The sequence below is a fragment of the Bos indicus genome, chromosome 19 (genome assembly GCF_029378745.1).
Source record: "Bos indicus isolate NIAB-ARS_2022 breed Sahiwal x Tharparkar chromosome 19, NIAB-ARS_B.indTharparkar_mat_pri_1.0, whole genome shotgun sequence".
Lineage (NCBI taxonomy): Eukaryota > Metazoa > Chordata > Mammalia > Artiodactyla > Bovidae > Bos > Bos indicus.
Window position 1 is genome coordinate 614751 of NC_091778.1, and position 72089 is coordinate 686839.

General features: G+C 36.7%; 1 non-coding gene and 6 pseudogenes across 1 annotated transcript; all 7 read right to left on the reverse strand.

Annotated features, from left to right (window-relative positions):
* Positions 1 to 2862: 2862 nt before the first annotated feature.
* On the reverse strand, positions 2863 to 14321 carry LOC139177686 (olfactory receptor 5W2-like; annotated as a pseudogene).
* A 1326-nt stretch (positions 14322 to 15647) lies between these two features.
* LOC139177900 (U2 spliceosomal RNA) lies at positions 15648 to 15764 on the reverse strand (annotated as a pseudogene).
* A 299-nt stretch (positions 15765 to 16063) lies between these two features.
* On the reverse strand, positions 16064 to 23209 carry LOC109569377 (olfactory receptor 5W2-like; annotated as a pseudogene).
* A 5907-nt stretch (positions 23210 to 29116) lies between these two features.
* Positions 29117 to 30100, reverse strand: LOC109578951 (olfactory receptor 5W2-like; annotated as a pseudogene).
* A 16923-nt stretch (positions 30101 to 47023) lies between these two features.
* LOC139177731 (olfactory receptor 5W2-like) lies at positions 47024 to 47926 on the reverse strand (annotated as a pseudogene).
* Positions 47927 to 67374: 19448 nt separating this feature from the next.
* LOC139177732 (olfactory receptor 5W2-like) lies at positions 67375 to 68716 on the reverse strand (annotated as a pseudogene).
* Positions 68717 to 69535: 819 nt separating this feature from the next.
* On the reverse strand, positions 69536 to 69642 carry LOC139177798 (U6 spliceosomal RNA). The gene has a single exon (XR_011562267.1). It is a non-coding gene; the product is annotated as a U6 spliceosomal RNA (small nuclear RNA).
* Positions 69643 to 72089: the final 2447 nt, after the last annotated feature.

The following is a 72089-nucleotide window of genomic DNA, read 5'->3' on the forward strand; positions in this document are numbered from 1 at the left end:
ATTTTACCGATTTTTTTTTACTTCATCACATTGTCTAAATAGTGCACTCTTTTCTGCATTATGTTTATTTATTTAATATTTTTTTTACTACATTAAAGACCACAGGTATAGAATCAATGGTTGCTCTGTATTTCCTAAACTTCATGGTAATAGGATTTGTAAAGGCAGTGATTTCTAAATATTTATTGTTATGCATTTTTCACTGTCAAATGAAGAACAGAGAACAATGAAAAGGATAAAAATATGTTGGGAGCTGCGTTAGGCATTACTGACAAAATGGAGGCACGGCCCCAACTCCCTCTCCTTGTCCTGCAGGCATGGACCCAGGATGAAGGAGTTAGGCCTTGTGATTCTGACTTGTTTTTTTCCTCTCCTCAGCTGAGTTGACTGAAAATAATATTAAGGCACTTATTGTTCTTGAGAGGAGCATGAGAAGGTACAAAGCCTTCTCAGCTGTGCTCAGAGAATAATTCATAAAGTTAATCATTGACATTCGTTCCAGGACCTTTACAAAAGAGTGTTCCAAGATGAGCACATAGGCCACAGCTTGAAGCCATGGGAGGGATTGCTATCTGAAACCTATTTGTGAGGGAAATGTTTATGACAAAGGAGCTTGCTGAATTTAGGGCTTAGGAATAATTAAAATAATTAGAAGCTAAAGATTTAAGGAATGTTGTAATGTTAGCATATTTTGCTATAGCTTATAGAGATTAGGAATTTTAGAGATATTAGTGGTTATAAGCCTTTTTAGAGAAAGTGAGCTCAGGATACTAGGGGCAAACAAGATTTAGAAAGATAAGAAGTAAAGTGAGGAATGTGGTATGCAGCCCAGACATTAGCATGAGTTACAGTGTATTCACAAGGACACATAAGAAGTAGATAAGAGTACTGCTGAGTCAGGAACTCCTTTTGAGGGGCAACAATGATTTATGGAGACAACAAATCTGAGTCAGAGGGAACTGAAAATGTCAAACCTCTGACCTAATGCTTTTTAAAAGTATAAAAGAGAATTTTATGCTTGAAATAAATATGCAGTCCAAGAAAACTGAGAGGCTGCATTGTTACTCGCCAACACCACCCATCCCTTCAGGTTGATTCCCTGGCTGCTGGAGCTGGACTCCGGCAAAAACATACTGGCTTTGGGAATTTTTCTATGTATAAAAATCATATGAGTGAAGATGTCTCATTTTAAAAATTATGCATGGTGAATATTTTTTCTAAGTCAACAGAGTTCTATTACTTTTCTTAAAATAACTTGTTTACTATTATTTATATAGTTATATACAAAATTGGAAAATATCTTGGAAGTTACACTTTTATGTCCTCCCAAACAAATATCAATGGAATTCTCCACACTCTTAAAACAGGGTTTACCATCTTGGTACCTGGTGTGATCGGGCTGCTTCCTAAGGTCACAGAAAGTAAAATAATGCCTTATGTAGATGGTTTTTTGTGGAACTCAAAGAGACAAAGAAAAATGTTTAACCAGGGCTGAACATGAGGAAATAAGAAAGGAAATTATCTTAGATGATATGACACAGTGTTGACAGCTAATAATGGCAGAACAATAATGTACTTTACCAAGGTTCTTCCCATTGCTCTTTGTAACCTACTTTTCAACTTTTCTTTTTTCTCTGATTTATTCAGATATAACTGTCAAATAGCATTCACATTCATTAGATATACAAAGGGATGGTTTGATATATATATATATATATATATATATATATATATATATATATATAGATTGTGAAATGATTACCACACTAAAATTGGTTAACACATTCATTACTTCACATAGCTACCATTGTAGTGTGTGTATAGTGAGAACATTTAAGATCTACTTTTGTAACCTATTCCAAGTTTATAATATGTTATGGTTAACTACAGTCACCATGTATATTAGATCCCCAGAACTTATTCATCAAATGTAATAACAGAAAGTTTGCACACTTTGAGCATCATCACCCATTTCTCCCACCTTCCAACTCCTAGCGACCAATAATCTTTCTGTTTCTATGTGTTCATTCTGCCTTTTTAGATTCCACATATACATGAGATCATACAGTACTAGTTTTTCTCTGACTGACATATTTAACTTAGATTAAATATGACTTCTTTACTGCTAAAGACGGGGGATTCTCTACTTCAAGACCTGTTCAATTGTCACATTCTCTGACTGCTATCTTTTCTTCACCCACAGAGCCCCAGGCTCCAGACCAGAGCAGCACTGGGAAGAGCCCGCATGTGTCCCAGGACCATCCATATGAGACTGAATATCTTTACCCAAAGATGCTTTTACTTTACACTAGTTTTAGATACTTTGCTTTTGGATTTAAAGCACTCAATTTTTTATTCCATGATGATTTTAAGTCTAATTATGATTTACTTGACTGTTTAGTTCATTATTGTCTAATACTAGCACCATCTTAAATTCATTAATATAGAATATAAAAAGAAATACTATAAAATATAAAGATCCTAAATGCTGGAAGATTGATCAATACATGCATAATGTCTTAATGAAATTGAAATATTGTTTGAATAGAAAATTACTCCAGAATTAGCACAATTAGAAATGTCAAAAGCTCTTTCAAAACTAGCAAGTACCATATAGAAACTCTGGCCACATAATAAGCATAATATGTGAGGGGAACTGAAATATCTCTTAAGAGCAGGGTTTAATTCAAATAATTGTTCATTTAGGAATATGAAAAAAAAAGTTATGTTTCTCATGTGTCATGACATATAATTTTAATTAAGCAATTACTATATGTGTGCAGTAATATGTACAATATATAATAAAAATATTAAACATAGTTTATTTTTCAATTTTTCTAGGGTCTCTTTTATATTTTTGTTTCACAAACTATAAATCAGAGGGTTTAACATGGGAATAACAAAGGTGTAAAGCAATGAGGTCATTTTGTCTTGATCTGGAGAGTAGGAAGAAGTTGGTTGGAAATTCATAAAGAGTAGAGTTCCCTGGAAAATGTCCACCACATTTAGGTAGAAAGTACAGGTGGAGAAAGCTTTGAACCTCCCCAAGGCAGAGTGGATTTTCAAGACTGAAAGGATGATATAACAGTAAGACTCCTGAAATTGTACTCAGTTCAATGAAACCGAAAACAATAAACAACAGCAACTCATTGACCTGGATATAAGAGCAGGAAAGGAGGAAAAGTGGAGGTAAATCACAGAAAAAAATGGTTAATCACATTTGACCCACAGGAATATAAGTGGAATACTAATGTTGTGTGAATCAAAGCATCTACCATTCCCACCAGGTAAACCCCGGCCATGAGCAGGGAGCACATCCCGCTGGACATGCTAACTGCATAGAGCAAGGGATTGCTGATGGCCTTGTATTGATCATAGGCCGTAACTGCCAGCAAGACACTCAGAATCTTCAAAGATACAGAAGACCAAGAATTGCAGAGTACAGCCACAGAAAGAGATAGATTTTTTCTTGGCAAATAGGTCCACCAGCATCTTGGGCCCAATGGCTGTGGAATAGCAGAGGTCACAGAAAGAGGTAGCTGTGGAAAAAGTACGTGGGTGTGTGCAGCTGGAGATCTATCTACCTCCAGAACATTTTCATCAGTTCAGTAAGAAGCCCACACCTATTAGCTCTCATTCCCTGTCCCTGCTGACCCCAGGAAGCAACCACTAATTTTTATTCTGACTCTGAGCAGTTTCTTATTCTTTGTCTTGCATTTAAAGAGAATCATGCAATATGTGCTGTATTTTTTTCTTTTCTCAGGTTTCTTTTCTTCAGTGAAGTATTATCAAGGCTCATCCATGTTGTGTATGTGTCAGAATCAGAATTCTGTCTCATTGAAGGGCACAATAATATTTCATTTTGTGGATACTACACACTTTATTGACTCATTTTTCTATTGGATAAATGTTGGGTTGTTTCTGCTCTTTATCTGTCATGAAAAATGATGCTATGTTATTCTTGCCAATGCAATCTTTCAAGGCAGCCATCATCACTAAACATTATCTTAGTCCTATATTCCAACCACATACGAAAGGATATTTCATTGATTTTATGTCTCACTCACATTCTCCAAACCAAGCACTTTTTAAATGATCTATGTTACTTTGCTCTTGTAAGAATCTCTGCTAAATTTAAAGCCTCATAAATTAGAGCAATAATTATTTTGTATTTTATAAACTTCATGGCACAAGTATTTGTAAAGGTAGTACTTTCTAAATGTTTTCCTTAAGCATTTATGACTACAGGGTAGAAAATAATGTGCTGTGCTCAGTTGCTCAATAATGTCCAACTCTTTGCAACCCCCTGGACTGTAATCATCCAGGCTCCTCTGTCCATGGAATTTTCCCAGTAAGAATACTGAAATTAGGTTGCCATTTCCTCCTCCAGTTGATCTTCCCAACTCAGGGATGGAACCTGTGTTGGGTTCCATCTCCTGCATTGGCTGGCAGATTTTTTTACCACTGAGCCACCTGAGAAAATTACATAAAAAAACAGCAATATATCAGCTTTGAATAATTGTCTACAGATATACCTCAATTGTACCAAAAACTCTTAATGACCTGGATAACCATGGTGGTGTGGTAAAAAATTTACAGCCAGATATCCTAGAGTGTGAAGTCAAGTGGGCCTTGACAGTACTACTATGAACAAAGCTAATGGGGTTGATGGAATTCCAGCTGAGTTATTTGAAATCTTAAAATGATGCTGTTAAAATGCTTCACTCAATATGCCAGGAAACTTGGAAAACTCGCAAGTGGTCACAAGACTGGAAAAGATCAGATTTCATTCCAACCTAAAAGAAGGGCAATGGCAAAGAATGCACAGACTACCATGCAATTGTGCTCATTACACATGCTTGAAAGGAAATGCTCAAAATCCAACAGACATGAATTGAGAAATCCCAGATATACAAGCTCCATTTAGAAAGGGCAGAACAATGAACAAAGCTAGTGGAGGTGATGGAATTCCAGTTGAGCTATTTCAAATCCTGAAAGATGATGCTGTGAAAGTGCTGCACTCAATATGCCAGCAAATTTGGAAAACTCAGCAGTGGCCACAGGACTGGAAAAGGGCAGTTTTCATTCCAATCCCAAAGAAAGGCAATGCCAAAGAATGCTCAAATTACAACACAATTGCACTCATCTCACACGCTAGTAAAGTAATGCTCAAAATTCTCCAAGCCAGGCTTCAGCAATATGTGAAGCATGAACTTCCTGATGTTCAAGCTGGTTTTAGAAAAGGCAGAGGAACCAGAGATCAAATTGCCAACATGCACTGGATCAAGGAAAAAGCAAGAGAGTTCCAGAAAAACATCTATTTCTGCTTTATTGACTATGCCAAAGTCTTGGACTGTGTGGATCACAATTAACCGTGGAAAATTCTTCAAGAGATGGGAATACCAGTGCTCTGGTATTCTGACCTGCCTCTTGAGAAAGCTGTATACAGGTCAGGAAGCAACAGTTAGAACTGGACATGGAATGACAGACTGGTTCCAAATAGGAAAAGGAGTATGTCAAGGCTGTATATTGCCACCCTGTTTATTTAACTTCTATGAAGAGTAGATCATGAGAAACGCTGGACTGGAAGAAACACAAGCTGGAATCAAGATTGCTGGGAGAAATATCAATAACCTCAGATATGCAGATGACACCACCCTTATGGCAGAAAGTGAAGAGGAACTCAAAAGCCTCTTGATGAAAGTGAAAGTGAAGAGTGAAAAAGTTGGCTTAAAGCTCAACATTCAGAAAACGAAGATCATGGCATCCGGTCGCATCACTTCATGGGAAATAGATGGGGAAACAGTGTCAGCCTTTATTTTTGGGGGCTCCAAAATCACTGCAGATGGTGACTGCAGCCATGAAATTAAAAGATGCTTACTCCTTGGAAGGAAAGTTATGAGCAAACTAGATAGCATATTCAAAATCGGAGACATTACTTTGCCAACAAAGGTCCGTCTAGTCAAGGCTATGTTTTTTCCAGTAGTCATGTATGGATGTGAGAGTTGGACTGTGAAGAAAGCTGAGCGCTGAAGAATTGATGCTTTTGAACTATGGTGTTGGAGAAGACTCTTGAGAGTCCCTTGAACTGCAAGGACATCCAACCAGTCTATTCTAAAGGAGGTCAGTCCTGTATGTTCTTTGGAAGGAATGATGCTAAAGCTGAAACTCCAGTACTTTGGCCGCCTCATGAGGTAAATTGACTCATTGGAAAAGACTCTGATGCTGGGAGGGATTGGGGGTAGGAGGAGAAGGGGATGACAGAGGATGAGATGGCTGGATGGCATCACTGATGCGATGGACATGATTTTGTGTGTACTCCGTAAGTTGATGATACAGGGATACCTGACATGTTGCAATTCACGGGGTAGCAAAGAGTCGGACATGACTGAACTCAACTGACTGAGGAACCAGAGATCAAATTGCTAATATTAGTTGGATCATAGAAAAATCAAGAAAATTCCGAAAAATATCTACTTCTGCTTCATTGACTATGAAAAAGCCTTTGACGGCATGGATCACAATGAGCTGTGGAAAATTCTTAAAGAGCTGCAAATACCAGACCACATTACCTGCCTCCTCATAAATCTGTAAGCAGTCAAGAAACATCAGTCAGAATCGTACTTACATAAAAGTTGTACATTGCCACCATGTTTACTTAATTTGTATATGCAGAGTACATCGTGGAAAATTCCAGATTGGATGAATCCCAAGCTGGAATCAAGATTTCCTTAAGAAATATCAACAACCTCAGATATGCAGATGATATCACCCTAATGGCAGAAATGGAGAGGAAGTAAAGAGTCTCTTTAGTGAAAGAGTGAAAGAGACTCTTTCAGTCTCTTTCACTGAAGGTGAAAGAATAGAGTGAAACTGCTGGCTTAAATGCAACATTCAAAACACAAAGATTACAACATCTAGTCCCATTACTTCATAGCAAATAGATGGGGAAAAAGTGGAAGTAGTGATAGATATTTTCTTGGTCTCCAACATCACTATGGACATTGAAATTAAAAGGCACTTGTCACTTTTCAGTTTCATGCATTGGAGAAGGAAATGGCAACCCACTCCAGTGTTCTTGCCTGGAGAATTCCAGGGACGGAGAGGCCTGGTAGGCTGCAGTCCATGGGGTCGCACAGAGTTGGACACGACTGAAGTGACTTAGCAGCAGCAGCTCATTGGATGGAAAGCTATGACAAACCTAGAGAGTGTATTAAAAAGCAGAGGTATCACTTTGCTGACAAAGATCCAAATGGCTAAATCTTTTCCCAGTAGTTATGTAAGGTTAGGACCATAAAGGGAGTAGGACCATAAAGAAGGCTGAGGGCTGAAAAATAGATGCTTTCAAATTGTGGTTCTGGAGAAGACTCTTGAGAGTCCCTTCGATAGCAAAAGGATCAAACCAGTCAATCCTGAAAAAAAAGCAACCCTGGATATTCTCTGGAAAGACTGATGTTGATGCTGAATCTCCAATTCTTTGGCCATCTGCTGTGAAGAGCCAACTCACTGGAAAAGACCTTGATGCTGGGAAAGATTGAGGGTAGGAGGAGAAGGGGGTGACAGTATATGAGACTGTTGGATGGCATCACTGACTCATTGGACATGAGTTTGAGCAAACTCAGGAAGATAATGGAGGATAGGAGAGCCTGGCGTGCTACAGCTCTTGGGGTCACAAAGAGTCCAATGAGACTTAACACCTGAACAACAATAACAATATCTATATCTATCCCAAAAGTGAGGAAAATGTTTGAAATCCATGCATCTATATATCTGACAAAGAACTTGTATCCAAACTTTATGAAAATCTATCATCAATAATAAAATTCAAATTAATAAAATCTGCACAAAGGATTGAATATATACTCTCACCAAGAAGATATATAAATAGAAAGGTCATGTATAGCTCTTTGCTCAGCATATTTACTTATTAGGGACATGACAATAAAGTAACAATGGGTTAAAATTAAAAATACGGATCATGCCTAATTTTCTTTTTTATCTGAATTTTCATTAGTATTTCACATGAACACAGATTATATTCTTATTTGTTTGGGTTACATTTCTATTTATTTTTTTGGTTGTTTGTTTCCTGCTTTTTCTTGTCTTTTTTTTTTTTTTTTCTATACACCTAAGAAATTCATCAAGCTAAATTTCATATCATTAGTATATTTTTAATTTGGGAAAAATGATTCATAGGAACAATTGTTGATACCCTTTTAATGTCATTGCAATTCTTGGTGATATCAACCCAATATTAAATATTAAATATATTAATGTGGAAATATTGTTGAGAAAACCTCAAGCCACATAACTAATTGCTAATAATTTTTGACTGGTTAAAAACAAACAAACAAAAAAAGTGGATGCTTTTTTTTTTTTCACAAAAGAATGTCAGCACCATTATTTACCTCTCTGGCACATATTTGTTATATGTAGAACTGCCCTTGATCATGCAATTCTAGTTCTTATTATTTTTTTCCTTTTTATTTTAATTGGAGGCTAATTACTTTACAATATTGTGGTGTTTTTTGCCATACATTGACATGAATCACCCATGGGTGTACATGTGTACCCCATCCTGACCCTCCCACCCACCTCCCTCCCCATCCCACTTCTCAGGGTCATCCCAGTGCACCAACCCTGAGCAACCTGCTTCATGCATCGAACATGCACTGGCAATCTATTTCACATATGTTAATATACATGTTTCAATGCTATTCTCTCAAATCACCCCATCCTCTGTTCTCCCAAAGAGTCCAACAGTCTGTTCTTTACATCTGTGTCTCTTTTGCTGTCTCACATATAGGGTCATCGTTACCATATTTCTAAATTATATATATATATATATATATATATATATATATATATATATACATATTTCTATATACATATGCATTAATATACTGTATTGGTGTTTTTCTTTTTGACTTATGTCGCTCTGTATAATAGGCTCCAGTTTCATCCACCTCATTAGAACCTCATTAGAATTCTTTTTAATAGCTGAGTAATATTCCACTGTGTATATGTACCACCACTTTCTTATCCATTCGTCTGCAGATGGACATCTAGGTTGCTTCCATGTCCTGGCTATTGTAAACAGTGCTGCAATGACTACTGGGGTCATCACTGAAAGAGAACACCTGTCTCTTTCAGTTCTCCTTTCCTCCGTGTGTATGCCCAGCAGTGGGATTGCTGGGTCGTGTGACAGTTCTATTTCCGGTTTTTTAAGGAATCTCCATACTGTTCTCCATAATGGCTGTACTAGTTTGCATTCCCACTAACAGTGTAAGAGGGCTCCTTTTTCTCTGCACCCTCTCCAGCATTGTTTTTAGACTTTTTGATAGCAGCCATTTTGACCTGGAATGAGATGGTTCCTCATTGTGCTTTTGATTTGCATTTCTCTGATAATGAGTGATGTTGAGCATCTTTTCATGTTTTGTTAGCCATTTGTACATCTTCTTTGGAGAAATGTCTGTTTAGTTCTTTGGCCCATTTTTTTGATTGGGTCGCTTATTTTTCTGGAATTGAGCTTCAGGAGCTGCTTGTATATTTTTGAGATTAATTCTTTGTCAGTTTTTTCGTTTGCTATTATTTTCTCCCATTCTGAAGGCTGTCTTTTCACCTTGCTTATAGTTTCCTTCGTTGTGCAAAAACTTTTAAGTTTAATTATTTCTATGCAAATTAATTTTCCCTTAGGTACTCCTTGATCTTCTGGGCTTCAAAAATCGCTTGAGGTGCATTTTATTCAACTAGAACCAATCAATCCTAAGGAAATCAACCCTGAATATTAATTGGAAGGACTGGTGCTGAAGCTGAGGCTCGAATAACAGGTTCACATAGAAGTCTTATTAGTGCAAATTTCTTATTTTGCAAAATCCCAAAATAAAAGTTATTATACATTCTTTCACTTTTTTTTAGTTTAGTTATTGATTCCTAAATAATAATAATAATAATAATAATAATTCCTATAATGTTATTCAACCTTGCAAATTCCGGAAGAGGCAAAATCAGTCAGTCAATTTCACTGTTGACTTTCCATTTAATGGGTTTAATGTTTTTCTTTTTTACATCACACAAGTAGATCTAATAAAAATGGCCCGATTTTAGATAAAATTTGTCCTTAGATACTATAATAAATTTATATCATATAGATGAAACTCAGTAATTCATCACAATCTATTGACACTCTATTTTGCTTAGAATTTCATATACTTAGGACAAAGTTTTTCTACTGTATTTCTACTCATGAGCAGCAATTCCAAAAGAGTTTGTGTAAATTGATAAAATATGTTAGAGATAGACTTGTCAAACTTTTGTCAAAGAAAATAATTTTCTGTAAGTTTTGATCCACCATGAGCTCTTTTCCTAAAATGCCATAATGTCTAACAAAGGCCTCCCTGAGTAACAGAGGCATTTCTTAGAGTTTACTTCTATCTAAAATATCTTCACATAAGGAAATTTCATAGGGCAGTTTGAAAACCTGAAGCTTCAGTGGCTTTTAGCTTTATAATTTTAATAGGAAATTAAGAATGTCTTTCAGTCTTGTAAGGTTTTTCAAATATATGACCATATCCACATTTTCTCAATAAATGGATTCACCTCTAGCCTTCAAGAAACAAAAACAAAATAGTCAAATATCAAGAACTTATAGCTCTTCTTACATATATATATATATATATACATACACACATACATATTCAGTCATGTCCTCCTCTTTACAACCCACGAACTGTAGTCTGCCAGAATCCTCTGTCCAGGGAATTTTCCAGGTAAGAATACTGGATTGGGTTGCCATTTCCTCCTCCAGGGGATCTTCCAACCCAGGGATTGAACTTGAATCTCTTGCGTTAGCAGGTAGACTCTTGGCCACTGTACTGCCAAGTATAATTAATATGCATGTCTTCATAGAGCCATTATTTTAGTATCTGCACCATGTGACGAACCTTCCCCTAAATCTGTTGTGTATAAAATGCATATACTGCAATATACATGTATATTTATACTATCCCTCTGCTAATTTTTTACTGAGATAAAAATAACACTCAAAAATGTTATTTAGTATTTTAATTTTTTATGTGTTTGTTTATTTTCCTTTTGTGACCCAGACAACATGGAGTGTTTTGGATAACAGTATGGAATGCTCAGTCCTTCAGAAAAGAATGCTCACAAATAGGATGAAAAGAAATAACACTTTAAGTAGATGACTGTTCATCACAAAAAGACAGACATCAAAACAGGGATTAAAAGAGGAAACAAGGAAAGGAAATTATCATGGAGGAAGTGATGAAATTCATAGTTCATAAATATTAAAAAATACTAAGGTGATGGCATCCAGCCCCGTTACTGCATGGCAAGTAGAATGGGAAAATGTGGAAGCAGTGACAGATTTCCTCTTTTGGGGCTCCAAAATCACTGTGGATTATAACTGCAGCCATGATATCAGAAGACAATTGCTTCTTAGCAGGAAAGCATTGACAAACATAGTGTGTTGAAAAGCAGAGACATTACTCTGCCAATAAAGGTCCATATAGTCAAGGATATGGTCTTCACAGTGGTCACATATGGTTGTGGGAGCTGGACTGTAAAGACAGCAGAGTGACAAAGAATTGAAGCCCTGGAACTGTGATGCTGGAGAAGACTCCCGAAAGTCCCTTGGACAGCAAGGAGACCAAACCTGTCAATCTTAAGTGAAATTAATCCTGAATATTCACTAGAAGGACTGAGGCTGAAGTTGAAACTCCAATATTTTGGTCACCTGATGCGAACAGATGACTCATTTGGAAAGTTCCTGATGCTGGTAAAGATTGAGAGCAGAAGGAAAAGAGAGTAACAGAGGTTGATGATGGCTGGATGGCATCAGAGATTGGTGATGGCTGGATGGCATCGCCAATGCAATGATGTTAACTTGTGAAAATTCTGGGAGATGGTGAGAGACAGGGAGGCCTGGTGTGCTACAGACCATGAGGTTGAAAAGAGACACAACTGAGTGACTGAACAACCACCACAATGACAGCATGATGATGTACAATACTAATGTCCTGTCCATTGGTCCTTATAACTGTCTTTCCTTCCTTTTCTTCAAGCTTTATTCAGTTAAAATCGACAATTAGCACATATAAGGTATTCAAAATGTAGATATGATATATGAATATATTGTGAAATGGTCACCACAGTATGCTTAGTAAAGGATTCATTAATTCATACAGTTAGTATTTAGAATGTGTGTGTCATGAGGACCATTAAGATCTAGTCTCCTGGCAAATTTCAAGTTTATAATGTAGAATTATTACCTAGAGTCATCATATACATTAGATCCCCAGAAGTTATTCACTGAATAATAGAAAGCTTGGCCATTATTACTCATTTTGCCCACTTTCGAGACTCTGGAAAAAACCACCAGTCTACTCTCTAATTCTATGAATTTGAAATATTAAGATTCAACATATATGTGAAGCTATACAGTACTTATCTTTATCTATTTTAGTCAGCATAATGAATTTATGGTTCTTCCATATGTTATAAACAAAACTTCTTGAATTCTAAAAGACAGTCTTGTCCCTCTCAAGACACATCTAATTGTCACATCTTCTGCCCAATATCATTTTATCTCCCAAGTAGAATAATTACTAGATCTAAGACTGAATATATCTATCTAAGGATACACTGGTTTCAGATTTTATTTTGGATTTAAAATCCTCATTTTTTATTTCATAATGATTTGAGATTTCTTATAAGCTATATAGCTGTTTAATCAATTAATGCTTCTTATTAGCATTAGCTTATATTCATTAGTATAGAAAGTACAGTGTATACCATAAAACATAAAGAAACTCAAAGATTTCTCTGGAACTACAATGATTCTTAATGTAGCTGAAATACTATTTATTTATTTATTTTTAAAGGAAACTAAACAATTTTAGGTAATCACATTGCCGTGATCCTATACAGTAAAATGGAAATTCAAAGGACATGATTTTTCTGAATGCAGGAGACTCTGGTTTCATTCCTGGGTCCAGAAGATTCCCTGGAGAAGGGACAGGCTACCCACTCCAGTACTCTGGCCCAGAGAATGCCATGGACTGTATAGTCCATGGGGTCACAAAGAGTCAGGCACCACTGAGCCACTTTCACTTTCACATGCAGATATTATTTAAAAAAAAAAATGTGGTAACAGATCTAGAACCTTTGGCAAGCTAACGAATGAGTAATATAAATATGAATAATCAACTTTGTCCTTCATGGTGATTACCATCTGGTATTTGCTTTGAGAGCAGTTGAACTCCTCATTGTTAAAGAGAAATAATCCTTTCCTCTCTGAAACATTTGTGAACCATTCAGTTGGGTGTGGTGAATAAAATTCTTAAGGATCTAATACATAAAAATGCAATAGGAAAAGCACATTATTTTTTTGCTCCCTTTCTCAAAGGATGGAATATTTTGTATTTGCCCTGATTTTGTGTCTTGACTTCATGTACCATTTTATAGTGACATTTTTAGCTGAAATACAATGGGACTAAAAATATTGATATAATACTAATAAATCATGTTGGTATGTGTGGTTGTCACATAGGATTCACAGGAGATTTAAATTCACAGTTGTCAACGTAAAGGATTCATGCTATTTAGCTTCTTCATGAATCTATACCACGAAGGAAGAGCATTTCGCAACATATTTCACTGAGGGAACTACAAGGATGATAGGCATAATACTATGTGTCAACTCATGGATTTCTAAGCATTGCTCACAATACAGATCTGATTTTCAACATCAGGGTTCTTTCAGTGTCCTTGAACAGCATTTGTTTTTCTGTTCAGTTCAGTTCAGTCGCTCGGTCGTGTCCAACTCTTTGCCCTCCCCATTGAACCGCAGCACGCCAGGCCTCCCTGTCCATCACCAACTCCCAGAGTTTACCCAAACTCGTGACCATTAGGTCACTGGTGCCATCTAACCATCTCATCTGCTGTCGTCCCCTTCTCCTCCTGTCTTCAATCTTTCCCAACATCAGGGCCTTTTCAAATGAGTCAACTCTCCAAAAACTGGAGTTTCAGCTTCAACATCAGTCCTTCTGATGAACACCCAGAACAGATTTCCTTTAGGATGGACTGGTTGGATTTCCTTGCAGTCCAATGGACTCTCAAGAGTCTTCTCCAACACCACAGTTCAAAAGCATCCATTCTTCTGCGCTCAGCTTTCTTTATTGTTCACCTATATATTCGTCTGCTTTAAGTCCATCAAGTTTGTCCAAATCAATGAACATCTCAGTAATATTCCAGGCGAAGTTCAAGGGAAGCTGTGATGCTCCACTGCCGGAAGCCGGCATATTGCATATTGAGTGCATATTGCATATTGCATATTGAGTGCAGCACTTTCCACAGCATCATCTTTCAGGATCTGGAATAGCTCAACTGGAATTCTATCACTGCTGGTAGCCAGCGTGAGGAACTCCGCCCATGACAAAGGTCATGAGGAAGGAGGCTCGGCATACGCAAAGGTGGGATCGAGCCTCAGGAGTCCCCCATCTACCCTCAAAACCAGAGTCTGCCTACTTTCTGCTTTCACCTACACCTCTGACTTTACGGGGGGCTGCCCCCCACTACCTCCCTCTGAAAAAAGAGTTAGTTTACAGCTCCAGTTAATAATTCCTGGGTGTGACAGTGTTTAACCTACAAACTCCTTTGGAAATCCTCTAGCCTGCCTGAATAGGTTTTTCTGGCCTCATGTGATTGTTCAGAGCCTCCCAACTGTGAGAGGCAGGAGATGTTCTAAACTGTCTAAACACAGATTCTTTTGAGTAGTTAAAAGATTGATTAGAAATTGTATCGGTAAAGGGATTTTCACTTGTTGGGCCAATGTTTGCTGCTAAGTTTCCATATCCCTTACCTGCTGTGTCCCTGGCAGTGTATTGGTTAATATAATTGGTGTAAGTAGTAGCTTTAATGTTTGTAACCTGGGACCCTTGAGTTAATTCTTTTTCTTGTTATAGCCCACCACACCTTTGCTCTGTAGGAATGCAACTTTATCTAATGCTTTTGGAGGGTGGCGCTTGACTTATCACCTTTAGAGAAAAATAAGTTTTCTGAAGAAAGGGTCTTAAAATGTTAACAGGCCTCCAGGCCAGAAGATGATGCAAATCACCTAAGCTTTTGCATATGATAAGTTTGCAGGAAGAAAGCCTGGCTTGCTGCCTGACTCTATCCCTTCCCCCATTATCCTCTATGCATAACTTAAGGTATAAAAACTACTTTGGAAAATAAAGTGTGGGCCTTGTTCACCGAAACTTGGTCTCCCCATGTCGTTCTTTCTCTTACCTTCTGGCTGAATTATTCAGCCTCTTTTCTACACTGAATTTCCTCACTGAGCTATCCTCATTCTATTACTCTTTATATCCTTAATTAACATTTAATTAAGCAGTTGTTTCCTGATCTTCGCCTACGCCATATCTCCTTCGAATACCCTGGATCAGCCGGGGCTGGTCCCCGGCACTCCACTGTCCTTGAAGGAGTCCACATGGAATGAAGAAGTACTGTGGGAAGTCTATTAGTAACCACCATGCCTTGGGTCTTCACCACGGGCTTCCACCCCCATGCCCGGTTCCAGGAGAGGCTCTGGGACCTCGCTACTGCCGCCAAGTGAAACACGAGGACAATAAAAATCTGAAACTTTTTTTTTTTTTTTTCGTGTCCTCGGATAGAAGACGTATCAGATATTAAACTGATAAGAACAGATACTACACTTGATCTTAGCCAAAAGGCCGAGAAGCGATGAAACATTATTTAAATGTAAGAATAAACCAGCAACATTTGACAAAATTAGAAAACAGGAAATTTTTCCAGAAAGAGAAAGTGCCATATGTAAATTCTTGATACATGAATATAAGTATATTGTATTTCAGAACTAAAATATTTCTAAAATTTAGACTTTATAACAAAAATTATCATTTGAACTATTTAAGACAGCTTTGTGTCTCTTATACCATGAAGTATACATTTATAAAAGCAAAAAACACAATATGTGTGTACTTGTGACTATGAGTGTGTGAAATATAAACCTTTAAAATCATATTTAAAGTTTCAGTTTTTGCAGGGCCTGTTTCACATCCTTGTTCCTTAGGCTCTAAATCAGAGGGTTTAACATGGGAATCACTAGGGTGTAAAACAACGAGGACATTTTGTCTTCATCTAGACAGTAGGATGAACTCAGCCTGAAATACAAGAAAAATACAGTTTCCTGGAAAATTGCCACAGCAGTTAGGTGGGAGGTGCATATGGAGAAAACTTTGAACCTTCCTTCAGCAGAGTGGATCTTCAAGACTGCTAGAATGATATAACAATAAGAGACAAGGACTCCTGAAATGGAGGTCAGTTAAACATAGACAAAAAAAAAAAAAAAAAAATAAGTGAATAATGCCAACTCACTGACCAATGTATCACAGCAGGAAAGGGAGAGAAGTGGAGGTAAATCACAGGAAAAAATGGTTAATCTCATTTGACCCACAGAAACATAAGCAGAATGCTAATGTCATGTGTATCAAAGCATCTGCCATTCCCACCAGGTAAACCCCAGCCATGTGCAGGGAGCACACCCTGCTAGACATGCTGACTGCATAGAGCAAGGAGCCACCGATGGCCTTGTACTGGTCATAGGCCATCACTGCCAGCAACAAAGACTCAGAATCTATAAAGTTAGAGAAGACCAAAAATTGCAGAGCACAGCTATAGAAGGAGATTGATCTCTTTTTGGCTAAAAGGTTCAACAACATCTTGGGGTCATTGCCTCTGGAATAGCAGAGGTCACAGAAGGAGAGGTGGCTGAGGAAAAAGTACACAGGTGTTTGCAGCTGGGGATCCATCCTGATTAAAATATTCATTCCAAGATTTGCCAGGTTAATGAGATAGACAATAACAAACATGACAAATAAGATCATCTTAACTTCAGATTTATCTGTGCTGCTGCTGCTGCTAAGTCACTTCAGTCGTGCCTGAGAAACCAGGCTGAAAGTATATGAATAACCATTTACTATGCTGAAAAAATTCCTTGAATACAAAAATATATTTTCATTATCATGTTGGACATAAAACATAATTTAAAATATTTATGTATTAGTTTTACAATCTATTAGTATACATACACTAATAACAATGAAAATAATTATGTTATCGATCCTGATCTTTAGTATTTAGTGAGACATGAAATAAGTAACTTTGAAATTTTTCTCTAAAAATATATCACTGCTTTGCCACATGACTAATTACCAATTTATAGAGTTTCTTCTGCCAAAAGAGGAGTTTCTTGAACAAAGAAAAATGCTAAAAGGAAGTGAAAACCACAGAATCTAACACCCACTGTAGCCTCTCTTTGGATTTTAATGGATTTTTTATATTATAAAAGTGGAAATAGGGGAAATATTTGCCTATTGTCCCTATTTAGGGACAATAAATGCCTCTGAGATATATAGGTTTCTGTCTAGTATGTCTACATTACGTGTCTGTTATGTGTTTGCATGCAGATCACATGTCTCTGATGTATATGAGACTAGCGCGTTGGTAAGGAATTTATTTTTCTTTTGAACTTAGTAGCTATGGGGCTTCACATGAAGATGAATATGCACATTTTAATTTTTAAGTTTGCTCCTAGATTATATTTTAAATAAAGCAAAACAGCAACACCAACCCCCCCTTTAAATTCACCTATATACTACTCTGATGATAAAAGGAGTAATATCTTTCCTATAAACCAGAATCAAAATAAATTAATTTAATAGTTATATTATGGATATTAACAAGTACAGAATCTGCCAGTTCTGAGAAGAAAATATTTTTACTGAACATTAAATTACAGAGTATATTTAACTGAGTAAGCAGGTATAAAATATTTTATTTACAAATTGATTTTCCCCCAAATGGGAATGTTTTTGTCCTATGTTTTTTAAATCAGGACCTCAAAACTGAACTGAGATGAGCTGGTCTTAGGTAGCTGAACAATAAACAAATAGCATTTTATTTTACCATGTCCAGATCAGATCAATCGCTCAGTCGTGTCCAGCTCTTTGTAACCCCGTGAATTGCAGCACGCCAGGCCTCCCTGTCCATCACCAACTCCTGGAGTTCACTCAGACTCACGTCCATCGAGTCAGTGATGCCATCCAGACATCTCATCCTCTGTCGTCCCCTTCTCCTCCTTCCCCCAATCCCTCCCAGCATCAGAGTCTTTTCCAATGAGTCAACTCTTCACACGAAGTGGCCAAAGTACTGGAGTTTCAGCTTTAGCACAATTCCTTCCAAAGAAATCCCAGGGCTGATCTCCTTCAGAATGGACTGGTTGGATCTCCTTGCAGTCCAAGGGACTCTCAAGAGTCTTCTCCAACACCACAGTTCAAAAGCATCAATTCTTCAGCACTCAGCCTTCATCACAGTCCAACTCTCACATCCATACATGACCACAGGAAAAACCATAGCCTTGACTAGACGAACCTTTGTTGGCAAAGTAACGTCTCTGCTTTTGAATATGCTATCTAGGTTGGTCATAAATTTCCTTCCAAGGAGTAAGTGTCTTTTAATTTCATGGCTACAGTCACCATCTGTAGTGATTTTGGAGCCCAGAAAACTAAAATCTGACACTGTTTCCACTGTTTCCCCACCTATTTCCCATGAAGTGATGCTACCGGATGCCAGGATCTTCGTTTTCTGAATGTTGAGCTTTAAGCCAACTTTTTCACTCTCCACTTTCACTGTCATCAAGACGCTTTTTAGTTCCTCTTCACTTTCTGCCATAAGGGTGGTGTCATCTGCATGTCTGAGGATATTGATATTTCTCCCTGCAATCTTGATTCCAACTTGTGTTTCTTCCAGTCCAGCATTTCTCATGATGTACTCTGCATATAAGTTAAATAAGCAGGGTGACAATATACAGCCTTGACGAACTTCTTTTCCTATTTGGAACCAGTCCATTGTTCCATGTCCAGTTCTAAGTGTTGCTTCCTGACCTGCATACAAATTTCTCAAGAGGCAGAACAGGTGGTTTGGTATTCCCATCTCTTTCAGAATTTTCCACAGTTGATTGTCATCCACACAGTCAAAGGCTTTGGCATAGTCAATAAAGCAGAAATAGATGTTTCTCTGGAACTCTCTTGATTTTTCTATGATCCAGAGGATGTTGGCTGCTGGGGACCAGCCCCAGCTGATCCAGGGTATTCAAAGGAGAGACGGCCTAGGCGACTATTTACATGCTAATTAGAGATATAAAGAATAATAGAATGAGGATAGCTCAGTAGGAAAATTCAGTGGAGAAAAGAGGGTGAGTAGCTTGGTTTACGCGGGAGACCAATAAAACTTCAAGACAAGAAGTTTGCACCACTTACGTAGGCCGCAGGCGCCCTCTCGAATAGCGGAAGGTGCCTCACCCTAGACACCTTCTTGAGTGGGTCTTAGAAGCCCAGGCATAATTAGTAAGCGTGGTGGGTTCCGTGCTCCAGATGGAGACTCAGCTGGAAGTTAAAGGGAAGAATGACATGGGGAGACCAAGTGTTGGTGAACAAGGCCCATGGCTTTATTTTTAACAGGGGCTTTTATACCCTAAGTTACACATAGAGGATAATAGGGGATGCAAAGTCAGCAGTCTTTGATTCTTATCAAAAACCAGGGTTTCTTTCCCGCAAATTTATCGTATACAAATGGTTTAGGTGATTTACATCATCTTCTGGCCAGAAGGCCTACAAACATTTTTTGACTCTTGACAAGGACTTATCAACAAAGACTTATTTTCTCTAAGAGTAATTATTTTAAGGTTTGGCGCCATCTTCCAAAGATAAAATTGCATTCCTATAGGCCAAAGATAAAATTGCATTCCTATAGGGTGGATGTGTAATGGGTTTACAACAAAGGAAAGAATGTATTACCTTAAGGGTCTAAAGTTACTAACACCAAGGCCACTACTTATTTTTTCTATATACCAACTATTAATTAATACATATTCAAGGATACAATTTAGGGGATGTGAAAACTTGGCAACAAACATTGACTCATCAATGAAATCCTTTACTAGTTTATTCTGACAGTTTTTAACTCTCTGAGAGGCTCTAAGCTATTTGAATATCTTAAGCTTCCCGTGCCTCTGGAGGCTAGGAGACTGTAAACAATCGTATGCATAGCTGCAGGAGTCCGGGTAAACTTGTCAGGCGAGTTAGAGAGCCATCTGAGGGGTTTGGATTTAAACACTCCTAATTGCCCAGGAACTTTATTAATTGGAGCTGTAAGTTAACTCTTTGACAGAGAGAGCGAGATGGTGGTAGGGGACTGCCCCCAGTAAAGTCAGAGGTGAGAGCACAAAGCAATAAAGTAGGCAGACTCTGGTTTTTTGGGGGGTAAATGCTCGAGAATATCCGGGGAGACTCCGGAGGTTTGATCCCGCCTTTGCCTATGCCGAGCCTCCTTCCTCATGACCTTTGTCACGAACGGAATGTCTCTCGCCGGCTCCCGGCAGTTGGCAATTTGATCTCTGGTTCCTCTGCCTTTTCTAAAATCAGCTTGAACATCAGGAAGTTCATGGTTCACATATTGCTGAAGCCTGGCTTGGAGAATTTTGAGCATTACTTTACTAGCGTCTGAGATGAGTGCAATTGTGCAGTCATTTGAGCATTCTTTGGCATTGCCTTTCTTTGGGATTGGAATGAAAACTGCCCTTTTCCAGCTCTGTAGCCACTGCTGAGTTTTCCAAATTTGCTAGCATATTGAGTACAGCACTTTCACAGCATCATCTTTCAGGATTTGGAATAGCTCAACTGGAATTCCATCACCTCCACTAGCTTTGTTCATAGTGATATTTTCTAAGGCCCACTTGACTTCACATTCCAGGATGTCTGGCTCTAGGTCAGTGATCACACCATCGTGATTATCTGGGTTGTGAAGATCTTTTTTGTGCAATTCTTCTGTGTATTCTTGCTATCTCTTCTTAATATCTTCTGCTTTTGTTAGGTCCATACCATTTCTATCCTTTATCGAGCCCATCTTTGCATGAAATATTCCTTTGGTATCTCTGATTTTCTTGAAGAGATCCCTAGTCTTTCCCATTCTGTTGTTTTCCTCTATTTATTTGCATTGATTGCTGAAGAAGGCTTTCTTATCTCTTCTTGCTATTCTCTGGAACTCTGCATTCAGATGTTTATATCTTTCCTTTTCTCCTTTGTTTTTTGCTTCTCTTCTTTTCACAGCTATTTGTAAGGCCTCCCCAGACAGCCATTTTGCTTTTTTGCATTTCTTTTCCATGGGGATGGTCTTGATCCCTGTCTCCTGTACAATGTCACGAACCTCATTCCATAGTTCATCAGGCACTCTACCTATCAGATCTAGGTCCTTAAATCTATTTCTCACTTCCACTGTATAATCATAAGGGATTTGATTTAGGTCATACCTGAATGGTCTAGTGGTTTTCCCTACTTTCTTCAATTTAAGTCTGAATTTGGCAATAAGGAGTTCATGGTCTGAGCCACAGTCAGCTCCTGGTCTTTTTTTTTGCTGACTGTATAGAGCTTCTCCATCTTTGGCTGTAAAGAATATAATCAGTTTTATTTCGGTGTTGACCATCTGGTGATGTCCATGTATAGAGTCTTCTCTTGTGTTGTTGGAAGAGGGTGTTTGTTATGACCAGTGCATTTTCTTGGCAAAACTCTATTATTCTTTGCCCTGCTTCATTCTGTATTCCAAGTCCAAATTTGCCTGTTACTCCAGGTGTTTCTTGACTTCCTACTCTTGCATTCCAGTCCCCTATAATGAAAAGGACATCTTTTTTGGGTGTTAGTTCTAAAAGGTCTTGTAGATCTTCATAGAACTGGTACATTGGGACTTAGATACATGGGCCACTGCTTTTGAGTGCTGGTGTTGTGCAAACATGTCATTAATTATGTTTCTGCTTTTGTGTATTGCCTCATGAATTCAGGGATAAATTTAGCACAAACTGAGGTTGTATACATCAGTATAGTCATTTAATTAATCTAGCATAAGGAGGGTTGCCCTTGTAGCTCAGTTGGTAAAGAATATGCTTGCAATGCAGGAGGCCTGTGTTTGATTCCTGGGTCAGGAAGATTCCCTGGAGAAGAAAATGGCAACCCACTCCAGTACTCTTGCTTGGAAAATCCCATAGATAGAGGAGCCTGGCAAGCTACAGTCCATGGGATTCCAAGCGTCACACAACTTAGTGACTAAACCACCACCACCAAGGATGAAGCAGTGTGAAAGAAAATAGAGAGAAACATTTCCATAATATATGAAGAAAATATTTAAAATATTTAAAAAATATACATTCATTTATATGACAAAGAACTTGCATATAAAATACATAAACTTTCATCAATAGTGAAAAAAAAAACTTAACAAAAGCTGAGCAATAAAAAAAAATTGAACAAATATTCTCAACAAGATGATAAATAAGCGAGAGGTTAAAGCATAAGAATTTCGTTCTTATGTGAAACAGTAGGTATTAAGACAATGGCAATAAAGCCACAATTAGATAACATGACATAAATGTTAATGGACTGAAATTAAATATTGATCATAACTCATTTTCTGTTTCATCTGAATTCTCTTCTGTCAATTTACAGATTTGGTGTGCTGCAGTTGATGTGGTTGCAGAGTCAGACATGACTGAGTGACTGAACTGAACTGAACTGAACATCACACACAGAAAAAGTGATTAATCTCCTTTGACCCACAGAAACATAAGTGGAATGCTAATGTCATGTATATCAAAGTCTCTGCTATATTCAGCAGATAATCCCCAGACCAGCAGGGAGCACACCCTGCTGGACATGCTGACCACATAGAGCAAGGGGTTGCTGATGACCATGTACCAGTCATAGGCCATCACTGCCAGCAGGAGACACTCAGAATATGCAAAGGTATAGAGCACCAAAAGTTGCAGAGCACAGCCACAGAAGAGAATTGATTTGTTCTTAGCAAATAGGTCTACCAGCATCTTTGGGTCAACTGCTGTGAAAATGCTGAGGTCACTGCAGAAGAGGTGACTGAGGAAAAAGTACATGGGTATGTGCAGATGGGTATCCATTCTGATCAGGGTTATCATTCCAAGATTTGCCAGAAGACTAATGAAATAAACAAGGAGAAATATGGTAAACAGAATCACTTTGGTCTCAATGTTATCAGTAATTCCCAAGAAAATGAATTCAGTTAAGGAGAAGCAATTCCCTGTGTCCATTCTTCTTTGTTCTTGTGCAAAGTTTTGGAGAAAATGATCAAGAAAATGATACTTGCATGTGTAACACTTTTTGGCATCTACAAAATGTCACAAGACCATTTTTTCCTGTAAGTGTCTTTTTATACTTATAAAACTATCCAGTCATGTACCCACTCTTTAAAGAAGCATGGCCCTCTATTCTGTAATACTAAAAAAGTATCTGAGAAAGACCTTTGAGAAATTGGATGTAAATCTATATGTCATTCATGAGGTTTTTTACATTCTATAAGCTCTTCTCTGAGTGTTAGTTTCTTCATCCCAGGGAGTAGATTTGAAGAAATTTAACTCTTTACCTCTAGAGAAAAACCTAGAAGAGACACCAGTGTTAGAGACTGTAAGACACAGGACTATTTATGAAGGTTGAAAATAGTCACTTAGATACAAAAAAACGATAACAATTTTTATGTTTCTCAAAAAAGTATGATTGGTTTCAGAGAATTTGACTTAGTTCACTGAACTTAGTGAGAAACAGTAAGTATATCAATGACTAGTAATAAAACTAATTATATTACTTGTTTTAGTTTATGTTATATTCAGTATTTGCTGAGACATGAATGAAGTATTATTAACCTGGTTTTCTAGAAATTTATCCATGATTTCCCACAATTCTCATTACATCTTTGTGGAGCGGTAGTTGTCAAAAGATGAATCTCTTAATGAGTGGAAAAAAGAAGTAAAAGGAAGTGAAAATGACAGAATTTATTGCATAATTCACATCATTATAGATTTTAAATGGCTTGTTAGTTACTAAATTGGAAATAAGATGAGGGACAATAATGTTTCTAAAAGACATAGACTTCTCTTTGTAATATATGTGTATGTGTTTACATGTTACTGTTTATAAGAAATGAATGTAAGCAATGAACATTTTTTCCCACAGAACTAAGTAAACATGGCATGTGGTTCACATGGAGATGAATTTGTACATGTTTTTATTTTTATTGTGGACCTACTCTGTTTTAATAAAACAAAACATAGTTTAAATTCATGTATACATCTTTCCAATGATAAAAAGTTAATATTTCCTATGAAGAAAGAGCAAAATAAAATAAACAGTTGCATTGTGGATATTAATAATGTCAGATTCTTTTGATTCTGAGATCAAAATATTTCTAGCCATTGATTTCAGATTTTAATGAGTAGGCATGCACAAAATTGTTCGTTTACAATTTTTTCCATCAAAATGTTAAGTATTTTCTTCTATATTCTTTAAGTTAGGAACTGGAGACCTACCTGAGATGAGCAGGTCTTGGCTAGTTTAACAATAAGCAGATGGCTTCTTATTTTACCAGGTACAATGGGACTTAAATCTCTGTGCTACTGCCCCTTTGCTTTGATGTTATGCAAACATTTCATTAATTATATTTTTGCTTCTGTATTTCTCCCTGAGAATTCAGAATCCACTTAGCACAGACTGAATTTTCATGCTTTACTACTGTCATCAAATTGATCTATGGTAAAAAGAAACTTTGTATTATTATTATTATTATGTGCTTCACAGTTATCCTGAGATGGTTTCATCCTTCTTAGTTAAAGAGTAAACCTACTGAAACTCAAAAAGATCCTCCTTCCATTATTTCCATTTCCTTATATTTGTTCATAGTGTTTTAGAGTCTCCTTCACATCTCATTTAAGGATATTACCACACTTGGTTCATATTTTCATTTTTACTGAAATGCAATGTGTATATCATAGAATTCAGCCTTCTAATGTATACAGTTCTTTGTTTTTACTATATTTTTTAAGGTTCTTAGGTTATCACCAGTATTTACTTCCACAACTTTTTCATCATTATGATAAGAAATCCGTATTTATTAGCTGTCATTTTCCGTTCCTTCCTCCCTGAGCTCTGGTAACTACTAATCTACTTTCTGATTCTTTGTGCTTTCAAATTCTTTGCCTCCTTTTAAACAGAATTATGTAATATACTTTTTTGTTTGTTTGTTTGTTTGTTTGTTTGTTTTGGTTATTGTTTTCATCAGCCTTCTTGTCTTCACTGAAATATTTTCAAGGTTCATCTGTACTTCATGTATCGCATATTTATCCTTCTTTGAATTTTTGCCATATTTCATCTGTTTTGACAAAGAAAATTAGCATAAATATGGTAAGTCACTTCTGGGTCTTGTCTTGAAGAAGACAGTATGTGAAAGCCATGAATTACCATGTAGAAATTCCAACTAGCCATCTGATTTTACAATGTGGTACGTTCTGAGATTACATGAACTTAAAGGGGAGAATTTGAATCCATCTTTCTAGACATTCTCATCTAGTGTCAATTATTAAAGAATTTGCAACCTAGCTCACCTTTCCACTGAATATTTCATGCTATCTCAGTAAATACGAGAAAGAACAAAATAAGGAGTCAGTGGTCATTCTCTTAAGTTGTTTAGTTTTGAAATACAGTTTATGTAAGGAGAGGTAACTAGAACAGTGTGCAAAAACAAATAAGAGAAAAAAGATTTTGAATATATAAATGCATGTATATTCAAGGGTTTCCTGGGTGGCTCAGTAGAAAAGAATCTGACTGTCTAGCAGGGGATGTGAGTTAGGTCCCTGGTTGGGAAGATACCTTGGAGTTGGAAATAGCAACCCACTCCAGTATTCTTGCCTGGATAATTTCTTGGACAGAGGAGCCTGGCAGGTTACCATCCATGGGGTTGCAAAGAGTCAGACATAACTGAGCACTCATGGTCAGTGGTCATTCTCTTAAGTTATCTAGTTAAGAAATGCAGTTTATGTAGCAAGAGATAAGTGGAACAGTGTGCAAAAATATATCAGAGAAGCAAGCTTTTGAATATCTATATAAATGCATATATATTCAAAGTTTGAGGAAAAATGTTTGAAAACCAGATATACATAGATAGATAGACATAGATATAGATAGATAGATATAGATATGACAAATAACTTGTAGCCAAAGTATATGAAGAATCCTCACAGACGGTAAGACAACAAACAACCTAATAAAAATTGAACAAAGAATTGAACAAATTAAGTCTCATCAAGAAGATATATACAAAGAAACCCACTTCAGACCTAGAGACACAAACAGACTGAAAATGAGGGGATGTAAGAAGATATTCGATGCAAATGAAAATCAAAAGAAAGCTGGAAAAGTAACATTCATATCAGACAAGATAGACTTTAAAATAAAGAATGTTAAAAGAGACACTACACAATAATCAAGGGATCAATCCATGAAGAAGACATAACAATTGTAAATATATATGCACCCAATACAGGAACACTTCAATATATAAGGCAAGTGCTAATATCTATAAAAGGGGAAATAGAGAGTAACACAACAATAGTGGGGAACTTTAACACTCAAATTATACCTACCCAGGCAGATCACCCAGGCAGAAAATTAATAAGTCTTAAATGACACATTAGATTTGATATTTGTAGGACATTTCATCTGAGAGAAGCAGAATATACTTTCATCTCAAATAAACATGGAACATTTTCCACAATAGATCATATCATGGATCACAAGCCAAGCCTTGGTAAATTTTTAAAAATTGAATTAATAACAAGCATCTGTTTCCAACAACAATATGAGAACTCCATTATAAGATAAAGCTGTAAAAAGCACAAACATATGGAGGCAAAACAATATGTGACTAAACAACCAATGAATCACTGAAGAAAATGAAGAAATCAAAAAATACCTAGAGACAAATGACAACAAAAACATGACAATCCAAAACCTAAGGTATTCAGCAAAAGCAGTTCTAAGAAGGAAGCTTATTGCAATACAGTCTTACCTCAGGAAACAAGAAAAGTCACAAATAAATAACCTTACATTACACCTAAAGTGACTAGAGAAAGAATAAACAAAACCCGAAGTTAATAGAAGGAATCAAAGTTGATGTGTGGCAGAACCAATACAATACTGTAAAGTAATTAGCCTTCAATTAAAATAAATTTAAATTTAAAAAATAAAGTGAAAGTGAGAAAAAATAAATAAATAAAACTAAAGAAAGAGGGAAAAAAACCCATAAAAACCAGAGCATAAATAAATGAAAAATATAATAATATTTTATTATTATAAAATTTTTTATATTTTATATATATATAATTTTATTATATATTTAATTTAAATTTTATTTAATTAATTTATTAATTTATATTTATATATATATTATATATTATATATATAGTATATAATAAATTAAATTAAATAATTAATTTAATTTAAATTAAATATAAATTAAATATATATAAATATACAAATATAAATTAAATAATTTATTTAATTAATTTAATTTAATTTAAATATAATATAAATTAAATAAATATAAATATAAATAATTAAATTAATTATTTAATTAATTTAATTAAATTAATGAAATTAATTTAAAATATATAATATTTTATTATTATAACATTTATAAAAAAAGAAAATAATAACACAGGTCAGTGAAACTAAAAGCTGGTTCTTTGATAATATGAAGTTGATAAACATTCAGTCAGACTCATCAAGAGAAGCAAAGAGAAGACTCAAGTCAATAAAATTAGAAATGAAAGATGAGAAGTAACAACTGACATTACATATATTTTCCATCAGTCATTGGTGATGTGTAATAGGAATGTGCTATGGAAAGAAGGTAAGTTAGTGATGAGGACTGAAGTAGACAGTCTAGAATACATCAGAGTCTTTTGATATAGTGTTCTCTATTTTTGTGAAATTTCAAGAATTTTCATGTAATAAGTGTATTTCCATGCCATTGTCACAACTTGGATTTGAATTGTGAATTTCCTAAAACAAACTCAGTTCTACTTTAAGTTATCCAATTCTAGATGAGGAAGCCTGTTATTAATCAAATGTTATCTGCTATAATACTATTTTTAACTTCCATTTAATGGGCTTATTTTTTCTCTTTTTTTTTCATATCACATTTATTAGATCCAATAAAACGGACCAATATGTAGGTCAAATCAGTCATTAGATGCTGTAATATACATCTGTCATTTGAATGGAGACAAATTAACTAGATTACATGTTTACTTACTACACAATACCTGTCAATCCACTGAGGCCCGGTTTGTCTTAGACTTTAATTTTAAGACAATATTTTCAGTTAGGCTGCCTTTTATGAGTAACAGTTTCAAAAGAGTTCGGTGAATTGATAAAATATGGTAGGAATAGAAAACTATACATCTTTTACATAAAATAAGAATTTTATAAATTTGTAGCTTTTTCCACAATGAGAACTTTTCCTAACATGGCATAATGTCTCACAAATGCCCTCAAATTTTTATCCCATTATAATTTTGTGGCTCATTTATTGCTAAACTGCTTAGTTCATTAATGTTTAATACTAGTACCAGCTTAAATTCATTAGTATAGAATCTATAAGATGTACTATAAAGTATAAAAAACCCTGAATTCTGAAAGATTGCTCAGTAAATCTTTGATTTACTTTAAGACAAAATCTTTAAGACACTGCATAATGTTTTAGTGAGACTGAAATAATGTTTGAATGACAAATAAAGAAAAAATTAGCATAAGTAGAAAAGGTTTTTCAAAAACAGTAAGTGCCATATTTAAATCCTGCCCACACATTAAGCATGAAATCTGAAGAAAACTGCACTATTTCTTAACAGAGGTGCTGTGCTTAGTCACTCAGTCATGTCTGACTCTTTGAGACTCCATGGATTGTGGCCCACCAGGCTCCTCTCTCTCTGGGGATTCTCCAGGCAAGAACACTGGAGTGGGTTGCCATTTCCTCCTCCAGTCTTAACAGTGGAGTTTAATACAAATAATTAATCACTTGGGAACTTGAGAAAATTGTTTCTCATGTGTCATGCCACATAATTTTAATTACACAATTACTATATGTGTGTGATTTTGTTCACATATGCATATTACAAATATTTAAAATATAGTTTAGCTTTCAATTTTACTAAGGACTCTTTTACATCCTTGTTCCATAGGCTACATATCAGAGGATTTAACGTGGAAATCACAAGAGTGTAAAACAATGAGGTCATTTTTTCTTGATCTAGAAAATTAGGATGAACTTGGCCTGAAATACAAAAAGAACACAGTTCCCTGGAAAATCACCACAGCAGTAAAGTGGAAGGTGTAGGTGGAAAAAGTTTTGAATCTCCCTTCAGCAGAGTGGATCAAGACTGAAAGGATGATATAAAAATAAGAGACAAGGACTCCTGAAATAGTACTCAGTTCAATAAAACCAAAACCAATGAATATCACTGACTCACTGACCTGTGCACCTGAGCAAGAAAGGAAAAAAAGTGGAGGTAAATCACATAAAAAATGGTTAATCTCATTTGACCCACAGAAACATAAGTGGAATGCTAATGTTGTGTGTATCAGAGCATCTGTCATCCCCACCAGGTAAACCCCAGCCATGAGCAGGGAGCACACCCTGCTGGATATGCTGACCACATGGAGCAAGGGGTTGCTGATGGCCTTGTACTGGTCATAGGCCATCACTGCCAGCAACAAAGACTCAGAGTATGGACAGATACAGAAGACAAAGAACTGCAGAGTACAGCCACTGAAGGAGATTGACTTGTTCTTGGCAAATTGGTATACCAGCATCTTGAGCATGATTGCTGTGGAATAGCAGAGGTCACAGAAGGAAAGGGGGCTGAGGCAAAATTACATGGGTGTGTGCAGCTGGGGATCCATCCTAATCAGAGTTATCATTCCAAGATTTGCCAGAAGACTCATGAGATAAACAAGTAGGAATACGGTAAATAGGATCACTTTGTTCTCAGTGTTACCACAAAGAAAGTGAATTCAGTCACAGAAGAGCAGTTCCTGTATCCATTCTTCTTGACCTTAGGTAAACTTTTGAGAAAATGATCAAGAAAATAAAACATGGATGTATACCGCTTCTGCACATCTTCAAAATTATATAAAACAGAACAAAGTTTCTCTCTTTAATTGTCTTTTTTATACTTAGAAAATTATACAGATCATGAGTATACACGTTTAAGGAGGGATAGTTTTCTATTCAGTTCAATTCAGTTTCTCAGTCGTGTCCAACCATTTTGAACTCCATGAATTACAGCACTCCAGGCCTCCCTGTCCATCACCAACTCCCGGAGTTCACTCAGACTCACGTCCATCAAGTCAGTGATGTCATCCAGCCATGTCATCCTCTGTTGTCCCCTTCTGCTCCTGCCCCCAATCCCTCCCAGCATCAGAGTCTTTTCCAATGAGTCAACTCTTCACATGAGGTGGCCAGAGTACTGGAGTTTTAGCTTTAGCATCTTTCCTTCCAAAGAAATCCCAGGGCTGGTCTCCTTCAGAATGGACTGGTTGGATCTCCTTGCAGTCCAAGGGACTCTCAAGAGTCTTCTCCAACACCACAGTTCAAAAGCATCAATTCTTCAGCACTCAGCCTTCATCACAGTCCAACTCTCACATCCATACATGACCACAGGAAAAACCATAGCCTTGACTAGACGGACCTTTGTTGGCAAAGTAATGTCTCTGCTTTTGAATATGCTATCTAGGTTGGTCATAACTTTCCTTCCAAGGAGTAAGCATCTTTTAATTTCATGGCTTCAATCACCATCTGCAGTGATTTTGGAACCCCCAAAATTAAGTCAGCCACTGTTTCCACTGTTTCCCCATCTATTTGCCATGAAGTGATGGGACCAGATGCCATGATCTTCGTTTTCTGAATGTTGAGTTTTAAGCCAACTTTTTCACTCTCCACTTTCACTTCCATCAAGAGGCTTTTTAGTTCCTCTTCACTTTCTGCCATAAGGGTGGTGTCATCTGCATATCTGAGATTATTGATATTTCTCCTGGAAATCTTGATTCCAACTTGTGCTTCTTCCAGCCCAGTGTTTCTCATGATGTACTCTGCATATAAGTTAAATAAACAGGGTGACAATATACAGCCTTGATGTACTGCTTTTCCTATTTGGAACCAGTCTGTTGTTCCATACCCAGTTCTAACTGCTGCTTCCTGACTTGCATATAGGTTTCTCAAGAGGCAGGTTGTCTATTATGCAGCAATAAAAATTTTATAGGATACATCTTTGAGAAAGTTTTACATAAATCTAGATGTCATTCATGAGGTAAGTTACTTTCTACAAGCTCTTCTCTGAGCATTGCTCTCCTTATCTCAAGGAGTAAATTTACTAAATTTAACTCCCTCTACCTCTTTAAAATACTTTGGAAGAGACACAAGTATTAGAGAGACCAAACTGTTAGACATAGGACTAAGCATTCCCGATGCTTGAACACATTTACTTGGATGCAAAAAATAATCACAATGTCTATGTTTCCTAAAAAATCATAATTGGCTTAAATGTGTCTGACCTAGTTTCAGAAACAGTGAGTGCATGAATTGTCAACCACAAATTGGCCCTTGCCTTGATTGCTTGCAATCTCTCTCTAGAAGGATTAAATCATGTGCTACTGCAGCTGCTGACCTCCAACATCTCCTGGAGGTGTTCAGGGTGAAGAGAAGAAATGAAGCACTCTGTGGCCAGGACAAAACTGGCAGGACAGGCCTTTGGATAGTTAGATATTCTCAGGACCTGATTTTACGAGCCCAATTATTGTATCTCTTCATATCTAGAAAGGCACTAACATCCTTCATGATGAAGATTGTTTCTCCTGGCTAGCAGAATCTTCATGAGATCAGCAGAAACTTTCTATAAAACAATATGTGTTTAATTGCTTGTACTCTCCCTTTCCAAAATCATATATATACTATCTTCTCCCCTAATCTCTCCAAACAGTTTCTCAGAACTCTATGGGGTGCTATTTCCCATGTTGCAGTCCTCATATTGCCCAAAATCTAAGGCAAAACCAATATGATATTGTAATTAACCTCCAATTAAAATAAATAAATTTATATTATAAAAAACTTAACTTGCAACTCTCATCTTGTGCAATTTTTTAGTCCACTGAATGAATAATAATCATAATAATAAATAATTATGTTACTGATTTTAGTTTATCTTGTGTTTGGTATTTGGAGATATATAAGTTTCATTAACCTCTTATCTAGAAATTTATTATTGCTTTCCCATAATGTCCATTATCTCTTTGAGGAATGATGTTTGTTAAAGGCTGAATATCTTGACTGTTGGAAGAAAATAACTAAATGGAAGTGTAAAGGACATATTTTAAACATTTGCATCACTTTAGAGTTTAAATGGCTATTTATATTATAAAATGGAAATGCAATGAAGAAAAATAAATATTTACAAAATACATAAGTTTCTCTTTCTGTTATATATGTGTATTTATATATGTGCATGCATATATATTTTAATGTTTACAGGAATAGAATTAGAAGTTATGGAGTTTTTCTTTAGAACTAAGTAAATATGGCATAAGCCCAACAGGGCTTCCCTGTTGGCTCAGTAGTAACGTATCTGCCTGTTAATTCAGGAGATCTTGGTTTGATTCCTGGGTCTGGAAGATCTCCTGCAGAAGGAAATACCCACTCTAGTATTCTTGCCTGGGAAATTTTATGGACAGAGTAGACCTGTAGGCTTCAGAGACATTTTATGGACAGAGTAGACTGGCAGAGTCAGATATGACTTAGAGACTAAACAACAAAAATATAGAATGTGGTTCACATGGAGATGAATTTATGGATTTTTAAAAATTTTTATTGGGTTCGCACACTGTTTTTTCTTCAATAAAACAGACCAAAGAAAACATATCTTAAATATATGTATACATTTGTCTAATGATAAAAGAAGTATATGTATGTATATGTATGCATTTGTCCAATGATAAAAGAAGACTTTCCTGTGAACCAAGAACATAATAAAATAAATGGATTGTTATAGTGTGGTTAATAACAAGTTCAGACAGATTATTTCAATTCTAATAAAAAATATTATTTCTAACTATTAAATGAAGGTTTCGAGGAGTATTCATGCATAAAATGTTTCACTTATAAACTTTTTTTTTTCTTTTTTCTCTTAACATTTAAGTATTTTCTCCCATATTCTCAAAGTTAGGACCTGGAAACCTAACTGAGATGAGCAGGTCTTGTGTAGCTGAGCAGTAGTCAGACAGCCTTTTATTTTTACCAGATACACAGGAGCTTAAATCCCTGTGGTATTGTCCTTAGGCTTTGTGTTAGACAAACACTTTATTAATTATATTTTCAGTTCTTTATATGCCCCTGTGGATTCAGAAACAACTTAGTAAAGGCTGAATTTGTATGCTTCACTGTTGTCACCAAACTGAGCTATGGTAGGAAGGAAACTGAAGATTGCTTGCATGGTGTGTTTCACAGTAACCCTGAAACTATCTCCTCCTTCTCTAGTCAAAGAGGAAACCTACTGACTCTCAAAAAGATCTCTCCTTCATTATTTCCAACTCTTCTAGATTGTTCATTGTGTTTTTGAAACATTTTCCTTCATACCTCATTTAGGAATTATATTCCAATTGTATTTTATTTTATATTGAAATAAAATGCATATGGGGTCTCAGGTGGCAGCAGTGGTAAAGAACCCACCTGCCAAGGCAGAGGACATAACAGATGTGGGTTCAACCCCTAGATTAGGAAGATTCCCTGAAGGAGTGCATGGCAGCCCACCCCAGTATTCTTGCTGGAGAATGTCATAGACAGAATAGCCTGGTGGGCTATGCAGTCCCTGGGATTGCAAAGAGTTGGACAGGACTGCATAATGCATATTCATTACAAATACATAAAATTCACCCTTTTAATGTATACAATTTTTATTTTGTTTTGTTTTTACTATGTTGACAAGGTTTTTCAGTTATCACCACTATCCACCTCCAGAATAGTTTCATCAGTCCAATAAGAAACCCACCTTATTAGCTTTTACTAACCTCCTAATTACTAATCTCACTAATCTCCCCTCACTTCCTCTGCCCTGGTGACCACTAATCTGCATTCTGTTTCTGTGTGGTTTCCTATTCTTGGCCTTGCACATAAATAGAATTATGCAATGTGTGTGTGTGTGTGTGTGTGTATAAGTGTGTTTTCTATTAGACACTTTTTCTTCAGTAAAATCTTATCAAGGCTCATCCATGTTGTATATGTGTCAAAATCCTGTTTCATTAAATGATCTAACAATATTTCATTTTATAAATATAATACATATTATTGATCTATTGTTCAGTCTATTGATCTATTGTTCAGAAACACTGGGCTGTTTCTACTCTTAATCTAGTTTGAAAAAATGATGCCATGTCATTCTTGTCAATATTTCCTTTCAAGGCAATATTTCCTTCATCACCAAACTACTTTTATTCCTGTCTTCCAACCACTTATCCAGAGATATATAATTGATTTTATGACCCCTTCACATCCTCTAAACAGTGCACATTTTTCTGAGTTACCTTTATTTATTCATTTTAGAATCACTCTACTACATTTACAGTCTCAGGAATTAGAGAAATGTTTATTTTGTATTTTCTAAACTCTGTAGCATTAGGATTTGAAAAGATAATGCTTTCTAGATATTTATCATTAAATATTTCTACTAAAGTGGAAAATGATGTACAAGGAATAGAAATGTATGTGCTTTGGGGACTTTTCTATAGATAGAGCCCATATATGGCCTTACCTGATGGCTCAGATGGTAAAGAATCTGCTTGCAATGCAGGAGATCAGGGTTCAATCCCTGGGTTAGAAAGATCCCCTGGAGATTGGGATGGCCACACACTCCAGTATTCTTGCCTGGAGAATTCCATGGACAGAGGAGCCTAGTGGGCTCAAAGAACTGGAAACGACTGAGCAACTAACACACACACACCTACAAAGATGACTCATTTAAAACATTGTGCACGGTGATGAATTTTCTTCTTCAGCAGAGTTCCAGTCTTTTGCTTTAAATATCTTGTTTGTTTGTTATCTATATTAGGTCTTTGCAAAGTAAACACCAGAATTTGCATTTTCATGATGTCAAATCATCCTGAACAGAGACCAGTGAAATTCTCCATACTCCTAAAGCTTGGTCTACCATCTTGCTATCTGGTAATACATAGTTCCTTCATGAGGTCTCAGAACTAATCTTCTTTTCATAATGACCTGAATGACCAAAATGTCAGTCACTCTCCCTCTATATGTATGCTATTTAAGAAGTGCTTCATAAAGGCACTTTGTGTGTGTGTGTGTGTGTGTGTGTGTGTGTGTGTGTGTATATACATATAACAAAATTAAGACGAGACTACACACCTGCTCACAGATTTAATAATAATAGCATTGAAAAACTATTAATAAGCAAAACAGTAATTAGATATTAACAGAGTTCTACAATGAATTAATGATAGTTTGGGAAGAATAAAGCAGATTGTACACACTTTTCACATATCTTCTTTAGAGATACAGTACCTCTTTATGTTTCCTTTGAATTTTTTCCATACTCTGCCTACTTTGATGAATAAAAATGGTCAGAAATATTGTAAGTCACTTCTGAGTCTAGCCTTTAAGAAGATAGTATCTGAAAGTCATGACCTATAGTACAGAAAGTCTGAAAAATCATCTGAATAACAGATTTCACAAGTTCTGAGAAAACATGGACTGGGAAGGGGAGAATTTTGAGTCCATTTTGCTAGTCATTTACATCTTGTGCAGTTACAAAAGACCTTGCAACCTGACCCATCTTTCCATGAATATTTCATGTATCCTCAGTTAACATGAGAAATTAAACAAGATAATGAATCAATTTCCATCATGTTAAGTCATTTAGGTTTGAAATACAGTTTTATGAAGTAAGAGATAACAGGAAGTGAGTGGGAAAATAAATAAGAGAAAAACAAATTTTAAGTGTGTTGTGCTGTGCTTAGTCACTCAGACATGTCTGACTCTCTGTGATACAATGAACTGTAGCCCACCAGGCCCCTCTGTCCATGGGATTGTCCAAGCAAGAATACTGGAGTGGGTAGCCATTCCCTTCTTCAGGGGATCTTCCCACCCAGGAATTGAACCAGGGTCTACTGTGTGGCAGGTAGATTCTTTACCATCTGAGCTACCAGGGAAGCATATACATACATATATATATATATATATATATATATATATATATATATATATATATATATATATATAACGATTGAAGAAAATATTTGAAAACCATATATTTATCTGACAGAGAAATAATGCTTTTTGAAGCATAGCTCCATGGTGGACCCAAAGATGTTCATATTGAGAGAAGCAAGTCAGATAGAGAAAGTTAAATACTATAAGATAACACTTAGATGTGAAATCTAGAGTACGGTACAAGACAACAATTTTACAAAACAGAAACAGTCACAGATGTTTGTGTTCCTTTTTCTGATTGCTCCTTTTATTTGTTTCTTGCTCTTATCTACCTTATTTTCTTTAAAACTAGGAAATTCAGCAAGTTAAAATTCATTTAACTAGTCCATTTTTAATTTGGGGGAAATTATACCTAGTGAAAAATTTTGTTGATTTTTAATTGTTATTCCCATTCTTGGTGTGATAATCCCAATTGTTGTTCATTACTTTTGTCACTAAGTCAAGTCTGACTCTTTTGTGGCCCCGTGGACTGTAGCCCAACAGGCTACTCTGTCCCTGGGATTTCCCAAGCAAGAATACCTAAGTGGATTGCCTTTTTCTTCTCCAGAGGATCTTCTCCCAGGTATCAAACCAGTGTCTCCTTCATTGGTAGGCAGATTCTTTACCGCTGAGCCACTAGGGAAGCCAAATCACACAAATATTAAAGTATCGAATACAGTACTTTATGGGGATATTTTTGAGACAAAGATCAAACCACATAACTAATTGTTAATAATTTCTCACTAAAATTAAAAAAAAAAAAACTGATACATTTGCATTACAAAAGAGTTTTACCAACATTATTTACTTCATTGTCACACATATGGCATATATAGAATTGTTTTAGTCACCTCCTTATATTCCTATTCATTTTAATGTTCCCTCAGCTACATCCTTGTCTTCTGGGATGGAAAAACCCCTTGGGTTGTATTTCATTCATCCAGAACCCGGCTTTAGCTTAACACTGCTGCTATGAAAACCATGTCGACCAACACTTTCCAATCTACTCTTACCTAACAATTTAAAGCTGAGTTTGGGGAGATAAATTATTAAGTTGGATAACATAAAATATCTCCCAATGGGATTTGTGTTTCATTAAAGATGGAGATCTTAAATAATCAAAAAACATATCTTTAGAAGAAAATGTCTTCCTCATACATAAGCAAGTGGGAAAAATTCTCTAAGATTTTCCTGGTACTTCTGGTAACATTAAGACAGTTCTCTATTGGCAAATGTGTACCAAGGAAATTACTTTTTTCAGAATATCGTTTCCTTTCCTCAAACCTAGAGTACTGTGACACAGAGTTCATTGGATGACACAGTACTAAATACATTATGTCTCACTGCAGCTAAGAGAATTACTGGGAAAGCCAATGTGTGAATAAAGACAGCGTTTTTCTATAAGCAAGGCAGCACTTCTAATAACATAAAGATGAATACTGTACTGAGATACTCTGTGGAATTATGCACTACACTAAAATCACATATGTACACTGATCATTCATTTTGTACAACAGGGCTTTAGATTTAAAAATACAAATAGGGTTTATTACCACTTCTCATCGAATGTACTTTGCTTAAGGGAAAAAAAAAAAGGAAAATTAGAGTTAAATATACATAGAGTTTCACCTAAAAAGAGTATACTGAAAATACATTTTCAGAAATGAAACTATAAACAGACCAAAGAAAAATTTAATATCATCTTGGCAATTTTCCCCACATCCATCACAAACTAGTGTTCAATACAAAACATTAGAGCTTCCCCTGTGGCTCAGCTGGTAAAGACTCCGCCTGCAATGTGGGAGACATGGGTTCAAACCCTGGGTTGGGAAAATCCACTGGAGAAGGGAAAAGTTGCTGCTGCTGCTGCTGCTGCTAAGTCACTTCAGTCCTGGAGAATTCCATGGATTGTATAGTTCATGGGGTCACAAAGAGTCAGACACAACTGAGCAACTCTTACAATATGTGACTTAGTTTGTGTATTTTTGAGGTATATACCAGGGAAACAATATTGCCTTTACACTATTATGTCTGCCTTCTTTCATTCAGTATTATGTTTGTGATCTACATTGCAGTCTACTTTTTCAACATGCAAACTTACCATAAAGTTCTTTATCTAATCCGGATCAGAAGTCAGCAAACTTGATCCATAATATTTTACCTAAGCTGAGACACACCATTTCTGTGTGTATCACAAATGGTTGCTTTTGGGATACAGCAAAAAACTGTTTAGGCGTGGCTAAGAGTTTATGGCCTACAAAGCCTAAAATATAGACTATTAAAACATTAAAGACAAGCTTGTCAAGTCCTATTCTAATGTACTGGGTAAAAATTAATGAGTTATTTTCACTGTTATAGTATTTCAAATACTACTATGGTGAATATTTCTGTACATGACTTTTAGTGAAGATATTCATCCTTTCCTCTTGGGCATAATTCCAGGCATGGTATTTTTGGTCCTAGGACATTTGTATAGCGAGCTATAGAAGAGTCAGCCATGGAGTTTTACCATGTGCTGTGGCAATTTTCCATCTACTGTCAATGTGTGAAGGCCATGGTGCTTCACAACTTCACCAGTAGTTGATACTTCAATTGCTTATATCTTGTCATTCTGTAGATGATAAAATATGACTTTACTTTTTGTTTCAGTTTTATTTGTCTGAGCACTAGTAAGGTTGAATATCTACTTCCATGAGGAATCTATCAGATTCTGAATTTGAATAACAGGCCATACAATTCTTTGTTTGAAAATGAAGTGCCCAAGTCCAAAAAACTCAGAGAGCCCCAAACAGCATAAACCAAAGGCAAAGCACCCCAAGACACATATTAATCAAATTAACAAAGATCAAACACAAAGAACAAATATTAAAAGCAGCAAGGGAAAAACAACAAATAACACAGAAGGGGATTCTTCTAAGGATAACAGCTATCTTTCAATAGAAACTCTTCAGGACAGAAGGGAATGGCAAGATATACTTAAAGTGATGAAAGAAAATAAACTGCAGACCAGATTACTGTACCCAGTAATGATCTCGTTCAAATATGAAGGCGAAATCAAAAGCTTTACAGACAAGCAAAAGCTGAGAGAACTCAGCACCACCAAACCAGCTCTCCAGCAAATCCTAAAGGATCTTCTCTAGACAGGAAACACAAAAAGGGGGTACAAACTTGAAGCGAAAACAATAAAGTAAAATGCAATGAGGTAATACTTATCAATAATTATCTTAAATGTAAATGGGTTGAATGCCCCAACCAAAAGACAAAGACTGGCTGAATGGATACAAAAACTAGACCCCATATATATGCTGTCTACAAGAGACCCACCTCAAAACAAGGGACACATACAAACTGAAAGTGAAGGGCTGGAAAAAGATATTCTATGCAAATAGAGACCAAAAGAAAGCAGGAGTAACAATACTCATATCAGATAAAATAGACTTTAAAACAAAGTCTGTGAAAAGAGACAAAGAAGGACACTACATAATGATCAAAGGATCAATCCAAGAAGAAGAAATAACAATTATAAATATATATGCACCCAACATAGGAGCACCACAATATGTAAGACAAATGCTAACAAGTATGAATGGGGAAGTTAACAATAACACAATAATAGTGGGATACTTTAATACCCACTCACACCTATGGATAGATCAACTAAATAGAAAACTAACAAGGAAACACAAACTTTAAATGATACAATAGACCAGTTAGAGCTAATTGGTATCTATAGGACATTTTACCCCAAACAATAAATTTCACCTTTTTCTCAAGTGCACATGGAAACTTCTCCAGGATAGATCATATCCTGGGCCATAAATCTAGCCTTGGTAAATTCAAAAAAATTGAAATCATTCCAAGCATCTTTTTTTTTTTTTTTTTAACATACATTTATTTATTTTAATTGGAGGCTGATTACTTTACAATATTGTATTGGTTTTGCCATACATCAACATGAATCCACCACGGGTGTACACATGTTCTGATCACATTGCAGTAAGATTAGATGTCAATTACAGGAGAAAAACAATTAAAAATTCCAACATATGGAGGCAGAACAACACACTGCTGAATAACCAACAAATCACAGAAGAAATAAATATATGCATAGAAATGAATGAAAATGAAAACACAACAACCCAAAACCTATGGGACACTGTAAAAGCAGTGCTAAAGGGAAGGTTCAGAGCAATACAGGCTCACCTCAAGAAACAAGAAAAAAGTCAAATAAATAACCTAACTATACACCTAAAGCAACTTGAAAAGGAAGAAATGAAGAACCCCAGGGTTAGTAGAAGGAAAGAAATCTTTAAAATTAGGGCAGAAATAAATGCAAAAGAAACAAAGGAGACCATAGCAAAAATCAACAAAGCCAAAAGCTGGTTCTTTGAGAAGATAAATAAAATTGACAAACCATTAGCCAGACTCATCAAGAAACAAAGGGAGTAAGATCAAATCAACAAAATTAGAAACACAAATGGAGAGATCACAACAGACAACACACAAATACAAAGGATCATAAGAGACTACTATCAGCAATTATATGACAATAAAATGGACAACTTGGAAGAAGTGGACAAATTCTTAGAAAAGTACAACTTTCCAAAACTGAACCATGAAGAAATGAAAAATCTTAACAGACACATCACAAGCACAAAAATTGAAACTGTAATCAGAAATCTTCCAGCAAACAAAAGCTTAGGACCAAACGCCGTCACATCTGAATTCTACCAAAAATTTAGAGAAGAGCTAACACCTCTACTACTCAAACTCTTCCAGAAAATTACAGAGGAAGGTAAACTTCCAAACTCATCCTATGAGGCCACCATCACCCTAATACCAAAACCTAACAACGAGGCTACAAAAAAAAGCAAACTACAGGCCAATATCACTGATGAACATAGATGCAAAAATCCTTAACAAAATTCTATCAAACAGAATCCAACAACATAATAACAAAAAAATTCCATCATGACCAAGTGGGCTTTATCCCAGGGATGCAAGGATTCTTCAATATCTGCAAATCAATCAATGTAATACACCACATTAACATTGAAAAATAGAAGCCATATGATTATCTCAATAGATGCAGAGAAAGCCTTTTAAAAAATTCAACATTCATGTATGATTAAAACCCTCCAGAAAGCAGGAATAGAAGGAACATACCTCAAAAAAATAAAAGCTATATATGACAAACCCACAGCAAACATTATCCTCAATGGTGAAAAACTGAAAGCATTTTCCCTAAAGTCAGGAACAAGACAAAGGTGCCCACTCTCACCATTTCTATTCAACATAGTTTTGGAAGTTTTGACCACAAGAATCAGAGCAGAAAAAGAAATAAAAGAAATCCAGATTGGAAAAGAAGAAGTAAAACTTTCACTCTTTGGAGATGACATGATCCAATACATAGAAAACACTAAAGACTCCACCAGAAAATTTCTAGAGCTAATCAATGAATATAGTAAAGTTGCAGGATATAAAATCAACACACAGAAATCCCTTGTATTCCTATACACTAACAATGAGAAAACAGAAAGAGAATTAAGGAAAGAGTTCCATTCACCATTGCAATGAAAAGAATAAAACACTTCAGAATATATCTACCTAAAGAAACAAAATACCTATATATAAAAACCTAAAAAACACTAGTGAAAGAAATCAAAGAGGACACAAGTAGATGGAGAAATAAACCATGTTTATGGATCAGAAGAATCAATATAGTGAACATAACTATACTACACAAAGCAACCTATAGATTCAGTGCAATCCCTATTTAGCTACCAGCACTGTTTTTCACAGAACTAGAACAAATAACTTCACAATTTATGTGGGAATACAAAAAACCTCAAATGGCCAAAGCAATATTGAGAAAAAAGCATGGAAAAGGAGGAATCAACCTGTCTGACTTCAGGCTCTGCTACAAACCACAGTTATCAAGACAGCATGGTACTGGCACAAAGACAGAAATATAGACCAATGAAACAAAATGAAAGCCTAGAGATAAGTCCACACACTTATGGACACCTTATCTTCAACAAGGGAGGCAAGACTATACAATGGAGAAAAGACAATCTCTTTAACAAGTGCTGCTTGGAAAACTTGTCAACCACTTGTAAAAAAATGAAACTAGAATACTTTCAAAAACCGTACTCAAAAATAAACTCAAAATGGATTAAAGATCTAAATGTAAGACCAGAAACTATTAAACTCCTAGAGGAAATCATGGGCAAAACACTCTTCAATATAAACCACAGCAGGATCCTCTATGACCCACCTCCCAAAATATTGAAAATAAAAGCAAAAATAAACAAATGGGATCTAATTAAATTAAAAGCTTCTGCACAACAAAGGAAACTATAAGCAAGGTAAAAAGACAGCCTTCAGAATGGGAGAAAATAATAACAAATGAAGCAACTGACAAACAACTAATCTCAAAAATATACAAGCAACTCCTACAGCTCAATTCCAGAAAAGTAAACGACCCAATCCAAAAATGGGCCAAAGAACTATATAGACATTTCTCCAAAGAAGACATACAGATGGCTAACAAACACATGAAAAGATGCTCAACGTCACTCATTATCAGAGAAATGCAAATCAAAACCCAGTCTTTTGGACTCTGGGAGAGGGCGAGGGTGGGATGATTTGAGAGAATGGCATTGAAACATGTATATTATCATATGTGAAATGAATCGCCAGTCCAGGTTTGATGCATGATACAGGGTGCTTGGGGCTGGTGCACTCAGATGACCCAGAGGGCTGGGATGGGGAGGGAGGTGGGAGGAGTGTTCAGGATGGGGAACACATGTGCACCCATGGTGGATTCATGTCAACGTATGGCAATACCAATACAATATTGTAAAGTAATTAGCTTCCAATTAAAGTAAATAAATTTATATTAAAAATGATAATGAAGTGCTGAAATGACTCGTGTTTTTGTTTTTTTTTTTTTTCTCCAGTTTTCAAATCTGTTCCAATAATAGGGATAGCTTTACAAAGAAGAGTCGTTTTTTTTTTCTTTTTTCTTTTTCATAGAGGCAGGTTGTATCCTCTGGAAAAGGACTTTATCAGATCAGATCAGATTAGATCAGTCACTCAGTCGTGTCCAACTCTTTGCGACCCCATGAATCACAGCACGCCAGGCCTCCCTGTCCATCACCAAATCCCGGAGTTGACTCAGACTCATGTCCATCAAGTCAGTGATGCCATCCAGCCATCTCATCCTCTGTCATCCCCTTCTCCTCCTACCCCCAATCCCTCCCAGCATCAGAGTCTTTTCCAATGAGTCAACTATTCACATGAGGTGGCCAAACAACTGGAGTTTCAGCTTTAGCATCATTCCTTCCAAAGAAATCCCAGGGCTGATCTCCTTCAGAATGGACCGATTGGAACTCCTTGCAGTCCAAGGGACTCTCAAAAGTCTTCTCCAACACCACAGTTCAAAAGCATCAATTCTTCGGCCCTCGGCCTTCTTCACAGTTCAACTCTCACATCCATACATGACCACAGGAAAAACCATAGTCTTGACTAGACGAACCTTTGCTGGCAAAGTAATGTCTCTGCTTTTGAAAATGCTATCTAGGTTGGTCATAACTTTCCTTCCAAGGAGTAAGCATCTTTTAATTTCATGGCTGCAGTCACCTTCTGCAGTGATTTTTGGAGCCCATAAAAATAAATTCTGACACTGTTTCCCCATCTATTTCCCATGAAGTGATGGGACCAGATGCCATGATCTTCGTTTTCTGAATGTTGAGCTTTAAGCCAACTTTTTCTCTCTCCACTTTCACTTTCATCAAGAGGCTTTTGAGTTCCTCTTCACTTTCTGTCATAAGGGTGGTGTCATCTGCATATCTGAGGTTATTGATATTTCTCCCTGCAATCTTGATTCCAGCTTGTGTTTCTTCCAGTACAGCGTTTCTCACGATCTACTCTGCATAGAAGTTAAATAAACAGGGTGACAATATACAGCCTTGCCGAACTCCTTTTCCTATTTGGAACCAGTCTGTTGTTCCATGTCCAGTTCTAAGTGTTGCTTCCTGACCTGCATACAAATTTCTCAAGAGGCAGATCAGGGGGTCTGGTATTCCCATCTCTTTCAGAATTTTCCACAGTTGATTGTGATTCACACAGTCAAAGGCTTTGGCATAGTCAATAAAGCAGAAATAGATGTTTTTCTGGAACTCTCTTGCTTTTTCCATGATCCAGAGGATGTTGGCAATTTGATCTCTGGTTCGTCTTCCTTTTCTAAAACCAGCTTGAACATCAGGAAGTTCACGGTTCACATATTGCTGAAGCCTGGCTTGGAGAATTTTGAGCATTACTTTACTAGCGTGTGAGATGAGTGCAATTGTGCCGTAGTTTGACCATTCTTTGGCATTGTTTTTCTTTGGGATTGGAATGAAAACTGACCTTTTCCATTCCTGTGGCCACTGCTGAGTTTTCCAAATTTACTTTCAGTGAGAAATAGATTTAAGGGCCTAGATCTGATAGATAGAGTGCCTGATGAACTATAGAATGAGGTCCATGACATTGTACAGGAGAAAGGGATCAAGACCATCCCCATGGAAAAGAAATGCAAAAAAGCAAAATGGCCGTCTGGGGAGGCCTTACAAATAGCTGTGAAAAGAAGAGAAGAGAAAAGCAAAGTAGAAAAGGAAAGATATTAACATCTGAATGCAGAGTTCCAAAGAATAGCAAGAAGAGATAAGAAAGCCTTCTTCAGTGATCAATGCAAAGAAATAGAGGAAAACAACAGAATGGGAAAGGACCTTATATGTAATCTGACTGAAGTCCCCATTTTACACAGGGGGATCTGAGAGATACAAAGGGAGAGTGATGCGTTCCATTTAGAGTGGCATCATTACCTGGTCCAAAGAATGTTTCTAACTGGGGAGAGAGATTTCCAGTGAGATTAAACGTCACTCCCTCCAGCTTAAACAGAAACCCTTTTATGTATTTGTTTATTGAACATTACTACTGCTCTCTTTCTATCAAATATAGTTTTAGAGCCTATGTCCACTAAGTATCTTTCTGTTCTCTGTGTTGTATAGGTAATCGAGTCTATCATCAAGCCACATTTACCATTAAGAATTTAAATTCAAGGATGAAGAAAGGGACTCAGAATGGAAACTTGACTATAATATTGACACATTATCCACTGTCACTGATAATACTGCACTTGAACAAAGATATTTTCCAGCAAGATCGGTGATATGTCAGAGGGATGTAATATAGAGAAAAGGAACAATTGTGATGAACACTGAAGTAGACTGGCTAGAATACATCAGAGCCTTTTGATATGTTGCTCCCTATTTCTAGAAAATGCCATTATAGGAGTCTTTACACACCATGTCCAAACTTCTATTTGAGTTATACATTCCCTAAAAAGTATTCCCATAATTTCATCTTTAACCTCTGTAATTCCAGACATGAAAGCCAGATATTATCTAGATGTTGTTTGCTGCAATTCTATTTTTGGCTATCAACTGATGGGCTCAAATTTCTTTCTTTTTCATAACATTTACATTAGATCCAATAAAACGGACCAATATGCAAACCACATCAGTCTTTAGATACTGTAACAAATATCTGTCATATGAATAGTGATGGATTAATTAGATAATATGTTACATCACAATCCACTGATGCCCTATTTGTCTTAGACTTTAACTTTCAGACAGTGCTTTGGTCAAGCTGCTTTTTATAAGCAACAGTTCCAAAAGTGTTTGATAAAAATGATAAAATATGCTAAGATTAGAAGCCAATAAATCTTTATCTAAAATAAGAATTAGTTGCAGTATTTTTCCACCATGGGAATTTTTCCTAATATGCCATGCATGTGTGTGAGCTCAGTCATGTTTGACTCTTTGCAATGTTATAGACTGTCACCTGCCAGACTCCTCTTTTCATAGGACTCTCCAAGCAAGAATACTGGAGTGGGTTGTAATTTCCTCCTCCAGGGGGAATTCCTGACCCAGGGATCAAACCCATGTCTCCTTCATCCCCTGCATTGGCAGGCAGATTCTTTACAACTGAGACATCTGGAAAGCCCAATATGCCATAAAGTCTCACAAACGACATTTTGAATAACAGAATAAATTGTTTGACTTTATTTTCATTCTGAAATACATTCACATAAGGATATTTTAGAATGGCAACTAGAAAACTTAAGATAATCATTGGTTTTTAGGTTTTAAAATTTCAATGGATAATTAACAGTCTCTCCATAGCTTATTGTCCTTCAAATATATGGCCATATCTTTTATAATAGTTTTAGACATTTTGCATTTAGATTTACAGCCCTCAATTTTTATTTCATGATGATTTTAAGGCTTATTATGAATTATTTGAATGTTTTATTCCTTAATGTTTAATATTAACACTATCAACTTTTAGTACACTATCTACAAGATGTACTACAACATATAAAGGAAATAAGCGCTGAAAATGATCAATAAAAGCACAATAAGTCTTAGGGAAATTGAAATAGTATTTGAATGAAAAACTGAAACAAAAATTACCATAATTAGAAAAGTCAAACGTTTTTTAAAAAACAGTGTAACATTTAAATTCTAGACACACACTAAGCAGACTTGTGAGGGGAATTGTAATATATTTTAGGATTGAGGTTTAATCCAAATACTTCTTTATTTAGGAATCTGAGAAATTTATGTTTCTCACGTGTTATGTCTTATATTTTTTAATTAAACAAGTACTATATATATATGTGTGTGTGTGGATGTACACATACATATGATATAAATATTTAAAAATGCAATTTAGTTTTCAATTTTACTAGGGCCTGTTTCACACCTTCATTCCTTAGGCTGTAAATCAGAGGGTTTAATGTGGGAATCACAATGGTGTAAAACAGCGAGGTCATTTTGTCTTGATCTAGAGAGTAGAAAGAACTTGGCCTGAAATACATGAAGAACAGAGTTCCCTGGAAGATTAGCACAGTAGTTAGGTGGAAGGTGAAGGTGGAAAAAGCTTTGAGCCTCCCCTCGGCAGAGTGGATCTTCAAGACTGAAAGGATAATATAACAATAAAAGACGAGAACTCCTGCAATGGTACTCAGTTCAATGAAGCCCAAAACGGTTAATATCACTAACTCATTGACCTGTGTATCTGAACAAGATAGCAATAGGAGAGGAGGAACATCACAAAAAAAGGTGGTTAATCTCATTTGACCCACAGAATGTTAATGTTGTGTGTATCAGAGCATCTGCCATTCCCACCATGTAAACCCCTGCCATGAGCAGGAAGCACACCCCACAGCAAGGGGCTGCTGACGGCCTTGTACCACTCATAGGCCATCACTGCCAGCAGGAGACACTCAGAATCTGCAAAGATACAGAAGACCAAGAATTGCAGAACACAGTCATAGAAGGGGATAGTTTTGTTCTTAGCAAATAAGCCCACCAGCATCTTCGGCCCAATTGCTGTGGAATTGCAGATGTCACAGAAGGAGATGTGGCTGAGGAAAAAGTACATGGGTGTGTGCAGCTGGAGATCCATCCTAATCAGGATTATCATTCCAAGATTTGCCAGAAGACTGATGAGATAAACAAGGAGAAATAATTGTAAATAGGATAACTTTGATCTCAGTGTGGTCAGTAATTTCCAAGAAAATGAATTCAGTCAAGGAGGAGCAATTCCCTCTATCCATTCTTCTTTATTCTTGCATAAACTTTTGAGAATATGATCAAGACAATTACACTTGCATGTGGTAACACTTTGTACATCTGTAAAATAAGGCAGAACATTGTTTTCTGTAATAATCTTTTTATAGTCAGGAAATTTTCTAGCCATGCATCCCTCTTTAGAGAGGCATAGCTGTCTATTCTGCAGTAATTAAAATTATCTGAAAAAGATCTTTGAGAAAATTTGATATAAATCTAGATGCCATTTATGAAGTACATTACTTTCTACAAGCTCTTCACTGAGCCTTACTATTTTTTTTTTTTTTATGTCAGGGCATAGATCTGAATGAATTTACATTTCTTTACCAGTTCAAAACCATATGGAAGAGACACTAGTGTTGGAGAGAGCATACTCTAAGACCTAAGGCTAAGCATTTGCTATGCTTGAATATATTCAGTTGAGTACAGAAAGTGATTACAATTCATGTTTCTCAAAAAACATGATTAGTTGAAGAATCTTCATCTTAGTTCCAGAAGTAGCTAGTACATCACTGACTAGTATTAATAAAAAGTGATTTTGTTACCTGTTTTAGTTTATCGTGTACTTAATGTTTGATGAGATATGAAGTAAGGAAATTATAACTTCTTCTATTCTAGAAATTACTTCTCTTTCACATTCCTTATTGTCTCTTTGTAGACTGGTTGTTGTCAAAGATAACTCTCTTGACCAGTGAAAGAAAAAAGCTAAAAGACAGTGAAGACAACAGAATGTACCATATACATTTGAATTAATTCATATTTTAAAAGTTTTTTAAAATTATAAAACAGAAATGAGATGAAGGACAGTACATGCTTTTTTTAATTTAAATTTATTTATTTTAATTGGAGGCTAATTACTTTACAATATTGTATTGGTTTTGCCATACATCAACATGAATCCAGCACAGGTGTACACGTGTTCCCCATCCTGAAACACCCTCCCACTTCCCTCCCCGTACCATCACTCTGGGTAATCCCAGTGCACCAGCCCCAAGCATCCTATATCCTGCAACGAACCTGGACTGGCAATTTGTTTCATATATGATATTATACATGTCTCAATGCCATTCTCCCAAATCACCCCACCCTCTCCCTCTCCCACAGAGTCCAAAAGACTGTTCTATACATCTGTGTCTCTTTTGCTGTCTCGTATACAGGGTTATTGTTACCATATTTCTAAATTCCATATATATGTGTTAGTATACTGTATTGGTGTTTTTCTTTCTGGCTTACTTCACTCTGTATAATAGGCTCCAGTTTCATCCACCTCATTAGAACTGATTCAAATATATTCTTTTTAATGGCTGAGTAATACTCCATTGTGTATATGTATCACAGCTTTCTTTCTTTTTAATTAATTAATTTATTTTAATTGGAAGCTAAGTACTTTACAATATTCTAGTGGTTTTTGCCATACATTGACATGAATCAGTCATGGGTGTACCTGTGTTCCCCATCCTGAATCCCCCTCCCACCTCCCTCCCCATCCTATCCCTCAGGGTCATCCCAGTGCACCAGCCCTGAACACCCTGTCTCATACATCGAACCTGGACTGGTGATCTGTTTCACATATGGTAATATACATGTTTCAATGCTATTTTTTCAAATCATCCCACCCTTGCCTTTTCCCACAGAGTCCAAAAGTCTGTTGTTTACATCTGTGTCTCTTTTGTTGTCTCACATATAGGGTCATCATTACCATCTTTCTAAATTACATATATATGCATTAATACTCTGTATTGGTGTTTTTCTTTCTGACTTACTTCACTCTGTATAATAGGCACCAGTTTCATCTACCTCATTAGAACTGATTCAAAGGCATTCTTTTTAATAGCTGAGTAATATTCCATTGTGTATATGTACCACTGCTTTCTTATCCATTCATCTGCCAATGGACATCTAGGTTGCTTCCATGTCCTGGCTATTATAAACAGTGCTGCGATGAACATCAGGGTACATGTGTCTCTTTCAAGTCTGGTTTCCTCGCTGTGTATGCCCAGCAGTGGGATTGCTGGATCATAAGGCAGTTCTATTTCCAGTTTTTTAAGGAATCTCCACACTGTCCTCCATAGTGGCTGTACTAGTTTGCATTCCCACCAACAGTGTAAGAGGGTTTCCTTTTCTCCACACCCTCTTCAGCATTTATTGTTTGTAGATTTTTGGATAGCAGCCATTCTGAGCGCTGTTAGATGGTACCTCATTGTGGTTTTGATTTGCATTTCCTGGTGTTGGAGAAGACTCTTGAGAGGCCCCTGGACTGCAATGAAATCCAACCAGTCTATTCTAAAGGAGATTGGTCCTGGGTGTTTTTATTATTATTATTATTTTTAAACTTTACAATGTTGTATTGGTTTTGCCATACATCAACATGCATCCGCCACGGGTGTACATGTGTTCCCCCTCCCACCTCCCTTTCCATACCATCCCTCTGGGTCATCCCAGTGCACCAGCCCCAAGCTTCTGTATCCTGCATTGAACCTGGACTGGCGATTCATTTCTTATACGATATTATACATATTTTAATGCCATTCTCCCAAATCACCCCACCCTCTCCCTTTCCCTCTCCCTCTCCCACAGAGTCCAAAAGACTTTTCTATACTGCCGGGGTCCAGCCCCGGCTGATCCAGGGTATTCGAAGGTGAGACAGCATAGGCGACCTATTTATTTAAATATTCATCAAAGATATAAAGAGTAATAGAATGAGGATAGCTCAGTAGGAAAATTCAGTGGAGAAAAGAGGCTGAATAATTCAGCCAGAAGGTGAGAGAAATAACGACATGGGGAGACCAAGTTTCGGTGAATAAGGCCCACACTTTATTTTTCAAAGTAGTTTTTATACCTTAAGTTATGCATAGAGGATAATGGGGGAAGGGGTAGAGTCAGGCAGCAAGCCAGGCTTTCTTCCTGCAAACTTATCATATGCAAAAGTTTAGGTGATTTACATCATCTTCTGGCCTGGAGGCCTGTTAACATTTTAAGACCCTTTCTTCAGAAAACTTATTTTTCTCTAAAGGGGATTAGGCAGGCGCCACCCTCCAAAAACATTAAAGTTGCATTCCTATAGGGCAAAGGTGTGGTGGGCTACAACAAAAAAGAATTAACTCAAGGGTCCAAGGTTACAAATATTAAAGCTACTACTTACACCAATTATATTAATCAATGCACTGCCAGGGACACAGCAGGTAAGGGATACGGAGACTTAACAGCAAACATTGGCCCAACAAGTGAAAAACCCTTCACCAATACAATTTCTAATCAATCTTTTAACTGCTCAAAGGAATCTGTATTTAGACAGTTTAGAACATCTCATGCCTCTCACAGTTGGGAGGCTCTGAACAATCACATGTGGCTGGAAAAACCTATTCAGGCAGGCTAGAGGATTTCCAAAGAAGTTTGTAGGTTGAAACACTGTCACACCCAGGAATTATTAACTGAAGCTGTAAGCTAACTCTTTTTTCAGAGAGAGGTAGTAGGGGACAGCCCCCCGTAAAGTCAGAGGTGTAGGTGAAAGCACAAAGCAGAAAGTAGGCAGACTCTGGTTTTGGGGGTAGATGCTCGAGAATTTCCAGGGGGACTCCTGAGGCTCGATCTTGCCTTTGCATATGCCAAACCTCCTTCCTCATGACTTTTGCCACGGGCAGAATTCCTCATGCTGGCTCCCGGCAGTGATAGAATTCCAGTTGAGCTATTCCAGATCCTGAAAGATGATGCTGTGGAAAGTGCTGCACTCAATATGCAATATGCACTCAATATGCAATATGCACTCAATATGCAATATGCCAGCTCCTGGCACTATATATCTGTGTCTCTTTTACTGTCTCGCATACAGGGTTGTCGTTACCATCTTTCTAAATTCCATATATATGTGTTAGTATTTTTCTGGGCTCCAAAATCACTGCAGATGGTGACTGCAGCCATGAAATTAAAAGATGCTTACTCCTTTGAAGGAAAGTTATGAGCAAACTATACAGCATATTCAAAAGCAGAGACATTACTTTGCCAACAAAGGTTCATCTAGTCAAGGCTATGGTTTTTCCTGTGGTTATGTATGGATGTGAGAGTCGGACTGTGAAGAAGGCTGAGCGCCGAAGAATTGATGCTTTTGAACTGTGGTGTTGGAGAAGACTCTTGAGAGTCCCTTGGACTACAAGGAGATCCAACCAGTCCATTCTGAAGGAGATCAGCCCTGGGATTTCTTTGGAAGGAATGATGCTAAAGCTGAAACTCCAGTACTTTGGCCACCTCATGCGAAGAGTTGACTCATTGGAGAAGACTCTGATGCTGGGAGGGATTGGGGGAAGGAGGAGAAGGGGACGACAGAGGATGAGATGGCTGGATGGCATCACTGACTCGATGGACGTAAGTCTGAGTGAACTCTGGGAGTTGGTGATGGACAGGGAGGCCTGGCGTGCTGCGATTCATGGGGTCTCAAAGAGTCAGACACGACTGAGCGACTGATCTGATCTGATCTGATACTGTATTGGTGTTTTTCTTTCTGGCTTACTTGACTCTGTATAATAGGCTCAGTTTCACCCACCTCATTAGAACTGATTCAAATGTATTCTTTTTAATGGCTGAGTAATACTCCATTGTGTATATGTACCACAGCTTTCTTAACCATTCATCTGCCAATGGACATCTAGGTTGCTTTGCTGTGAAGCCATCTGGACCTGGGCTTTTATTTGCTGGAAGATTTCTGATTACAGTTTCAATATCCGTGCTTGTGATGGGTCTGTTAAGATTTTCTATTTCTTCCTGGTTCAGTTTTAGAAAGTTGTACTTTTCTAAGAATTTGTCCATTTCTTCCATATTGTCCATTTTATTTGCATATAATTGCTGATAGTAGTCTCTTATGATCCTTTGAATTTGTATGTTGTCTGTTGTGATTTCTCCGTTTTAATTTCTAATTTTATTGATTTGATTTTTCTCCCTTTGTTTCTTGATGATTCTGGATAATGGTTTGTCAATTTTATTTATCCTTTCAAAGAACCAGCTTTTGGCTTTGTTGATTTTTGCTATGGTCTCCTTTGTTTCTTTTGCATTTATTTCTGCCATAATTTTTTAAGATTTCTTTCCTTCTACTAACCCTGGGGTTCTTCATTTCTTCCTTTTCTAGTTGCTTTAGGTGTAGGGTTTGGTTATTTATTTGACTTTTTTCTTGTTTCTTGAGGTATGCCTGTATTGCTATGAACTTTCCCCTTAGCACTGCTTTTACAGTGTCCCATAGGTTTTGGGTTGTTATGTTTTCATTTTCATTCATTTATATGCATATTTTTATTTATTTTTTTTATTTCTTCTGTGATTTGTTGGTTATTCAACAGCGTGTTGTTCAGCCTCCATAGGTTGGAATTTTTAATAGTTTTTCTCCTGTAATTAAGATCTAATCTTACTGCATTGTGGTCAGAAAAGATGCTTGGAATGATTTCAATTTTTTCGACTTTACCAAGCCTAGACTTATGGCCCAGGATGTGATCTATCCTGGAGAAGTTTCCATGTGCACTTGAGAAAAAAAGGTGAAATTCATTGTTTTGGGGTGAAATGTCCTATAGATATCAATTAGGTCTAACTGGTTTATTGTATCATTTAAAGTTTTTGTTTCTTTGTTAATTTTCTGTTTAGTTGATCTATCCATAGGTGTGAGTGGGGTATTAAAGTCTCCCACTATTGTGTTATTGTTAATTTCCCCATTCATACTTGTTAGCATTTATCTTATATATTGCAGTGCTCCTATGTTGGGTGCATATATATTTATAATTGTTATATCTTCTTCGTGGATTGATCCTTTGATCATTATATAGTGTCCTTCTTTGTCTCTTTTCACAGACTTTATTTTAAAGTCTACTTTATCTTATATGAGTATTGCTACTCCTGCTTTCTTTTGATCTCTATCTGCATGGAATATCTTTTTCCAGCCCTTCACTTTCAGTCTGTATGTGTCCCATGTTTTGAGGTGTAGGGGTCTTGTTTTTATATCCATTCAGCCAGTCTTTGTCTTTTGGTTGGGGCATTCAACCGATTTACGTTTAAGGTAATTATTGATAAGTTTGATCCCGTTGCCATTTACGTTACTGTTTGGGTTCGAGTTTATACATCGTTTTTGTGTCTCCTGTCTAGAGAATATCCTTTAGCATTTGTTGGAGAGCTGGTTTGGTGGTGTTGAATTCTCTCAGTTTTTGCTTGTCTGTAAAACTTTTGATTTCTCCATCATATTTGAATGAGATCCTTGCTGGGTACAGTAATCTGGGCTGTAGGTTATTTTCTTTCATCACTTTAAGTATGTCTTGCCATTCCCTCCTGGCCTGAAGAGTTTCTATTGGAAGATCAGCTGTTATCCTTATGGGAATTCCCTTGTGTGTTATTTGTTGTTTTCCCCTTGCTGCTTTTAATATTTGTTCTTTGTGTTTTATCTTTGTTAATTTGATTAATATGTGTCTTGGGGTGTTTTGCCTTGGATTTATCCTGTTTGGGACTCTCTGGGTTTCTTGGACTTGGGTGATTATTTCCTTCCCAATTTTAGGGAAGTTTTCAACTATTATCTCCTCAAGTATTTTCTCATGGTCTTTCTTTTTGTCTTCTTCTTCTTGGACTCCTATGATTCAAATGTTGTGGCATTTAATATTGTCCTGGAGGTCTTTGAGATTATCCTCATTTCTTTAATTCGTTTTTCTTTTTTCCTCTCTGATTCATTCATTTCTACCATTCTATCTTCTATTTCACTAATCTTATCTTCTGCCTCTGTTATTCTACTATTTGTTGCCTCCAGAGTGTTTTTGATCTCATTTATGGCATTATTCATTATCTGTTGACACCTTTGTATTTCTTCTAGGTCCTTGTTAAACCTTTCTTGCATTTCCTCAATCCTTGCCTCCAGGCTATTTGTCTGTGGTTCCATTTTTATTTCAAGATTTTTGATCATTTTCATTATCATTATTTGGAATTCTTTATTGGGTAGATTCCCTATCTCTTCCTCTTTTGTTTGGTTTAATGGGCATTTATCCTGTTCCTTTACCTGCTGGGTATTCCTCTGTCTCTTCATCTTATTTATATTGCTGAGTTTGGGGTGGCCTTTCTGTATTCTGGCAGTTTGTGGAGTTCTCTTTATTATGGAGTTTCCTCACTGTGGGTGGGGTTGTATCCTGGCTTGTCAAGGTTTCTTGGTTAAGGAAGCCTGTGTCGGTGTTCTGGTGGGTGGAGCTGTATTTCTTCTCTCTGGAGTGCAGTGAAGTGTTTAGTAACGAGTTATGAGATGTCAATGGCTTTGGAGTAACTTTGGGTACCCTGTATATTGAAGCTCAGGGCTGTGTTCCTGTGTTGCTGGAGAATTTGCATGGTATATCTTGCTCTGGAACTTGTTGGCCCTTGGGTGGTGCTTGGTTTCAGTGTAGGTATGGAGGCGTTTGATGAGCTCCTATCACTTAATGTTCCCAGGAGTCAGATGTTCTATAATGTTCTAAGGATTTGGACTTAAGCCTCCTTCTTATGGTTTTCCGTCTTATTTTTACAGTAGTCTCAAGACTTCTCCTTCTATACAGCACCATTGATAAAACATCTAGGTTAAAGATGAAAAGTTTCTCCACAGTGAGGGACTCCCAGAGAGGTTCACAGAGTTACATGGAGAAGAGAAGAGGGAGGAGGGAGTTAGAGGTGACCCAAATGAGATGAGGTGGAATCAAAAGAAGAGCCAGTAATCACTTCCTTATGTGAGCTCCATGAATCCCATGGATGGAGGAGCCTGGTGGGCTGCAGTCCATGGGGTTGCGAAGGGTTGGATACGACTGAGTGACTTCACTTTCACTTTTCACTTTCATGTATTAGAGAAGGAAATGGCAACCCACTCCAGTGTTCTTGCCTGGAGAATCCCAGGGACGGCGGAGCCTGGTGGGCTTCTGTCTATGGGGTTGCACAGAATTGAACACAACTGAAGCGACTTAGCAGCAGCAGCATCATGTGAGCTCCACAGTCTGAACCGTTCAGAAATGTTCATGGAATTATACAGAGAAGAGAAGAGGGAGGAAGAAGACAGAGGTGGCCAGGAGGATAAAAGGGTGGAATGAAAAGGAGAGAGACAGATCCAGCCAGTAATCAGTTCCCTGAGTGTCCTCCACCATCTGGAATACTTAGAGATTCAGAGAGTTGGGTAGAGAAGAGAAGGGGAAGGGAGGAAACAGAAGAGACCTAGTGGAGAGAAAGGAGAGTCCAAAGCAGGAGAGAGCAGTCAAGCCAGTAATCTTGCTCCCAAATAAATATAGGTACTGAAGATTGGGTTCTTAAAGGTACAGAATTGATAACAAATACCAAAAAGAAAAAATTAAAATTCTAGAGTAGAGGTTGGATTTTCAAAAATACAATATTAAAGAAAAGAAGAAGAAGAAAAAAACAAAGTCACACAAAAAACAGTCTTTTATGAAAAGTAATAGTAAGTTATAAAAATGAAAACTAAAGGAGTGATAGAGGACTTAAAATTTTTTAAAAAGTTAAAAAAAAGAAAAGAAAAAATAGAAAAAAAAGAAAGAGAAGAAAAGAAAAAAAAGAAGAAGGAAAAAAAAAAGAGAAGAATGATCGTAAAAATAGTAAAAATATATCTAGGACTTTCTCTGGTGTTGTGGGCGGTGTGGGGTCAGTTCATTTTCAGATAGTTTCTTGGCCCAGCTTATATTTCTCGAGATCTATAGGCCCCTTCCTATGTAGTAGGTACTAACTACAGGGTTTTAATCTATTGCACCTGTCACTTCCAAGGCAGTTCCCTCGGTTTTAGCTTCTGTTTGCTGGTCTCTTCAGTGTCTGATTTCCGCCCTCACACAAGGGGGCGATGGAGGACGCTTTTTTAGGCTCACTTGTTCAGTCGTACTGTGGGGAGGGAGGGACACTGCAAACAAATAACACTGGTGTGTACTCCTAGTGTCTCAGCCACACTGGGCCTGCCCCTGCTCACGGCACGTGCACCCTCCCTGCCCACACAGCTCAAGCTCTAGGTTGCTCTGCCGGGAACTGTCCGAGGCTGGCCCTGGGCTGCATGCACCTCCTAGGTCTAAGCCGCTCAGCTTCAGGCACTTGGGTAGTCCTCAGAGGCACAGACTCCATTGCGCCTGCGTTTTGAGCCCTTTCCAGCTCCGAGCAGCTTGGGTGATGAGGTGTTTGGCGAGCACAGTCACTGTGACTTATCGCCTCTCCTGTCCCTGCTACTCGGTTTTCTGGGTGTACAACCGGCACACCTTCTCAGGTGGATGATTGTCCAGAACCCCAAGAAGACTTAGTAAGCAAAGAAGCCTGCTTGCAGTTTGGTAGATAATGTCTCTCTGGGGCTGCGATTTCCCCCCTCCAGCTCTGGCTGCCTGTCACCAGAGGGGGATGGTCTGCAGCCAGTTAGTTCTGTTCTGCCCTTTGTTCTGTGTGCGGGCCTGGCGGTGTCTTAGTGCTTTTTGCGTGGTAGCTATCCCACAGTCTGGTTTGCTAGCCCTAATTAGTTTGCTCTGATTACCCTTGGGGGCATTCTGGCCTGATCCTTACTCTAAGCAATGCAGCCTGCACCTCCCTGCCCAGCCCCCACTTGCTAGTGGCGGGTGCAGGCGTCTGTGCTGTTTCTCCACTTGGGGAGTTACCGTTGGTCTTGTAATCCATGGATTTTAATTATTTACTTATTTTTCCTCCCTATTATGTTGCCCTCTGTGCTTCCAAGGCTCGGCACAGACTCGTCAGTGAGAGTGTTTCCTGGTGTTTGGAAACTTCTCTCTTTTTAAGACTCCCTTTCTGGGACGGAGATCTGTCCCTACCTCTTTTGTCTCTCTCTCTCTTTTTTTTTTTTTGTCTTTCATATTTTTCCTATCTCCTTTCGAAGACAATGGGCTGCTTTTCTGGGTGCCTGATGTCCTCTGCCGGCATTCAGAAGTTGTTTTGTGGATTTTACTCAGCATTTAAATGTTCTTTTGATGAATTTGTCTTCCGCCATTTTAGGATCGCCTTCCTATCATAGCTTTCTTATTAATTCATCTGTTGATGGACATCTAGGTTGCTTCCATGTCCTGGCTATTATAAACAGTGTGGCGATGAACATTGGTGTTCACGTGTCTCTTTCAATTCTGGTTTCCTCGATGTGTATGCCCAGCAGTGGGATTGCTGGGTCCTATTTCCAGTTTTTTAAGGAATCTCCACACTGTTCTTCAAAGTGGCTGTACTAGTTTGCATTCCCACAAACAGTGTAAGAGAGTTCCCTTTTCTTGACACCCTATCCAGCATTTATTGCTTGTAGACTTTTGGATCACAGCCATTCTGACTGGCATGAAATGGTACCTCATTGTGGTTTTGATTTGCATTTCTCTGATAATGAGTGATGTTGAACATCTTTTCATGTGTTTGTTAGTCATCTGTATGTCTTCTTCGGAGAAATGTCTATTTAGTTCTTTGGCCCATTTTTTGATTGAGTTGTTTATTTTTCTGGTTTTGAGCTGCAGGAGTTGCATGTACATTTTTGAGATTAGTTTTTTGTCAGATGCTTCATTTGCTATTGTTTTCTCCCATGCTTTTAAAATACATAGAGCCCTGTCTATACTATATGTGTGTATTTATGTTTGAGCATGTGTTTATATTTTATTTTATTTATTTTTTATTAAAAAAATTAAATTAATATCTCAGGTATACATGTGTTCCCCATCCTGAACCCTCCTCCCTCCTCCCTCCCCATACCATTCTTCTGGGTCATCCCAGTGCACCAGCCCCAAGCATCCAGTATCGTGCATCTAACCTGGACTGGCGACTCATTTCATATATGATGTTATACATATTTGAATACCATTCTTCCAAATCATCCCACCCTCTCCGTCTCCCACAGAGTCCAAAAGACTGTTCTATGCATCAGTGTTTCTTTTGCTGTCTCGTGTACAGGGTTATTGTTACCATCATCCTAAATTCCATATATATGCGTTAGTATACTGTATTGGTGTTTTTCTTTCTGGCTTACTTCACTCTGTATAATAGGCTCATTTCATCCACCTCATTAGAACTGATTCAAATGTATTCTTTTTAATGGCTGAGTAATATTCCATTTTGTATATGTACCACTGCTTTCTTATCCATTCATCTGCTGATGGACATCTAGGTTGCTTCCATGTCCTGGCTATTAGAAACAGTGCTGCAATGAACATTGGGGTACACGTGTCTCTTTCCCTTCTGGTTTCCTCAGTGTGTATGCCCAGCAGTGGGATTGCTGGATCATAAGGCAGTTCTATTTCCAGTTTTTTAAGGAATCTCCACACTGTTCTCCATAGTGGCTATACTAGTTTGCATTCCTACCAACAGTGCAAGAGGGTTCCCTTTTCTTCACACCCTCTCCAGCATTTATTGCTTGTAGAATTTTGGATCACAGCCATTCTGACTGATGTGAAATGGTACCTCATAGTCGTCTCCATTTGCATTTCTCTGATAATGAGTGATGTTGAGCATCTTTTCATGTGTTAGCCATCTATATGTCTTCTTTGGAGAAATGTCTATTTAGTTCCTTGGCCCATTTTTTGATTGGGTCATTTATTTTCCTGGAATTGAGCTGTAGGAGTTGCATGTATATTTTTGAGATTAGTTGTTTGTCTGTTGCTTCATTTGCTATTACTTTCTCCCATTCTGAAGGCTGTCTTTTCACCTTGCTTATAGTTTCCTTTGTTTTGCAGAAGCTTTTAAGTTTAATTAGGTCCCATTTGTTTATTTTTGCTTTTATTTCCAGTATTCTTGGAGGTGGGTCACAGAGGATCCTGCTATGATGTATGTCAGAGAGTGTTTTGCCTATGTTCTCCTCTAGGAGTTTTATAGTTCCTGGTCTTACGTTTAGATCTTTAATCCATTTTTACTTTATTCTTGTGTATGGTGTTAGAAAGTGCTCTAGTTTCATTCTTTTACAAATGGTTGACCAGTTTTCCCAGCACCACTTGTTAAAGAGATTGTCTTTAAACCATTGTATATTCTTGCCTCCTTTGTCAAAGGTAAGGTGTCCATATGTCTGTGGATTTATCTCTGGGCTTTCTATTTTGTTCCATTGATCTATATTTCTGTCTTTGTGCCAGTACCATACTGTCTTGATGGCTGCAGCTTTGTAGTACAGCCTGAAGTCAGGTAGGCTGATTCCTCCAGTTCCATTCTTCTTTCTCAAGATAGCTTTGGCTATTTGAGGTTTTTTTGTATTTCCATACAAATTGTGAAATTATTTGTTCTAGCTCTGTGAAGAATACCGTTGGTAGCTTGATAGGGATTGCATTGAATCTATAAATTGCTTTGGGTAGTATACTCATTTTCACTATATTGATTCTTCCAATCCATGATCATGGTATATTTGTCTATCTATTAGTGTCCTCTTTGCTTTCTTTCACCAATGCTTTATAGTTTTCTATATATGGGTCTTTAGTTTCTTTAGGTAGATATATTCCCAAGTATCTTATTCTTTTCATTGCAATGGTGAATGGAATTGTTGTGTGTTTTATGTTTTATATTTTAATGTATACAAGAATAGAATGTATTTAATGGATATCCCCCCCATCCCAGGCCCAAGTATACATGACAGATGGTTCACAAGGAGATGTATTTGCACATGTTTTTATTTTTGTTGTGGTATCTGCAGTATTCTTTCAGTGAAATAAAAGAAAATATACCTTAAATTAATGTGTACTCATGCCCAGTAATAAAATAAGTAAAGGCTTTTTTGTGACCCAATAGCAAATAAAACAAATAAAATGCTATATTGTGGATATTAACCTATTCCAACACATTCTTCGGAGAATCTGAGACTCTGAGAAGAAAAGATTATTTCTTGTCATTAAATACAGGTTTAATAAGTAAGCAAGCATAGAATCCTTCATTTATGTTTTTTTCCTTAAAAAAATTAAGTATTTTTTTCCTATATCCTTTAAGTTAGAATCTGTAAACCTACCTGAGATGAACAAGTCTTAGGTAGGTGAACAATAGGTAGAGGGCCTTTTATTTTACTAGGTACAGTATGACTTCAATCACTGATGCTATTGCCCTTAGGTGCTGGTGTTATTAAAACACTCCATTAATTACTTTCCTACTTCTGTATATTCCCCTGTGAATTCCCAACTTGCCAAATGTTGAGCTTTTATGCTTTACTCTTGTCACCAAATTGATCTGTGGTAGAAAGTGCACTGCAGGGTTTTTATATGGTGTGCTTCACAATTACCCTGAAACTATTGCCTCCTTCTCTAGTGAAAGAGGAAAGTTAAAAACACTCAGAAAGTTCACCCCTTCATCATTTCCAGTTCCATTGTGTTTCTGAAACTGTCTCCCTCTATATTACACTTCAGTTGTATTTTCTTTCATATTGAACTATAATGCATGAATCATAAAATTCATCATTTTAATAAATACAGTTCTTTGGTTTTTAATATATTTTCCAGGTTGTTCAGTCATCACCACTATCTACTTCCAGAACTTTTTTCATTAGTTCAATAAAAAGCTCATACTTATTAGCTATAACTTCCCTTTCCTCCCTCTCTGAGCCTTGTAAACCATTAATCTATTTTTTATTCCATGTGGTTTCCTATTCTTTGCCTTGCCTATAAACAGAATCATGCAGTATGTTTGAGTACCTACATTTATTATTTTAAGTTGGATAACATAAAATATCACCCAATGAGTTTTATGTTTCATTAAAAAATAGATATCTCAAAATAATTGAAAGCATATCTTAAGAAGAAAATGTCTTCCTTAGATACAACTAAAAGAAAAAAAAAATCTATGTTTGGGATTTTTCTGGTACCCCTGGTGACCGTAAAATTCTGTAAGCAAATGTCTACATTTGAACAACAGAACATAGTTGTCTGTTCCTCAAACATGGGGTATTGTGATATAGAGTTCAATGCATTATAAGGTACCAAAGTTCATTATGTCTCCCTGCCACAGACAGAATGACTACAGGAGTTCAGTTCAGTCACTCATTCGTGTCCGACTTTTTGTGATCCTATGAATTGCAGCACGCCAGGCCTCCCTGTCCATCCCCAACTCCCGGAGTTCACCCGGACTCACGTCCATCAAGTCAGTGATGCCATCCAGCCATCTCATCCTCTGTCGTCCCCTTCTCCCCCTGCCCCCAATCCCTCCCAACATCAGAGTCTTTTTCAATGAGTCAACTCGTCACATGAGGTGGCCAAAGTACTGGAGTTTCAGCTTTAGCATCATTCCTTCCAAAGAAATCCCAGGGCTGATCTCTTTCAGAAGGACTGGTTGGATCTCCTTGCAGTCCAAGGGACTCTCAAGAGTCTTCTCCAACACCACAGTTCAAAAACATCAGTTCTTCAGCGCTCAGCCCTCTTCACAGTCCAACTCTCACATCCATACATGACCACTGGAAAAACCATAGCCTTGATGAGACGGATCTTTTTTGGCAAAGTAATGTCTCTGCTTTTCAATATGCTATCTACAGGAGTTAGTAGGGCCTAAAGACAAGGTTGTTCTACAATAAAGATTCATTATAGGTTGCGATACTCCAAGAACTTATTATGCTTCATAATTATCCTGAAATTATCTCCTCCTTCTCTAGTCAAACAGGAAAATTAAAGACACTCAAAAATTTCACCCCTTCATCATTTCCAGTTCCACTGTATTTTTGAAACAGTCTCCCTCTGTAGTACATTTCAGTTGTATTTTCTTTCGTATTGAAATATAATGCACATCAATATCAAAAATATATCATGCACACTTCTTTTCATAAAGATCTGTTAGATTTTTAAAAATAAAAAGTAATCTGACAGTGAACATAGCTTGTGGAAACTCATTTTTAGAGCATGCTCTATCAAGAAAATTTTCATCTACAGAAGTATACTGAAAATAAATTGTCAGGAATGAAAATATCCCTTTTCCAAGAAAAAGGCAAAAACATTATTAATATCTCAGAAATCATCTCCATATCCATCACAAATTGATGTCCAATATGATGCTTTAATTTGGATGTTTTTAGTTATATAGTAGTAAAATCGTATAGCTTTTACATTTTTGTGTACAACTTGTTTCATTCATTTTTTTGGGGGGTATATGAAATTTCTCTGTACTTACATATGTCAAGATGATAGTTTATTCAACCTAACAGTTGTGTAGTTTTCCTAGGTACAAACTTACGTACAGTTATCTATCTAATCTAAAGGAGCAGTCAGTAGACTTGATCTATAAAGTTTCACTGGAGATGGACACATCATTTATTTATATATTTTCATGATTGTTTTTATGATACAAGGGAAGCTTGAGAGCAGTGACAAACATATTTGCCATGCAGTAATGGGACTGGATGCCATGGTCTTAGATTTTTTAATGTTGAGTTTTAAGCCAGCCTTTTCACTCTCTTCTTAGACCCTTTAAGAAATTATTTAGTTCCTCTTCACTTTCTGCCATTAGAGTCACATCCTCTGCATATGTGAGGTTATTGGTGCTTTCAAATTGTGGTGTTGGAGAAGACTCTTGAGAGTCCATTGGATGGCAAGGAGAACCAACCAGTCCATCCTAAAGGAAATCAACCTTTGAATATTCATTGGAGGGACTAATATTGAAGCTGAAGCTGCAATAATTTTGCCACTTGATGAGAATAGTCGATTCATTGAAAAAGACCCTGGTACTGGGAAAGATTGAAGGCAAAAGGAGAAGAGGGTGGCAGAGGATGAGATGGTTGGATAGAATCACTGGTTCAATGGATATGAACTTGGGCAAACTCTTGGAGAGTGAGGAATGGGGAGCCCTAGTGTCCCTCCATGGGGACATGGAGGAAGAAAATTTCCTGCTGCAGTTCATGGGGTAGCAAAGACTCAGCAGGACTTAGCAACAGAACAAAAACAAGAACTTTTTATATCTGTTTCGCTTACTAAAGGGATAATAAATGCAAATATCCACTCCTGTGAGCAGTCTATTAGATTCCTGTATTGGAATAACAGGCCACACAAAAGTTATGTTTGAAAGTGTTTGGTCTTCTGAATCTCATACTATCTAGATGGCTTCATGCCATCACTATTTAAGGTTAAAACAGCCTACACATAGAGTTCAATTACTAGTTTGAACATGAAGTTACTCCCTATATTTTTCTAAACAGTTTTCAAATCGTTTCTAATACTGGGATGGATTTACAGAGGATGGTCATATTTTATGGAGACAGATTGTATCACCTAGAAAGGAACTTGGAGGTATTCTAGCTGAAGTCTCTGTCTTACATAAGGGAATCTGAGGTATAGAAAGGAATAGTGATGTGCTAAGTTCAGAGTGGCATTGTTACTTGTTCATTGCAAATGTCTAAAGCCAAAGATCTCCAGGAAGGATGAAAGTTGCTGCTTCTGTATTTATCACATAACTTTGTACTTATTGGATTATTGAACATTATTTTTTATGAATGTAGTTATACAACCTATGACCCATATGTTCTCTGCCTTAGACATACAGTGATATCTACGATTAGAGAGAGAGAAAGTCACTCAGTCATGTCCAACTCTTTGCAATCCCACAGACTGTAACCCATGAGGTTCCTCTGTCCTTGGGATTTCTCCACGCAAGGGTACTGGAATGGGTTACCATTTCCTTCTCCAGGGTATCTTCCTGACCCAGGGGCCAAACTCCAATCTCCTGCCTGGCAGGCAGATTCTTTACTATCTGAGATACAGGGAAATCCATTATCTACTATTGTTATGCCAAATTTCTACTCTAGTATTCAAGTGGCAAAGATGAAGGGGTTAGGATATGGGAACTTGCCTGTAGTATTAGCATACTGCACTGCCATTGATAATGCTTCATTTATACAATATTTGCTACCAGTTATTGTTATGTGTATGATAAAAAATGTGAAATAGAGATACTAAGAAGGGGAATATAGAGATGAGAGTTGATGTAGACAGACTAGAATACACCAACAATTTTAGTTCAGTTTTCGTATTTTGCAGAATCCTGATAGAAGAGCATTATACATTCTTGTTCAACCTTTTGAGTTATAAATTACTTAAAATATATTTCCATAATTTGTTACTTAACCATACAATTTCTGGGAGAAGTAAAATCAGTCAATTCTATTTTTGGTCTTCCATTTGATGGGATGAATTCTTTTCTTCTTTTTTATATGACACAAGTAGATCTAATAAAATTGGTTCATACTTAGATCAAATAATTCTTTAGATTCAGTAATAAATTTCTGTTATATAGATGGAAATATATTATTCACAGCAACATAATGACATCCTATTTTGATTGGACTTTATTACATTTCAGAGGTTTTCGGCCATAGTGTTACCTATAAGCAACAATTCCAAAATAATTTAGGTGAATTAATGAAATATGCTAGAGTTAGACTTTTAAAACTTTTATCTAAAATAAGAATTATCTGTGGCTTTTTATCCACCATGAGACCTTTTCCTAACATGTCATAATGTCTCACAAATATCACTCTGTGTAACAGAGGAATTTTTTAGGCTTTATTGCCATTCTAAGATTATTTTCTCATAAGGGTATTTTACAATGGCAGTGAGAAAACCTAAGAACTTCAGTGGTTTCTATCTTTTACAATTTTAATGAATAATTAAGAATGCTTGTTTTAAAGGATTTTTCAATAATGGTCAAATTTACACTTTCACAAGGAACAAAGTTAACACTCTAGTCTTAGGAAAAAGCAAATAAAATAGTAAAGGAAAATAAGCAAATAAAATAGTAAAGCATCAAGAACTTATAGCTCTTTACTCCTAGTATAATTAATATGCGTGTCTTTATCAATCCACTATATTCATATCCACACCCCTTTATGTATATTCCAAAAAATCTGTTGAGTGTATACATATAATTTATATGCTATAAAGTAAATATGTATATTTAATAGATGTTATCCCTCTGCTGATTTTGCTTCTGAGATAAAATTAATACTCAAAAATGTTATCTAGTGTTTTCAGTTTATTAGGTATTTATTTATTCCTCTATTGTGATCTGGACAACATGGAAGTTTTGGGGGTAATGGACTCGATTTTTCACAAACAAGGTGAAATAAAATAATGCTTTAAGTAGATGGTTGTTTGTGAATGACAAAGAGATAAAGAGGACATTCAATAGGGGCCAAGAAGAGGAAAGAGAAAGAAATTGTCATGGAGAAAATGATAGAAAAAATTGATAATTGATAATGATAGCCCAATGATATACTTTATTAAGGTTGTTTCTGCTGTCCCCTAAAATCTCTTTTCTTATTTTTTAACAAAATATAGGGGAAATTGATAATTAACATAGATAAGGTGTACAAGGTGAAGATTAAACACATGTGTGCATTATGACTGGGCTTCCCAGGTGGCGCAAGTGGTAAAGATCACTCCTGCCAATGCAGGAGACATAAAAGACATGGTTTCAATTCCTGAGTCTGAAAGATCCCCTGGAGGAGGGCATTGCAACCCACTCCAGTATTTTGCCTGGAGAATCCCCATGGACAGAGGAGCCTGACAGACCACAGTCCATGGGGTCTCAAAGAGCTGGGCATGACTGAAGTAACTGAGAACACATTGTGACATGATCACCACATAAGATTAGTTAACACATTCATTAATTCACATAGTTACCATTTGGAGTGTGTGTATAATGAGGACAGTTAAGATCTACTTTTCTAGAAAATTTAAAGTTTAAAATACAGAATTTTTAACTAAAGTCATAATATACATTTGAGACCCAGAACTTATTCATCATATAACAGAAAGGTTGTACACTTTAGTATTTCAAACTTCTTTCACTTACCAGACCTTGGAAACAATCAATCTACTCTGTATTTCTATTAATTACTACTTTTTGTATTCAACATGTATATGAGATAATACAGTAGTTATCTTTCACTGCCTGACTTATTTCACTTAGAGTAATGACTTCATGGTTCTTCCATGTTGTGACGAACAAGGCTTCTTTACTTTTAAAATACATGAGCTTGTCCACCTCATGGCTCACTTAATTATCAGATACCCTGACTAATATTGTTCCATTTCCCAACTTGAATAATTTTTAGATTTGTGACTGAATATATCTATCCAAAGACATACTAGTTTTAAATTTTGCTTTGGATTCATAACACTCCATATTTTATTTCATGATTGTTGGGCTTCTACTGAGTTACTTACCTGCTTAGTTAATTAATGCTTGTTGGTGACACTAGCTGATATTTATTAGTACAGAAAGTACAGTATGACCCATAAAATATAAAGAATGCTCAAAAATCTCTCAGGAAGCACATAACAAATCTTCAGGCAAATTGAAATGTTGTTTGAATGAAATAATAAACAAACGACATTTGATCAAGTTAGAAAATTCAGGAAAGTTTTCAACAAAGAGGAGGTTCCATATATAAATTCTTGATACATATGAGCATGCTGTATTTGGAGACTGTAGCATTTCCGAAATTTTGTCTATATAACAAATGCCCATGTATAACATTTTAAGCATTGGGAAAAATTTGGTTCTCTTCTATGATGAAATATAATTCTAGAAATACAAAACCCAAAATGTGTTTGTGTGTGAAATTTAACATTTAATACCATCTTTTAAGTTTCAATTTTTCCAGAGCCTGTTTCACATCTTTGTTCCTTAGACCGTAAATCAGAGGGTTTAACACTGGAGTCACAAGACTCTCAACCAACGAGGTCATCTTGTCTTGATCTAGAAAATTAGGATGAACTTGGCCTGAAATACATAAAGAGCATAGTTCCCTGGAAAAATGCAACTGCAATTAGGTGGGAAGTGCAGGGGAAAAAAGCTTTGAACTACCCCTCAACAGAGTGGATCTTCAAGACCGAAAGTGTAGTATAACAATAAGAGACAAGGACTCCTGAAATGGTACTCAGTTCAATGAAGCCAAAAACAATGAATAATGCCAACTCATTGACCTGTATATCAGAGCAGGAAAGAAGGAAAAGTGGAGGTAAATCACACAAGAAATGGTAAATCTCATTTGACTCTCAGAAACATAAGTGGAATGCTAATGTCGTGTGCATCAGAGCATCTGTCATACCCACCAGGTAAACCCCAGCCATGAGCAGGAAGCACACCCAGCTGGACATGCTGACTGCATAGAGCAAGGGGCTGCTGATGGCCTTGTACCAGTCATAGGCCATCACTGCCAGCAACAAAGACTCAGAATATGTAGAGATACAGAAGACAAAGAACTGCAGAGCACAGTCATTGAAGGAGATGGACTTGTCCTTAGCAAATTGGTCCACCAGCATCTTGGGCACAAATGCTGTGGAATTGCAGAGGTCACAGAAGGAGAGGTGGCTGAAGCAAAAGTACATGGGTGTGTGCAGCTGGGGATCCATCCTAATCAGGGTTATCATTCCAACGTTTGCCAGAAAGTTAATAAGATAAACAAGTAGAACCATGGTAAAAGGAGCCATTTTGTTATTGGTGTTGTCAGTAATTCCCAAGAAAATGAGTTCAGTCAGAGAGAAGCAATTCCCTTTTTCCATCCTTTTTTGTTCTGATGTAAACTTTTAGCAAATGATCAAGAAAATGATACATGGATGTGGAACACTTCTGCACACGTGCAAAATATCATAAGAGGAAGGTGAGTTTGTCTGTATTTGTTTTTTTTTTTTAATAATTACAAAATAATAAAGATCATGTATATCCACTGTTTAAAGGTAGATAGCTATCTGTGATAGACCTTAAATGTAGATGTCATTTATGAGTAGGTTATTTTATACAAGCTCATCTCTGAGCATTGCTTTCCTTGCCTCAGGGAGGAGCTTTTTATAAATTTAGCTCATATTACCTTTTCAAAATAATATCAAAGAAGCACCAGTGTTAGATCAGGCCCCAAGATCTAAGGACTAAGCACTTCCCATACTTTAAAATATTTACTTGGGTACAAAATATGAATTGTAAAATGATTAGAATTTTTCTGTTTCTCAAAAAAAGTATGATTGGTTTAAAAGTTTTTGTCTTAGTTCTAGAAATAGTGAGTATATCAAGGACTAACTCAAGTAATAATAAATAAAAATGAAATAATTGCTATTGTTTTTAGTCTATGTTGCACTTAGTATTTTCTGAGATATGAAATAAGTATTATTGACTGGTTTTCTAGAGATTTTTTATTACTTTCCCACAATGCTAATTACCTATTTGTGGAGTGGTTGTTAAAGGATGAACATCCTGACCAACGGAAGAAAAGAGATAAAAATAAGTGAAAATAACAGAGTTTGCCACATGTATTTGCATCCATTCAGCTTTTTAATGACTTTTCTAGATTACAAAATGGAAATGAGTAGAGGAACAATATCTGCTTCTAAAAAAACATATACTATGCTATTATATTTCTATATTTATGTGTGATCATGTGTATATATTTTAATATATATGAGGATAGAATGTAAGTAATGAGGTTGTTCCTTAGATCTAAGTATATATTCACATGGTTCACACGGAGATGAATTTGTACGTGCTTCTATTTATTTTTTGGTACTTACACAAATTTTTTAATAAAACAAGATCAGATCAGTCTCTCAGTCGTGTCCGACTCTTTGTGACCCCATGAATCGCAGCACGCCAGGCCTCCCTGTCCATCACCAACTCCCGGAGTTCACTGAGACTCACGTCCATTGAGTCAGGATGCCATCCAGCCATCTCATAAAAATATGGAACGCTTCATGAATTTGCATGTCATCCTTGCACAGGGGCCATGCCAATCTTCTCTGTATCTTTCCAGTTTTAGTATATGTGCTGCCGAAGTGAGCACAAACAAAACATACCTTAAATTTCTGTATACACTTGCCCAATGATGAAAGGATTAAAGGCTTTCCTGTGAGCCTAGAGCAAATGAAGTAAATAATAAAATAGTATACCGTGGATAGCAGCAAGTTTAGACAGATAATCCTGGTTCTGAAAAGAAAATATGATTTCTAGTCATTAAATGCAGATTTTAATGGGTAAACAGGCATAAAATGCCTCACTTACAATTTTTTTTCCTCTAAAATTTAAGTATTTTCTCCTACGTTAAGTTAGGATCTAGAAATCTACTTGAGATCTTGGGTAGCTAGCTGAACAATAGGCAAATAGCCTTTTATTTTACCAGGTACACTGGGACTTAAATCTCTGAAATTACTTTTATTAATTATTTTCCTGCTCCTGTATATTCCTTTGTGAATTCAGAAACAACTTGGCAAAAGCTGAGTTTTTGTGCTTCACTATTGCACGAAGAGTCGGGCATGACCGAGCGACTGAACTGAACTAAACTGACTGTCATCAAATTGCTCTATGGTAAGAAGGATACTGTGAATTGTTTGTAGGATTGTTTTACAGTTACCCTGAAACTATCTTCTCCTTCTCTAGTTAGAGAGGAAACCTAATGAAACTCAGAAAATCTCCCTCAATCATTTCCAATGCCTTTGGATCGCTCATTGTGTTTTTGAAACTTTATCCTTCGTACCTCGTTTAGCAATTAAACTATATTTCAAGTGTATTTTATTTAATAATGAAATATAATACATATACCATAAAATTCACCCTTCTAAAGTATACAGGTTTTTTTTTTCCTTATTATATTTTCAAGGTTGTTCAGTTATCACCAGCATCTACACTCAGAAAATCCTCATCAGTCTCATAAGAAAACTACACCTATTAGCTCTTGCTCCATCTCCACAAACCTTTGCCACCCCTGGCAACCACTAATCTACATTCTGAGTCTGTGTGGTTTCCTATTCTTGGTCTTGAATATAAACAGAAGCATGCAATATATATCATTTTTCTAGTTAGGATTATTTTCTTGAGTAAACTACTATATTTTCTTCAATAAAATAAATTAAATTTAGGAAAATATAATATCAGCCACATCGTGTTTGTTTCAGAAATCTTTTTCATTAATTAGAATAATAATATTTCATTTTATGGATATGACACAATTTGTTGATCCAGTCTTCAGCTGGATGAACATTTGGTTATTTCTACTCTTTAGCTATTATGAATAATGATACCATGTCATTCTGTCAGTGCTACCTTTCAAGCAGATTTCATCACCAGAGAACCTTTTATTTCCATCCTCCAACCACATGTCCAAGAATATTTCATTAACTTTGTAACTTCCTCATATTCCCTAAGTAATGCAGCCTTCTCTGAATTATGCTTATTTTAATCATGTAAGAATCTTTTTACTACATTTAAGCCCTCAAGAATAAGAGCAATGTTTATTTTCTATTTTCTAAATTCCTTGATAAAAGGATTTGAGTAGGCAGTGCTTTTAAAATATTGATCACTCAGTACTTCTGTCTATTAAAGTGGGGAATGATGTAGAAATAATAGAAATATACCTGTTTGGGGGATTTTTCTATGGCTATACATGGGCTTCCTTTGCATCTCAGCCAGTAAAGAATCTTCCTGCAATGCAGGAGACCTGGGTCGAAAAGATCCCCTAGAGAAGGAAATGGCAATTCACTCCAGTATTCTTGCCTGGAGAATCCCATGGACAGAGGAGCCTGGCAGGCTACAGTCCCTGGGGTCACAAGAGTCTGACAGGACTTAGCAACTAAACCACAAATGACTGCTTTAAAATAATTATGCATGGAGATGAGTTGTTGACATCAGCAGAGTTCCACTTTTTTTCTTAAATAATTTGCTTGCAACTATCCATGTTAGTTCTTTGGAAAATATATATCAAAAATTTCACTTTAGGGTCTTCCCCAAATCCTTCCCAACAGAGACCAATGAAATTCTCTGTACCACCAAGACTTGGTCTAACATCTGGTGTGATAAGGGTACTTCCTGAGATCTCTGAACTAATCTTCCTTCCTTTCACAATGACCTGAATGATTTAAATGTCAATCACTCTCAATTACTATGTGTGCTGTTGATGTACTGCTTCAGTCAGGGACTTTATGTAAGTATAAGCACAACAAAATTAAAAAGAGATTGCACACAAGCTGACAGATCTAATTAAAGAATTAAGGCTATTAATAAATCTATTTGGAATTGGAAAATTACAGAGTTATACAATGGGCAAATGACAGTTTGGGTAGATTAAAGATAACTGTCCATTTTTTCACACATATTTTTTAGAGATACATTACCTATTCACCCTCCCTTTGAATATTTGCTATACTTTAGCTGCTTTGCCCAACAGAGATTGGCAGAAATAATGTAAGACATTTTTGTGTTTCTTCCCCCCACCACTCTGCACCACACAATATTGGG